Source organism: Castanea sativa, chromosome 8 (genome assembly GCF_040712315.1).
Source record: "Castanea sativa cultivar Marrone di Chiusa Pesio chromosome 8, ASM4071231v1".
NCBI lineage: Eukaryota > Viridiplantae > Streptophyta > Magnoliopsida > Fagales > Fagaceae > Castanea > Castanea sativa.
In genome coordinates this window covers 29,411,893-29,483,309 of record NC_134020.1, presented here as the reverse complement: position 1 = coordinate 29,483,309, position 71,417 = coordinate 29,411,893, and the positions used below count along the sequence as shown (strand labels likewise).

The following is a 71,417-nucleotide window of genomic DNA, read 5'->3' as shown; positions in this document are numbered from 1 at the left end:
TCAATTTAGTGTTTAGTTCCTAGTGAACAAGTGTTGATGCCCAATTTTTTTATCTGTACCCAAAAGCCCAAACGGAGGAAGGCCCAATGAAAAGTAAGGCCCACTAAGAAGACCGAAGAGCAAGAAAGGTCCAAAGAAAGAAGTGCAAGGGAAAGCGATCTACAGCAGAATACATATATGCCGCAAAATACAGTTCTTCTGCAAAATGGCTTCAGCAGATGAAGATAAATTTGGCCCAAGATCCTTTTTGATCCAATCAACATTATTTGGCCCACAAAGGCCCAAATCCTTTTGAATAAAAAGATAGGCGTGAAAAAACTAATATGAAGAAGCACAGTGAAAAGAAACAAGGAACAGCAGAAAGTGTCAGCAACAGAAATCACGTGAAGAAAAGAAAAGTCAAACCCAAGGAAATGACAAACGCAACAGGAAACGCATGAAGAAATAAGACAAAAAACACGCAGCAGGATGAAACAAAAGCTACGGCAAAAACGGCGTGGGAACAAAAGAAGACAAACACAAAAGACGGTGGAGCAAGCACAGAAGGGCCGGAGCACCACCAACCTGTACCCAGCCAATACAAGGGAGGTGGGCCCATGGTTAAGGGGATCTAGAGGGTGTGGTTTGGTGGTGGGGGGAAAATGGGTTCTATATTTCGTTTCCTGACATGACTTATTTTGGGAGTATACCTTGTTGGGATGGTATCTTACCCAAAAGAAATAGTAGATGGTTGAGACCATTTGATGCATGCCATAGAGCTAAGTAGTGAGGTAGCCCAATCCTTGTCCATTTGAACCCAGAGATAGAGGTATACAGCAAGAATAAACAAAATGGAATTTTGTTGTGAAATGAGTTGTGGTGCAGCAAACATGTACTGAGCAATGACAATGGTCAGGGCAACCAATGGGTTGATGTGTAGTCTTAAAAGGATGCTCACAATAAACCAAAAATAGTTGGTGAAACCCTAGGGGTAAAAGGAAGAAATCTCATTGAATTAGCTCCTTATAAAAGGAGGAGGTAGCCATGGAATGGGGGGACCGGGGAATGCAGACCTAATAGAGGAAGCACCTAAGGGAAAAGACTCAAGTGAGAAAAACAACCCACGGCAAGAGAGTAGTAAAAAAACTAAGAGTAAAAAAAAATCCGAGAAAGAAAGAAAATGGTAAAAAGAAGAGAGAAAACACGGTAGAAATAAGGGCATGCATTAATAGACCATATATTCTCTCCCTCTTAGCAAACCCAATATTTGAAGTCTCCAAAAAATAATAGCTAGTAGCCAACTAGGCCTATTCTAAAAAATGCACAACTTTAATGGTAAAAGCCTATGACAAGGTTGTTCAAGTTGGGGTTTAGGTTCCTTCTTGGTTTACTTATTCAATGGGAAGATTCAATACTTAATTTTCGATTGCAAATATATTTGATTTCTCTCCTTATAACTTATATCTGTCGTATTTAGTCATCCTACTGTAGCACGTTTTTATCACATTTGCTGCATCAGTTGTCCTGTTGTGGTATCTTTATTTGTTATACTAGTTATTCTACTGTAATAACTTTTTATTATATTTACAGTGTTAGCTATTATACTATCTAAACATTTTCTGCTGAAACTTTCTTATTTATTTGTTATTATGTGTTTTATTTTTTATTCATTATCCTGCCATACGTATATATATATACATATAACTTGTTTCCTATGTTCTGCAGAATATATTTTATAGATGTATATGTGCATACGTATAAGTATATTTATGAATATGTGTATGTATATATTTGAGAATATGATAACCCATGTAAGCTAACATTTGCTTAATTTGTAATTTCTTTAGGTTTTAGATTTGTTTATGTGTAGGAAGTAGAAAAGTATTTCTGCAGTAAAAAATGAAGAGTAGTCATTCACATTTCAGAAGGCTTTACTACACGGTAGAAGGCTTTAATGCACAGCAGACAGCTTTATTACACAGCAACAGCTTTATTGCACAGCAAAAGGCTTTACAACAGACAGCTTTACTGCACAGTAGACAACTTTATTGCATAGCAGAAGACTTTACAGCAAACGGCTTTACAACAAACGGCTTTACAACAAACGGCTTTAATGCACAGCAGACAGCTTTATTGCATAGCAGAAGACTTTACAACATATGGTTTTACGGAACAGCAGAAAAGTTGCTTCTGCGGCAGAAACAAGGAATAAGCCCACTTTGCAGCGTCCTCCCTTGGACTTGGACTCAACGTTTGCGCACAAACTGGCAGCAGCATAATGGTACTTTGGAGTCTATTCCATGGAGCGCCAGGCCCAACTTCCTTCTTAGAAAAAGCCTAGACCAAGCGTTGTTCAACAACATCAAAACATGTGTCTAAGGTACAAGAATTGTAAAAAGAACCCTCAACAACAAGTCGGTCCAATTTTGATTTTTAAGGTGCGTTTGGATACCGCTTATTTTGCTAAAAACTGAAAACAATAAAAAATAATAATTTCCAATTACTATTCAAACTCACAAAACATTGTCCATTTGCCTTAATGCACTATTCATGTGGTAAAAAAAAAAAAACACTGAAATACAACCGCACAGCATTTTAGCTGTACCCAATCGAGTATTTAAAATCATATTTAAGGACACTCGTTAACTAGACCCATAAAATAAAATAACCGAAACTCAGCTTTTTTGGAAACTTGGATTCATAAAAGGCTATTTGTAAGAGCACGAAACCTTGGTTACCCAAGCCCACTAAGAATAGCGAGATTGATATTCCCAAACCCGGCTCAAACCAATAAATACTTGTAAAGAGAATGGGATGAACAAGTTTAGGTTTTGCTTGATGACACAGATAGAGTAGGAGGAATCGAAAGCCTATGATTTAAATGTATAAATGGTCTTTACAAGCTTGTTCGAGGACAATGTTTTTGATTGTTTACAAATACTATTCACTCTCTTTCTCTCAGTTACTATTCTAGCTATGATCTCTTTTTCTTGATTCTCTCTAGATCCCCCCTTTATCTGATAGTCCCTTTTCTCTATATACTCCATGGCCACTTACATCTCAGCCCTCCATCTTCAATCCTTCTCAATCTTCTTAGGACTCCTATCTCATTAGACTTTTGGTGAAGGTGGTGGAAGGAGCTACTGAGCTGTGGATCTACTTTTCAAGTTACTTCCTCATTAATGCAACTGATAAAACTGTTGTCAGCCATTTAATGCGGAGAAATAGGTGAGACTTTACAAGAAATCTCCCACAAATATCTTGTTTATCCCTTGAGTCCCCACACTATTAATAAAAAAAAAAATTATAATATATTAGCAATATTAATTAATCCATTATACCATTCAAAAAAGAATCAATTTATAATATTTGAAGTGCTCAATTTTAGTACCTAAAAGTTATAATTCTAAAACTAAGTCTTTTTTGTCATTCAATTATTTTTTGTTAAAAGTATTTTTGTTTTTATGGCTAATGTAAACATGGCATTAGATTCTTTTTTTTTTTTTTTTCCAAGGGAATTGAGCCCTCAAGTCCTAACTCCTAAAGCCCCGAAATTGCAAAAATGGTGTGGCATATCCCCAAATTACAAGCCGAAATTAATCCCAATCTAGCTTGCAATTGAGTCCTCAAGTCCTAAGTTTATTTTCCTCTTTAGGTGGCAATGAATTCATCCCAATCAAGCTCGATCTCATTGTGAAGGGTTAGTACTTGTTGGCATTTTGGGTTCTTAGGAAGCCCATGCATGCAACCTATCAAAAAATAATAATAATAAATAAAATAAAAGCCTAAAAAGGTTTTAATAATACTTACCCTTGGTTTGAATTTATTACTTTACCCACATAAGGTGGCGGCTCACTTCACCATTAAAATGGGGAAAAACATTATAATTAAATAAAAATTAAAAAAAAGAAGAAGGGCAAATGCAAATTCCATCTCCATTCCATTAGAATTCACAAACCTCCCACCAAATCCAAGGGCTCTAAATTTAAAACCCCAGATGCAAAATCAGTGCTAGAATATTTTAGCAGCTCAAATTTCCTATACCCAGATAAGCAATACGTGAGCTAATATCTTTAACTGAGGCACCCAACCTGTCCAAATAACCCCCATGATCTTTGGTTCGATCCTCAAACTTCTCAAGTAGCGGAACCAAGTCCCTAGTGATACTTCACTTCCTTAAAGCCTAAAAGAAGGGCATCCCCGATTGCTCTAGCCCAAGAGCCAACTCAATGAAGTCTTCATAGATGCTCTAGCCCAAGGGCATCCCCTGATGTAGTGATTCTATTGGTATTTGATGTTCGGAATGTCATAAAATCAATCGGTACCACGGGAACCATGTTTGCTAAATCAGTTTTTGGTTTCGAAGTTTATAATTTAGAGGCTGCTTAGGTTCTATTGAAGCGATCACATGCTCTTAGCTTCGTTTAAAATTGACACAAATAGGTGAACTGTTACTGAAATATTCTTCTTCATGTCAAACTCAGTAGTTTGAACCAGCCAAATCACCCAAAGTCGAAATGAAATGGGGAAAAGTATTATTATTTACCACTTTGTTTATTTCAGAATTAATGTTTTTTGAAAAATGGATCATTTTTCAGAGAACATTTTTTTAAAAACTATCTCATTTTCCGGTGTTTGATAACAACCTTGAAAATGGACTTGAAAATGTTTTCTAGTGTTTATACAAACATTTTTTGGAAAACTATCTCATTTTCTAGTGTTTGGTAAGTCTTTAAAACCAACATAAAATTCAATTGAAATGTCTTAGATTCTACCGTTGATTACTAGTTCTTGGTTGAAATTGGCTTAAACTACTACAGCACTGTTAATTGTATAAATCTGAGTTTCTGCAATGAACAAGTGTCTTGCATTAATTTGATCCACAAAATCTTGATCCCTAATTCCAAGTATGACTGTATCAATTAGTCAAACCTGATCAAGTAGCAGGAAGTTATCTCAAAGACTCATAGTCTTTTTTTTTTCTTTTCTTTTTTTTGATACCATGGTCCAGTAGCAATCACATGGTCCAATAACATAACCATCAATAAGGCCAGGAATATTGATGGTCCATCAACTATCTACTTCTTTTGTAACTAAAACAAAGTACCAATTTACAGTGGAAGAAAAAAACTACGGAGTATTGTTAATCAGACTACAATAATCTTACACATCCAAAATCTAATTTAAAAGTAATTCAAAAGAATGTCTATACTGCCCTGATCCATCAGAAGCGTGCTTTGCAATTGCATCTTTGTGAGTATAAAACAAGGAAGGCCATTGCAGCTATACCACTGCAATTTTTGTGTCTCTAGAACTCTAAGCATCAATAGTGAACAGAAATACGCATAGTAGCAAGAAGTGCTGAAGTTTTACCATCCTGCACCTTTGTAGCAGATAGCTTTCTCAGCTTCCTGTCACGATTGAGCGTGGCACTTATACTCTCAACCACCAAAATTATGCAATCACTATCCACTAGTAACAATGGCAAACCAATGATTCCATGTTAAAATGATTTTTAGCCAACAAAAGGACTGAAAGTTGCTTCCAAGTAATGTCTAATGTATCATAGTATTGTTCTGCAAGTACAATGAAACAGATTTGCAAGTAATGTCTACTGTATCATAGTATAGTTCTGCAAGAGTGGCATTTGAAATGGAGGAGAAAGCTCGACATTCATCCAGTTTCCTGATGGTTTGTAGTACAAAGTCATGTTATAAGACCATCTAACTATCTAAGTCACTGCCTTTATTAAAAGGCCATGGCAATTTTTTTATGGATAATTATTTATACTACTATTTAAAGAATTTTTTTTTGTTTGGATTCCTCATTTTTTAGTTTAAAAATGCCCCTACACCCTATATGTTTAAGTAGAAACAAAACTAAAAGACAATTCGGTAAAAATGCAACTTTAACTCCCACTAAAATATTGCCTAAAAAATAGAATTACTCTCCTCTAAATTTTCAAATTCCTTTTTCTACTTATAAATTAGATTCTCAAAATAAAAATTATATATATAAAATAAAAAAAAACAGTTTTTTTTTTTGCTAAAATAAAAGCCTCATTGCACAAGCGTAGCGCGTGTGATGAGGCTAGTCAGAATAATTAGTGATTACAATTTACTGCAAGTAGGTTTATCAAATTACTCCCAGCACTTCATGTGGTGTTTTAGTAAGTCTCTAAGATGGTTCAACAATGATCATAAACCCCAACCAAATCACCGAATTATTATACAAATGAAATCATTGTGTCCATTGATAACCCACATTCATAATAATTAATAAGTGTCAAATGAAAAATAAAACCAAAAAATAATGATTACATATATATAAGTAATTTCCTTTATGAGGAAAGTTAATTTTATTTTTATATAAAGTAATTTTTTTAATGAGAAACAAATGAATTATAGCAATGATTACAACAGTATATTTTGTCTTGACTAAGAGTGATAGAAGTCCGGGTATGAGAAACCAGAAATAATACCAACTTATTGTTTTAAGTAGCACACTACTATCAATCACAATTAATGCATCTGAACTTAAGATTGGTCCAGATAAGCGTTGGTTAAGGACTGGGGCCCCTTGAATGCATAAGCCTTTTGGAGCCTTGGCGCAAAGTGCAAGAGTGTGCTTAATTAAAGTGAAGGGAACATTTAAAAAAATTATTATTATTAATGAGATATTCAACAATCAAATGATCAAATTATCATATAAATTGAAATTTTTTTTTTATAAATAATTCATAGAAAATTTAGATAAACCCTACTTTTGCATTTCAACACAAAATTGCAAGTCATTTCAGTTTTTTGAATCAAATAGATATGAATACTTCCATGTAAAATCCTTTCTTAAATCTTCAATATTCATAATACCCTATGACTAATTACTAATATTAATGAATAATTGAATCAATTAATTACTATAAGTCTATGATAATTAATCTACTATGTTCAACATCAACCACTAAAGTAACTAAATAATTAACCACCGCTCCTCCTTGTTGCGGTGGTCACTCTACAAGTATAGATGTTTGTGGGGTGTAGGAGACATGGGCCGGGGTTCAAGTCTCCAAGAGGGAGCTTCACACACATATACACATAAATTAGGCTAAAGTAGAAATTCTATCTTGTATTAAAAAAAAAAACTAAACAATTACCACAAATATATATATATATATATATCATACTTTTTTTTTTCATGAATGAGCTAAGAATATCATATATCATACTCTCTTTTTTCATGAATGAGCTAAGAATATTAGGACAAAGCAATATGGTAATTGGTACCAAGCAGATATTCAAAAGGGAAAAAATAGAATAAGAAGAAGGGGAAGAATCTGCATTTCAAGGAGAAAAAATAAAAATAAAAATAGAGAAGAATTAGGGGATTGTGGGTTTCAAGGGAGGAAGCATGGACATAGACACAATTGCAATTAAATTTATCCAATCAAATCAAACTAATTTTTAGTAAGAACTTAATAATATTATACAAGTGTTTAACAAAACAATATCATAATAAAACAAAAATTTTAATATCCATGCATTTAAATAAGCTAGTATTTATTTGTTTGTTTAAATATTAGGGATTTAAGATATGAAAAATTTACAATTATATCACTTATCGATGTTAGTTGGGACAAGGATAGGGTCAGCAGGGCTCAAATATCTAAATATATCATTGCCCTGCCCCATTGCCCATCCCTGCCCCACCACCTATGTGGGGCATAGAAAACCCATGTGAAGTGGGGCAAAATTACCTTCCCAATGTTAGCTTTAACTCTCGTAGTATAAATGTGTGTGACTTTATTTTTAGAAAACAAAAAAAATCTTTAACTAAAAAGATTTACCTCAATATTTTTATAAAATTATGCTTTAAAAGTTCCTAAAATTAACGATTTATATATGACAAAAAAAGCAATATTAAAAGGAAAATAAATTAGACAACAATAAATTAAAGAGCATTTATAATTTTTTTTTTAAATGAAGGGAGGTCATTTTCTAAAATGGGCTGTTATTTATACAATAATTTTTTACTTAAAACTCACTCAAAATTTTAAACATTAAAATAGAGGGGGAGAGGCATATAGAGGGCCTTGGCCCCTGGCACCCCTCCCTCTGCCCTTGGCCACATAGTCTATGCAACATCATCACCATTTACGTACCACCTAACCACTCTTGGCTAAGCAGGTCATGACCTAAACGCCCTACATTGAACGGAAAAATTTGCTAAATAGCACATGACCAAATTTATTTAGTAATGTATCACTTTTTTTGGAACTTGAGTTTCAAAAAATATGTTACATAACTAAATAAATTTGACCTGTTGCTTTCTTCAAAAATATTCAAAAAATTATGCTATTTGGCAAAATATGCCTAACATGCTACACACTTTGCGTGACCCTTTGCGTGACCCTACCAACTTACCCAATGAACAAATAAGTTTAGAGGGTTGTTTTGATAGTTAAGGGTTTAAGTATAAATGAATGTGAAAGATTAGGGTGAAAATGTATAATTTATGCTAAATTTTATGTTAAGGGTGACCTATACTTAGGTGTTTAAAATATATATTTTTTTATTTGATTAGATTATTTAAATTTTTATAATTAATACATAAAAAAATAACATATTTTTGGAATCAAATATAATTTTTTTTTTAGAACATCCAAAAATAAAATAAAACCACTAAAAAAGGTTTATAATATTTGGTTGGAAGAATAACACCAAAAAGTTACATATTCTCATGATGGAGGAGGTAGAAAAAAGTAATAGTGGACAGGAAATGGAAGAATCTTTTGAAACATTGGTAGATTTTGAATTTTAGTGGAAGATCCAGCTACCAATTACCAAATAGCATAAATAAATGCAGGATAAGAAGGGTGGAAGGAATCGTTGAAATTTTTTTATATAAACATCGAAATCTCGAATGCACTACTACTACGTTTACCTGCCAGTCTGCCACTGTCACTGCCACTGCCAGCCAGCTAGCCAGCTTGCTCACTGTCACTTTGCCATATCACAGACACACATTCAAAACATTCGCCCCCGTTACTTTCTCCTGCCCTAAACGGCGCCGTTTTTCTCTCCCTACCTGTCTTAAAATTTAAAAATTATAAAATAAAAATAAAAAAGTCTATAAAGTTGCCGTTTCAAAAGTTCTTGTATTTCCAATTCTCTTTCTCCGTTTCTATCATTGTCCACTCCATCCATCCCACTTTTTCCCTATAATTCCTGCGCTTACTATTTATATTTTTTTAATTAATTGTTTTGAAAACAAAGAAAAAAACTCTTATTTCCAAAAATTCACTTTGGGATCTCCAATCTCTTCTCGATCTATCTTTCTGTTTCTTCAGGTAAGTCTTCTGCTCAGATCTCTGTGTTTCAATCTATTCGTTTGTGTATGTGGATCTGAAACTGGATTTTTTATTTAATTTTTAGGTCAGAGAGATCGGTGGAGAAGAGAGAGAGAGAGAGCGTTATGGCGCATAGAGTGGACCACGAGTACGACTACCTGTTCAAGATCGTGTTGATCGGGGACTCTGGTGTCGGAAAATCCAACATTCTCTCCAGGTTCACGCGCAACGAATTTTGCTTAGAATCCAAGTCCACCATCGGCGTCGAATTCGCCACCAGAACTCTCCAGGCAAGCAATATCTCTCTTTTCGTTGTCGTTTTCGGCTCGATCTAGGGCTCTGATTCGGAAATTGGATTAACGATTTTTGTTTTTTTTTTTTTGTTGAAGCTTCTGAGCTTGGATTTTAATTTTTTGGATTAGGAATATGAGGTATAGGATTCTTTGGATTCATGTAATTTAAGGCAAGAATCCAGAGGTGTTTGGTAATTGACAACTGTAACTATTTTATTCCTTTTCTCCTGTCTGATTTTTTAGGCTGGAAAAAAGTTGAATCTTTGAATGATATATAGCACTAAGCTTTGTCAGTCAATGTGAGATTCTGTGTTGGATCGCGTTAAGTTCGATAGCATTGCCTTGAAGTTTTTATAGAAGCTACCAAATGATAACCACTAGTATATATAGACACATACTTGTTTTTCAGTTTTTTGGTTTTTTTTTTTTTTTAATCTTGGTTCTTAAGAAGTTACTTATTTTCACACAATATGCAATCTGTGTGCATGTGAATTGTACAAAAGTTTTTCCCAATGATTTCTCTTTTTATCTTTTTAACCTTTTGAAAAAAGAAAAAGACTTCAAATATGATTTTTTTTTTTTTCCTGTGGATGCTGGTTATTTTAATTAAATGATTTTTCTTTGTGAAAAATGAATACTTTAAGCTATAAGTTGCTATACATAATAGTTTAAATTGGCGAATAAGTATTGAGATCATTGGTTGCTTAGAAATGCCGACCATGATCGGATGCTTCATGTATTGGCCAATCAAGTGGTGGTTTGATGGGGATCAGACATCTTCTGTGAGAGGTTATTTTGATGGTCAAGTTATCAATGAGACGATCAATTTGCTTTAAAAAGTGATGACATGATACTGCGCACCAGTTATAGAAATAGCCATCTATCGTTTTCTGAGCAAATTGAGCTTAACAGAACTTCATTCGCAACTTGAATAATTGAAGACAAGGTTTCTTCTTTATTTTGAATGGTGCATTTACCAACCTCCTCTCAGTAGGAATCTTTGTTAATCTAGATATACATTACACCTTGCTTTATGGATTGTTGATGGTGTGTACCTGTGCTGGAGAAATTTCATAGGTTTCAAATCTGCTGTTTGGATTTGTTTTTGATTGTTCATTTTCATTGTTATGGCATGTAGCAGTATTGTAAACTGTTGGTTTTTTGACTTAACAGGTAGAAGGAAAAACAGTTAAGGCACAGATATGGGATACCGCAGGTCAGGAGCGATACCGTGCTATCACCAGTGCTTATTATAGAGGAGCTGTTGGGGCACTGCTTGTCTATGACATAACTAAGAGGCAGACTTTTGACAATGTCCAAAGGTGGCTCCGTGAGTTGAGGGACCATGCAGATTCTAACATTGTCATCATGATGGTGGGGAATAAGTCTGACTTGAACCATCTTAGAGCTGTTTCAGAGCAAGATGGTCAGGCCTTGGCCGAGAGGGAAGGTCTCTCATTTCTTGAGACATCAGCTTTAGAAGCAACAAACATTGAAAAGGCATTCCAGACCATTTTGACGGAGATCTACCAAATCATAAGCAAAAAAGCATTAGCAGCTCAGGAAGCAACCGCCGGTACCACTCTTCCTGGTCAAGGGACCACTATCAATGTTTCTGATGCATCAGGGAATGCAAACAAGAGAGCTTGCTGTTCTACTTGAGGAGACACTTGAGCGTGGTGAAAGATTTGCAAGCAGACAAACCATTTTTTTTTTTTTAATTATAAAATTACCTTTTTACTTTTTTTTTAATGAGAGAGAGACTTGTAGATTACTTTTTTACTTCATTGAGTTGTGATAACCGATAAGGGAGATTGTGAACTAAGAAAACAAACAGAATGTAGTGCTTTTGGAGGGTTTGCTTTCTTTTGCTCCATTCTTATATGTTTGCTTTAAAAATTGAAACTCTTTGAAATTTGGGATGTTGGGTGGTTCTTAGCAATTGGCATCTTGACTGGGAGATATACTAGTGTGGTAGAAGAGGCCTTGCACGTTTAGTCTTTCCTTTGGAGTTTGCTTGTTAAGTCATTCTTCCTAATTTCTAACTTGTAATAGAAGCACTCAAAGCCATTCAGTGCAATGATATGGACTTCTCATGGTTTTGGCAATATCATAGTGGAAGTTAATAGTTTTTGTCGAATTGTTTTGAGAAATGGGAGATATTTGTTGTCTAAAGTAGCACATAGTCTTGCAAGGCATGCTTAATTTGTTTGAGTTAGCGGTGTGGATGGAAGGAGTTCCATCTTTTATCCAATCACAACTCCTCTCAGATGTACCTTCTCAGGTTATTTACCTAATAAAACCAACTAAAGTTCCCTTTTTTTTTTTTTTTTTTTAAATACCTATCTATTCCATTGCTTTTGTATTTACACAATTACATCTTGACCTACCTATTGCTTGCCCACTTCTGAAGTCTGCTGGTGGTAACATTGCACAACTCGGACCAAATACCTTGCAATTAATGCGGATTTACTACTACAAATTGTTTTGGCCGGGTACCACCACCTCTACAGATTTCCTTGGCCATGTACTACAAATTTTAGTACATAATAAGACTTATAATATGGAAATCAACTTTTAACACCCAAAAAAAAAAAAAAATCATTCAAAAGTTTCTTTATTATTTTGTCAATACAATATCAATCACATTTACAATCATATCAGGTTATAAAATCTTTTATAATAAATTTGGTAGTAGTGTCAAAATCCCAATCAAGATCCTACGATTTTACGATCCCACCTACCCAAAACGATCTAGATCTTTCAAGGATCTTTGAGATCGTTTAGGATCGATAGGATTGTACGATTTTCACAATCTCAAACTACCTTGATTTCTTGTAATCTTCTTTAACTTGATAGAAAGCTCAGTTGGACCTAAATGAAAAATAAAATTTCAATAAACTAAGTTTTTCCACTCTAATGTAGAGAGAGTGTCAGTCAAACCCAAATAAAAAATATCCCATTAGAGTCACATTTTAAGGTTTTTGGCCTCTTTAAATAATGCTTACAAATGGATGTAGTGATGTATAATAATTATATCAATGAATGTATAATTTATGTGATTATTTAATATATCAATGTGTATTTTTTATTTTTTTCTCAAATAATGTAAGATCTTGCAATCCACAATCCGATCTTACAATCTATGATCCAGGCATGACGCCCATGTGTACATTTCTTCCAAGACAGCTGGATAAAGAACAGATGAAAAAACTTTTTCCAGAGAAATGGATTACAAAGTATGAGACTCTCCATCAGGCATCTCAGCCAATCCAGTCCAACACTCCTTTCTTCATCAGAAACCAGAACGGTGATGTTGAAGTTAGATTTATGACAACCACACCAGAAAAAGAAGAAGTGACAGTCTTTCCAACAGCTATGCTCCGGCCAGTTTCTTATGAAGGTTTTGATGGTCTTCAAATCAAAGCATTTCAAGAAAATGGAAAACCTGTCTATGAAGGAAAATCACCCACAGGCCATATATGGTGGGATGTTTGTGATAGTGAAGAATGTCGAGAAGAAGAAATATTTGAAGAAGATCAGAAAAGAAGAAAGAAAAAGTCTTCACAGCAGCTTCTTAAAGAAAGATATGAAGCAGGTGACCCAGAAGTTGACCTCCTTGGAGAACCTTCAGGAAAATTTGACTACTATGTCCTTTACCCCAGATCCAGAAAACAAAAACCTCCATCCCTTTCCCCATGCAAAGAAAATCATGATCAAAATCAACAAAGCCAGAAACCACCTTTAATCCCATATTACCAGAAAGTCCTTCCCCAAATACAAAAATGTCAACCCAAACCACCCAGTCAAACCCACACACAAAAGCCTTTACCCTGTTACATGTTTGACCATGCATCACCCTCATACTCACAAAATTTTCCTCCTTTAGAAAGTTTTGACCACCCACAAGCCAATGTTAAACATGTTTGGAAGATAAAAAACCCTGTTAGAACCAATCCAAATGGAAGTAAAAAACAGGTCTCATCAGCTGAAGCAGCCCTTAATTGGCAGGCAGAAAATGCTGTAGCACAGAATCAAGTTCTTTCAAAAATTCTTGACAACCAACAAAAGTTGACTGAAGCGGTATCCAATACCTTTTCATCCTCAAATTCTCTCATTGAAGATTTGAAGAAGAAGATAAAGTCAATTGAACAAGAATTGGAGACAATTGTTTCTACAGTAAAAGATTTGTCTGTATCCTTTCCCCTTATTGGGCAAAAAGAAAAAGAAAAAAAGCAGTTGTTGATGCAACTCCAGTCTTTGGAGAATTCACAAAAGGCAGCTACCCAAGCACTTCCAATGCAAATCTACATGCCATACCAACCTCGTTAATCACTGTATAAAGATCTGTCCATACCAGTACCCTCACCATTTTCCCCAGTTTCCCCAGACCAAAACCTCCAACCACTAAACATGACACATCCAGCCCAAAATCCTTTCAAACCATGTGGAATTTTTTCTAGCACAACGAACCCAATACCACCACCTCAATTAGAATCTCAACCCAGATCAGAACCTCAAGCCAAACCACAAAAAGAGCCTCCTCCCATCAAAAAAGACAAAGAACCATTATACCAACCACCAGATCCAACCATTGGTGCTTCCTCCAGACCCCCAGATATGAACCTCTTAGCCATAAATTCTGATCCTCCAAACCCGATATCATCATTTCTCAGAACTTTAACTCTTCAAGAGCAGACAGAACCCTTTGTTCTTCCAGTTATTAATGAAGCAGATCTAGACTTGTCTGATCTTGACTTAGATGAAGTCTTCATGACTGAGCCAAAAGTAGAAGAAGAAGATGATGTCCTTCGTCCTAAACAACCTCCACCTCCACCACCAATATTCCCTACACCACCTGTCATCCCTGATCACCATACAAGATTAACCTACTCATCAACCACAGATTCAAAGCACTTGTTCACCCTTGATAACAGTCCTCCCTCAAAATGGCATGATGAGATTTTCAACATGTATTCATGGTGTACAGCAGAACTTCAAGCCCCAAACAATACAGTTGCCCAGATTATTGCCAAATTTGTAGCAAGACTCACAGGTAGACTGAGACAATGGTGGATTAACCTTGGAGAATACAGGCAAAGACAAGCAGCCCAGAGTAATACACTCGAGGATTTTTTCACGATCCTCCATAATGAATTTCTTGGTTCATTAGCCCATTACACTGAAGTAGCCAGAGATGAGTTCTTATTGATGAAATGCTGTTCTTTTGAAAGAAAAGATTTGGAGAAACACTTTGACAGAATGTCAAGCAGATATTATGCCTTTAATGGCATGGATGATGTCAATTCCAAGCACACATTCTTGAATTCATTTCAGAACCACTTGGTGATGAAACTCTTCGCATGATGAATCTTCAAAAAATCACCTTGCAGCAAGCCTCCCTTGGAGAAATCTATCAACATGTCCTCATTGCTTTGGAAAAACTATGCAATCAAAGAAAGTTTCTTTCGGAGATTGACAAGATCCATAGCAAGCTTAAAGACAATTGCAAAAGAAAAGATTTGCAGATTAAGTGTTATGATAAGAATTGTTCTTGCCCAACAAAGAGAAGAGATCATTACAAGAAGTACTCGTGGAAGAAGAAATATTCTCATCCAAAGAAGAAATTTTTTAGAAAAAAGAAATGGAAGTTTCTCAGAAGAAAGCAATTCAAAGGAAAAAATTCAAAAGCCTGTTTTGTATGTAAAAAGCCCGGTCATTTTGCAAAAAATTGTCCAAAGAAAGCAAAAGCAGCAAAGCTTTTGGAGCAAGCCCAGATTCATGCAGATGATACTCCATTTTCAGATGTGGAATCACTCTTTTCACTTGATGATGATTATTCTCCCCAAGCCTTGGCAGCCATAGCTTATTCATCCTTAGAAGAAGAATCAGATTCAAGTATTACTGATGATTCAGACCCAGAAATCCAAACCATATATACATCTCAGCCTCTTATAGCCCCAATAATTGGCCCCACACCAATAGTCCAAGTTCACATCCTCCTTGATACATATTCCAGACCCATCCCAGTGATAGCTTTGTTTGATACAGGAGCAGCAGCAACAATTCTTCATCCTAAGATTTTACCAAAAGATTTTTGGTTACCCCATCATCAGATGTTCAGAGCAGCCAATGGAGAAACATTCTTGATCACCTAGAAAAGCAAACCCATCCACATTAGAATATTCCCAACCCTTACCATTAAACACCAAGTCCTCGGATCCCCTCTCACAGGCAGAGACCTCCTTATAGGATTTGACCTCCTTCACTAGATACATAACCTCAGATGGTCCTCAAAAGGCCTCTTGCATAAACAACACCTTCTCACATGGACCCAGGTACCACATTTGTTCTCAATAAACCCTTTTGACTCCTCGAAAGCCCAGATCATCAATGAATGCTGTGCAGCCACCCACTCAGAATTCCTTCTCAAAAACCCATAAGCACTATGGAAAAACCCAGCCTTTTTCATAACCCTCCCCTTAAAAAAGAATGAAGATGTTAACCCTACAAAAGCTAGTCATAGAGGTATGAACCCAGAACACTTGTCCCTAGCTAAGCAGGAGTTAGCTACCCTTCTCTCAGAAAACCTCATTGAACCCACAACTTCTCCATGGGCATGTGAAGCCTTCTATGTTAACAAGCATGCAGAACAAGTTCAAGGAAAACTCAGATTGGTAATCAACTACCAAGATCTTAATCATTTCCTTGCTAATGACAAGTTTCCACTGCCAAACAAAAGTGTTCTTTTTCAGCACCTTTCCAATGCTAAAGTATTTTCAAAGTTTGATCTCAAAGCAGGATTTTGGCAACTTGAAATCCATTCAGAAGAAAGATACAAGACAGCTTTTTGCATTCCAGACCACCATTATCAATGGACGATAATGCCTTTTGGCCTCAAAAATGCTCCATCTCAGTTCCAAAAAGCAATGGTAACCTTGTTTCAACCACTGTTGTCAAATGCATTGATCTATGTAGATGACATCCTCCTATTCTCAAAAGATACAGATTCCCATGAAAAATTGTTTACTGAATTTTACAATTTAGTAAAAGCTCAAGGGATAATGCTTTCAGAAAAGAAAATGGCCATAGGAGTATCCTCTATTGATTTCTTGGGAGTAAACATTTCAGATGGAAGTACACTCTACGGCCTCACATAGCAGTATCTCTCAGTGAATTTTCAGATATACTTACCAGCACCAAACAGATCCAACAGTTTCTTGGAATTGTTAATTACATGTCAGATTTCATTCCAAAAATTTCCAGATACAGAGATTGTTTGTCCAAGCTATTGAAAAAATCTCCTCTAGCATGGAATTCAGTTCATACAGAAGCAGTTCAACAGTTGAAAAAATTAGCAAAAAAGCTTCCCCCTTTGCCGATTCCAGGCACAGGAAAAAGGATTTTACAGACAGATGCAAGTGATGAGTATTGGGCAGTAGCTCTCTTTGAAGAAATTAATGGAAAAAGAAGCATTTGTGGATACAAAAGCGGTGCATTCAAGCCTTCAGAACTCCACTATCATTCCACTTTCAAAGAAATCTCGGATCAAACATGGTATTGAAAATTTCCAGTTTCACCTCCTTGGTCACAATTTTCTTGTAGAAATGGATATGTCATCCTTCCCAAAAATGCTTCAGTTCAAAAGAAAAATGCTCCCCCATCCCCAGTTACTCAGATGGTCAAATTGGTTTTCACAATGGTCCTTCCAAGTCAAGCACATTAAAGGTACAAATAACCTTATCACGACTTACCTTTCTAGAAAGCCTCTACCCTCCATACCACAATAATTCCTCCACCATTATGTGTATACCCAATAACCGACCCATCCTCATCCTCAGGCCCTTCTTCATCCTCTGACCCTTCTACTTCATCCTCCAATGACATCATGGATATAATAGAAACCCTTCCCTCAGACATAAAAGACCAAATAAAAACCCTAACCCTCCAAGCCAGATCCAAAAGAATCATCCAAGTCCTCCATAATTACCTCACACAAAACAATGAGAGCCATTTCTGCCATTTTCCAGATATTGAGCAACCATGGAAAACCCCATTTGCATTTTGGATAACACGATGGAATGTTGTTCATTACATTTACATGTGGTACTTACTCAATGAGTACTACTTGTGCATTCACTTTGAACCACGTTTCTACTCATACACTTTTCTTCATGATAATAAATATTTTAACAAATTCTGGCATGAACTTTGAAAAATGATGCTCATGATGGTCAATGGTCCAAGTATCATAAAGCAGATCACCCCGAGGTTTCGTCCAAAAAATCACTTCGCATGTATAGTTGCAAAGCTAAATTCCAAAGATAATGTTCAAGCGAAGGAATTGTCCACCTCCGAAGTGCATTGGGTAACAAATGTCGACGGTACTATTCATATACACACAGATGTATCATGGATATCCTTGTCACTATTCACTTTCAATGGCAGAATCTCTCAACCAAGGAATCCTTCCAGAATTGTAGTCGCCGATGGTGACATTTGCAGACAGCAATGGCCTTATCAACACCATTGGGAAATGCCCAGTCCGTTTGATTTTGATGATCCCTATTACCATAATCATGATCCAGATGCAGACATTGATGAAGAATGGTTCCAAGGAAGAGATGATTGAAGTAAGATATGAACAAAAGATATGAAAAAAAAAAAAAAACGAAATTTGTGGGACCCACTTTGGACCCACTCTTGTCTTGGCCTCCCTTCCTATTTTGCCGTCACACTCCTTTCAAGTTTCCATGCATGATGACTAGTCCTTTACTCCAGTTCCATGATTCATGTTGTCAGAGCATAATTCTGCAGAAGCCAGCTAGCACTGCGTCCTCCATCAGCTTCCAACACCTGTAAAGCAAGAAAATCAGAATTCACACTTGGTCACTGTAAATTATTTCGTCCTCTTGTAAAATATTTGCCTATAAATAGGCCGTTTGTATCCTCAGTTGAGCAGAGTTTAGAAGAGGTAGAAGCAGAAGTGGAGAAAGTTTTAGAGAGTGAATGAGAGAAAGAAAAAATAAAAGAGTCAGCCAGCTTATGTAATATTTTACAGTTTATGTCTTCCAGTCCTGTAAAATATTTGTTCAATATAATAATATCCATCAGTTTGTTGTACCTTGTTTTGTGTTCTCTCCCATATTCTGCAGTTATTTTCTATAGTGTTTTAGCAATATATACCATTAATAAGCTTCCATGATCTTCTTACACCCTCCTATGTTCGTCTTGTAGTTGTCTCGTCCTTATCCACATTCCATCATTCCCATTTCTCCTCCCGTAGCTTCCTAAGTTCATGAAATAAATTAGTTAAAATATTACACAAGCTGGCTGACTCTTTTATTTTTTCTTTCTCTCATTCACTCTCTAAAACTTTCTCCACTTCTGCTTCTACCTCTTCTAAACTCTGCTCAACTGAGGATACAAACGGCCTATTTATAGGCAAATATTTTACAAGAGGACGAAATAATTTACAGTGACCAAGTGTGAATTCTGATTTTCTTTACAGGGTGTTGAAGCCGATGGAGGACGCAAGGTCTGCAGCGGCTTCTTAGACTATGCTCGACAACATGAATCATGGAACTGGAGTAAAGGACTAGTCATCATGCATGGAAACTTGAAAGGAGTGTGACGGCAAAATAGGAAGGGAGGCCAAGACAAGAGTGGGTCCAAAGTGGGTCCCACAAATTTCGTTTTTTTTTTTTTTTCATATCTTTTGTTCATATCTTACTTTAATCATCTCTTCCTTGGAATCATTCTTCATCAATGTCTGCATCTGGATCATGATTATGGTAATAGGGATCATCAAAATCAAACGGACTGGGCATTTCCCAATGGTGTTGATAAGGCCATTGCTGTCTGCAAATGTCTGGGTCGGCGGGTACAATTTCTGGAAGGATTCCTTGGTTGAGAGATTCTGCCATTGAAAGTGAATAGTGACAGGATATCCATGATACATCTGTGTGTCTGTGAATAGTACCGTCGACATTTGTTACCCAATGCACTTCTGGAGGGTGGACAATTTCTTCTGCTTGAACATTATCTTTGGAATTTAGCTTTGCAACTATACATGCTGAAGTGATTTTTTGACGAAACCTGGGGTGATCTGCTTTATGATACTTGGACCATTGACCATCATGAGCATCATTTTTCAAAAGTTCATGCCAGAATTTGTTAAAATATTTATTATCATGAAGAAAAGTGTATGAGTAGAAACGTGGTTCAAAGTGAATGCACAAGTAGTACTCATTGAGTAAGTACCACATGTAAATGTAATGAACAACATTCCATCGTGTTATCCAAAATGCAAATGGGGTTTTCCATGGTTGCTCAATATCTGGGAAAATGGCAAGGAAATGGCTCTGGTTTTGTGTGAGGTAATTATGGAGGACTTGGATGATTCTTTTGGATCTGGCTTGGAGGGTTAGGGTTTTTATTTGGTCTTTTATGTCTGAGGGAAGGGTTTCTATTATATCCATGATGTCATTGGAGGATGAAGTAGAAGGGTCAGAGGATGAAGAAGGGCCTGAGGATGAGGATGGGTCGGTTATTGGGTATACACATAAGGGTGGAGGAATTATTGTGGTATGGAGGACTGGAGGCTTTCTAGAAAGGTAGTCAGTGATAAGGTTATTTGTACCTTTAATGTGCTTGACTTGGAAGGACCATTGTGAAAACCAATTTGACCATCTGAGTAACTGGGGATGGGGGAGCATTTTTCTTTTGAACTGAAGCATTTTTGGGAAGGATGACATATCCATTTCTACAAGAAAATTGTGACCAAGGAGGTGAAACTGGAACTTTTCAATACCATGTTTGACTGCCAGAATTTCTTTGAAAGTGGAATGATAGTGGAGTTCTGAAGGCTTGAATGCACCGCTTTTGTATCCACAAATGCTTCTTTTTCCATTAATTTCTTCAAAGAGAGCTACTGCCCAATACTCATCACTTGCATCTGTCTGTAAAATCCTTTTTCCTGTGCCTGGAATCGGCAAAGGGGGAAGCTTTTTTGCTAATTTTTTCAACTGTTGAACTGCTTCTGTATGAACTGAATTCCATGCTAGAGGAGATTTTTTCAATAGCTTGGACAAACAATCTCTGTATCTGGAAATTTTTGGAATGAAATCTGACATGTAATTAACAATTCCAAGAAACTGTTGGATCTGTTTGGTGCTGGTAAGTATATCTGAAAATTCACTGAGAGATACTGCTATGTGAGGCCGTAGAGTGTACTTCCATCTGAAATGTTTACTCCCAAGAAATCAATAGAGGATACTCCTATGGCCATTTTCTTTTCTGAAAGCATTATCCCTTGAGCTTTTACTAAATTGTAAAATTCAGTAAACAATTTTTCATGGGAATCTGTATCTTTTGAGAATAGGAGGATGTCATCTACATAGATCAATGCATTTGACAACAGTGGTTGAAACAAGGTTACCATTGCTTTTTGGAACTGAGATGGAGCATTTTTGAGGCCAAAAGGCATTATCGTCCATTGATAATGGTGGTCTGGAATGCAAAAAGCTGTCTTGTATCTTTCTTCTGAATGGATTTCAAGTTGCCAAAATCCTGCTTTGAGATCAAACTTTGAAAATACTTTAGCATTGGAAAGGTGCTGAAAAAGAACACTTTTGTTTGGCAGTGGAAACTTGTCATCAAGCCAATGTTAAACATGTTTGGAAGATAAAAAACCCTGTTGGAACCAATCCAGATGGAAGTTAAAAATAGGTCTCATCAGCTGAAGCAGCCCTTAATTGGCAGGCAGAAAATGCTGTAGTACAGAATCAAGTTCTTTCAAAAATTCTTGACAACCAACAAAAGTTGACTGAAGCAGTATCCAACACCTTTTCATCCTCAAATTCTCTCATTGAAGATTTGAAGAAGAAGATAAAGTCAATTGAACAAGAATTGGAGACAATTGTTTCTACAGTAAAAGATTTGTCTGTATCCTTTCCCCTTATTGGGCAAAAAGAAAAAGAAAAAAAGCAGTTGTACCATGCAGATAGAAGCCAAAGCTAAAGGTCTGGCCAATGTTTCTTTTTCTTTTCTTCTTTTCAATCAATAACAAGCTTAATCTGTAATATTTTCCCTCTTTTTTCATTGGTTTTCTCCATAGTCTTACTTCTGTAAGCGGAAATGGGATAGGGCTTTGTTTAAAATTCACCTCCAAAAATAAGGATAAGATATTAAGAGCGAAATAAGCTTTGTTAAAACTTGAAATATATCTAGCCCAGTGGCTACGATTTCATTAGCAGTAACTCAACCTTTATCATTTTAAGAGAATCGCCGTGGAAGGCATGCTAATTAGATCAAAACAGATCCAATGAGCTACATGCTACACAATTATCTTTGGAAAATTAGTAACCAGTGAGGCAGAAGATGAGAAAACCTTGAATTTCTATTTTTATATGAGAAATCATTATAATTCTATTCAATTTGTATTGTCACATGATGTATTCTGTATGTTTTTTCACAGAAATCCCTAATCTTGTATAGTAATTCACTTGAGCAAACTCCAGATTCAGCAGTTACATGGCAAGATAACACAATTTTCCCTACTGTTATTGCCCAAACATGTAGATCATGAATGTCCTGAACTCCTTTGATACATCTGAGGCCATTTTCCAGCTTCTCAATGTTGATCTCGCTTGGAGTCCTCTCCATCAATATGCCATAAATCTTTCCAAGCATGGACAGAGTAGTACTTAAAGCAAGAACAGCAAATACAAGAGTGCATATCAGATCAACCACTAACCAATTGGGTTTTGCCCATATGATAGCTCCAGCAATCATCACCCCAACTGACTGAATCAGATCAGTCAAGACATGCAAGTAAGCCCCTTGCACATTTATGTTCAACATTTTGGTCTTTTCTGGAGAATCTGGCACCAAGTTAGTCTTCTCCTCGGTTGTTGCACATTCCTCATCCTCTCTTTCATGATCATGATCCCCGTGTCCACACGCATGATGATTGTGATCATGATTGTGATTATGATTATGATTGTGATCATGATTGTGACCAAGCCATACAACCATCAGACAGTTAATAATAAATCCAAATGCTGCAACTGCAAACATTAGAGGCCCGTTCACCTTTGCATTTTTGTGAAGAATTCTATCAATGGCTTCATAGATTAAGATCCCAGAGATCAGCCATATGAGGTGCACGGATATAAGGGCACCCAAAACCTCAAGACGACTGTATCCAAAAGACTGGTGTGATGTTGCCCTCCAACCTGAAGCCCATACTGTGAAAAGAGAGATGGAGAACCCAGCAACATCAGAGAGCAAGTGGGCTGCATCTGTGAGAACTGCAAGGCTATTGGCCTTCAAACCACCAACAATCTCTACTACCATAACTAGTACATAGAAAATTATGAGTCCACACAGTTTTATTGCTGACTTTGATCGCGCTTCTGACTCCAAAGTACTATTTTCTAGTTTGGAGAAAGCACAGAGAGATTTGCAAGATGACTTCGGTAACATGGGAAGAACATCAATTTTCTCAGAGACTATTGAAATTTCAATTTCCTGCTGGGAATTTGTTCTCAAGATGGGTACTTTCTCTTGCTCCATCTGCATCATCAAACAGACCGGTTAATTTTATGAAAGAAATCTAGCAAATCCAACCAAAAAGGTCCAATGTATGATTAATTGGTTTCAAACACTAGTTGTATGTCACACTTATGCTGCAAATTCTAGTAGTTCAAACAGAATATATAAAAAGAAAAAAAAAGGGGGGGGGGGGGGCGGGGGAGAAAAGGCCACCAGAGATCAACCAATACCTTTGTTCACATTGCTGAAAATGGGGACTCCTAGATGTTATACAGCTTTACAAATGACCAGACATGCAATTGATAAAGCCTACTAAAGCTCAAGGCTTAACTACAGGCATGGAAGAAAGCATGGTGACAGTTTGTGAACTTGTCACAAATTCAAGGCTTTGTCTTTCAACCAAGAAGGTCCAATGGATATAAAATTAGGCAAGCAAACAAGATTAAGTCACATTACTTTTTAGGTCAATAGAGGCCATGTCAGTCAGTGGTATGTCTTGCAGTGGCCCAAATTTCTTTGTCAGAAGAGACAAAATCTGCTAAATAAATAAGCACAGTTTTTGCAAGCCTCAGCCATGGTGAAAATTGAGCAAACTATAATGCATGGTTTGTGGTTGAAATTCTCTTTTAGTTGAAAAAGAAATCCCATCTTAAGTTTGTAGAACATATTGGCCTTATTTTCTGCTCATTCATAACAACCAAGCAGTTATATTTGTAAAATCAATTGGAATTGACAAAGCCTTTGAATTCCAACTACCCAGGATCAGCTACTGAGATCCCTTCATTATTCTTAGACTTCTTGGTCATATCATATGTCAATACTCCTCTCTTCACAATGATGTGTTGCATCCACTTTGGACTTCCTCTGGTCCATCTGGTGCACTCAATAGAATGTGAATATCACTCCTCCCACCAACTGGTTTCCATTGCATATAGTGAAATTCTCTAAGCCAAATTTAGTAGTCCTTAACTTATAGTGACCGCTGGAGCCAATGGTTCTCTATACATGTGATCAAACTACAACAGGTTTCTATATATTGCACCAAATTACTGCTACCCTAGGATCTCAACCTTCTTCTGTATCAATACTATATATCCTCATTATTGTCCAAAATACATTCATCTAGCAATGTACTGTTTCCAATATACTCCAAGCGACTTAGCAAGATTACTTATCAACTACACATCTAAACCCAAATTGATATTTCATTATCACTATTTTATAGTACTGATTACTCTACCAATACCATGACAACTCAAACCAGAACCACTTGACAATAGGCATAATTACACTTTAAAAACACCCAAGTCCTAACCAAAAAGTAATGAATTCTGCATGATCATGATCAACCATGAGTCCATGAGACTCACCTAACCCAAAAATAGGAGCATCATGCAAAAAGATGTAAAATTTCAACATACCCAATTCAGATATCCATCAAAATATTCATAAAAAAATTTGCAGAAAATTTAAAAAAAAAAAAAAAAAAGATTATTCAAAAGAGGGAATGAGATGTACCTGAGGAAGACAGAAGAGCAAATAAAAATCTGAATTGTTGACCCTTGGGAATTCAATCTCATGGGTTGATCAGAGAAAAGGGTAAGGACTAAGGAGTGAATGAAATGGTCAAAGTGGGAAATAATTAAGTTGGGTAAAGGGCAGATATGGACACAAAGAAAGACCGTGTTCACAATTTGCTGATGTCATCTATGTCACTTAAGTAAGGCCGTTCGTTTTTGTTAAAAGAGAAATGTTTATTAATTATTTTTAAAAACATTTTACTAAAACATGTTAAAGTAATTAATTTTTTATATTTTACATCAAAATAGTGTTAAAACTTCCCTACCATAAATACTCGTTACCATAAGCATTTGTTAAAAGCGAATGGAAAAGGCAACCTTTTTTTTCTTTTTCCTTTCCCAGTGAAAAATGAAAATCAAGTAGTTTGTCTGTGTGTTTTTTTTATTTTTTATTTAACTAATTTGTTAGTGCTGAACTATAAATAGGCTGGATCCGCTATCTTTCTCTCTCTTTAGTCTTCAGTATTCACGTTGTCCTCTGTAATATAAGAATAAGATTATCCCTCATCCCCATGTTCCAGTCTGGATTCTAAGACACAGCACAGAATTTGTTTACTCAGATTTACCAACCTCAATCTCCCATAGTTTTAGGAGGGAAAAAAAAAAATGCTAGATACACATGAAATAGAATAACTTTTATCATAACTGTACACGTGGTAAGTTATGAGTAGTAAAGGTGTGACAGTGAATCTATGTGAGAACACAATTTTACCAATCACAATTCACTATGTGGATGAGTTGTATCATTTTATATATACTTAGCATTATTAAAAATCTTCTCAAAAAAATATTATTAAAAAAATAACTTTAAAGTGTAACAGTGTGCATCTAGAATTTTTTAATGAAAAAAATTAATTTTTTGACAATTTTTTATTTATAAAAAATTATATCAAAACATTTCTAAAATGGTTTGTTAACAAAAATGGTTTAAGTCCATTAACATTCCCCTATATTATATTCCTAATTTTAATTCGGCTCCGACTTTAGTTAAAGTAATTTTTAATCAGATGCCTTTGAGAGAGGAAGGCGGCCGTAGTATGAAGGCTAGGGCTGTAAACAAGCCGTGCTTTGTCGAGTATTGAATATTCAAGCTTGGTTCAACAGTAAAAGTAAAATGTTCAAACTTAGCTGGAGTTTGATACAAGTCTACAAATAATGTTCAAGTTTAAGCTCGTTATAAACTATAAAAGTTTGAGCTCAGCTTGGTTTAACTTGATTCATTAGTTAAGCCAAGTTCAAGCTAATATCAAGCCCAAACCCAAGCTCAATATCATGCTTTTGAGATTGAATTCCAACACAAGTATATCATCAAGCTGATATCAAGTTTATTATCTAGTCTATTTGATTTGGATGAGTAGTCTTAACTTATAATTAATTAACATCTTAGAAAGATATGAGTTTACTTGTCAAGCTCATATCAATTTTATTACCAAACTCATAAATAAGCCTAGACTCAACTTGTTTTGTTACTTTTGTATCGAGCCTTGATGTTCACGAGCTTGTTCATGAACAATATTTTTTACTCGGGTTCGGCTCGTTTATTAAACAAGCGTAAAACTAAAGTTTAAGCTTGGCTTGGCTTGTTTTTAAACAAAAAAACATGAATGAGTTTTTTATCAAGTCAAACCCGAGCTTTTATGAACGGTTTGATTCATTTACAACCTAGTGATGGTGCTTATGTTCCATTGCGGGCACATAGAAATCTCAATTCCTTTCTTTTATTTTGTGTATGTGTGTGTGTGTCTCTCTCTCTCTCTCTTGATATATATGTATATATATATATATATATATATATATATATATATATATATATATCGAAAGTATTTTTTTCCCTTTAAAAAAAATCGACTTTGAAATCATCACATCAGTTTATTTTTATATATATAAAGGGTCTAGTTAATGTACGTCCTTAACCACTCATTTTAGGAAAGCTTTTATAGAAAATTTAAAAAAAAATATGTCAAAACAATTAATTACTTTTTTATTTTTTCATAAAAAGTTTTTTAATGTATACTCTAAGGGTACACATTAGTAAATTCTTGTGTAACTTTTACCTTTTTTTTCTTTTCAAATTGCACTTAACATAATATTCAGGTTGTACGGGCTCTTAAGTCTTCCAATCTAATTAAGTTTTTTTGTCTTGCAAGTATTGGTTTGGTTGATCTAATCGCATAATTTTTTATTAATAATATATATTTCTGACCTTTTACAATTTTTTTAAAGTATTCTTTTTCTATTGCACAAAGTATTCTTCTAAAAAATCTTAGATTATGGTTCGTAATATCATCCACTTCTATTAAATTATATTATTTCCTTTTAAACAATATAAATTTTCTTAGTTTGGTTAAGAGGGAAAATGAGAGATTGGAAAAAGATAGTTTTTGTGAATTTACTATTATAATATAAAGAGAAGTATTTATTTTCAATCATTACACAAGAAAAAAAATACAAGTTATTATAATTTTCCCCTTTAATTTTCCTTTAAGCCTCCATTTCCTCCTAATTTTCTCTTTATTTTGAGGAGATTGGTTTTTTATTATAGGTTTAGTTTACTTACAATACTTTTTCAATTAAATATCTCCTTTTGTTTTAAATATACAATGACAAATGGTAACGGATTTTAATTCCACATTTTATTTAGTTAATTGGTAATGTGACGATTTTTCATTAAAACAAAAGAATATTTAAGTTAAAAAAGTACTAGAGGTAAGTCAAATCTTTTGATGATTAAGGTGGGAAACACTTGAGACTATGCATTTTCTTCTACATATTTTGTTGTGTATCAAATAGTGGAAAATACAAGTTTTATTTCCACTTTTCCTCTCTCTCTTTTTCATCCACCTAGTCTTCACCCCAATAGAACATACCGTAAGTGTTTGGGATATGATGAACAATAGCAAAAAGAAGATATATGAAACTAACTGCATCCCAACAAAATTCAGGATTGGCTTTCTTTAGTGACGGCCATGACAATGATATGGCTCCATGAAAGAGAGAGAGAGAGGGGGGTCAACTCTAGAGGCTTGTAAATATCATGCTTTATGGTTATGTTTTTGAAATATGCTATATTAATCCTAGCAAGTATTTAGAGACCTAAAGAAAATTTTTACAACTAAGTTAATTTTAACACTAAACTAATCAATATAGTTAAAGTGTAAATGACTTAACCAATTTCCACACAAACTAACTACACTACACAAGACATGGCAATATAGTGAAGCAAAGGAAATAAAGGGAAAGCAAGCAAATCACACTAAACACCAAGATGTGTTTAGGAAGAGGAAAACCCGAACTTTGAGCGTAAAATCCTCTCCCCCCAACCACTCATCGAAAATCTCCATTAGGCAAGATAGTTGCAGTACATTATGACATTGAGAACCATTTAAGTCCATATGTACTTAAACCCTCCAAGCTCCAGCTAGAAACCGATTGCTTCGAGTCCCTTCTCTTCATAGCTTACCTAAGACCCTCCACTGAAGCACCAATGGAAACACCACCAATAAGATTGGATTTGAATGTGGCTTCTCAAGTTTCCATAGTCTTTCTCTCACTCACAAGGTCTGTGTTTACGGGTGAGGAAGGTGTTTACAATATCTCAATCAATACAATGAAGGAGATGGAAAAGGGAGGTTGTATTGGTTTTTCTCAAAATAAAAGGCTCTCTCTCTCTCTCTCTCTCTCTCTCTTTATACACAATGATAGGCTTCTCTGGGATTTCTCTTATGTATTTTCTAGGGTTTATATCACCCTTACTTAAAGTCTTTGCCACGCCTCACAACTGTGTGTATGCTGGCAAATATACATTGGACAGGTACAACAAAATGTAGAGTAAAAAGATCATGCAGTTCGAGACCTAAGGTTGCGTGGTAGTCCTGAGTCGGGATAGCAATTTTTACCCGACCCGGGGGTCCAGCCCGGTCTGACCCTAATGGGCCGGATTTTACCTGGCCCGATAAAAAATAGGGTCGAGTTTGGGTTTTAAGATAAAAACCCGAACCCGGACCCGACCCGGTTATATAAATATAATTACTAAAATACCCTTATGTATATACATAGTTATAAACCCTATATTTTTCTATCCCTCATTTCATTTCACCTCACAGCCTCACTCCTCCGCCTCTTATCTCCAGCTCACAAATCACAATCTCAACCCTCTCACTCACTGTCTCACACGGCCACCTCTCCTTCTTCATCTCTCAGCTTTCCTTTGCACACGACCACAATCCCACAAGCAATCAAGCACAGGCACAGCCCTCTGCCGTTGCCGTTTCGTCCTCGCCGTCGCTGATCTAACACTGTCGCACAGCCCTCTGCCCCTCTCATCTTCCTCGCCGATGGCCTCACGGCCTCGCTCCACCTCGATCTCCACTTTTTCTTTTCTTTTTTTCTTTCTGGGTTCAGTTTGTCTCAAGCTGAGTTTGTGTTTATGTTTGTGATTTTGAAAGGGAAAATCATAAATCTAAAATTTGTGTTTGGTTTGTGATTTTGAAAGGGAAAATGATAGATCTGACATTTGTGTTTGGGATTTCTGTGTTTATGTTTGTGATTTTGGGTCTAAAAATCATAAATCGAAGTTTGTATTTCTGATTTTGGGCTTGGCTAGGCATGAGGAGACGGGGCCCGCGGAGGCCCGACGAGGTGGGTTTGGGACTAAGAATAAAATCCGTTTAATAAACGGGCCGGGTCCGGGTTTCTGTGGCAAACCCGCGGGTTGGGTCCGGGTATGAAAAAAACCCAGCCCGAACCTGACCCGTTGCCATTCCTAGTCCCGAGGTACACATATGCACCTCATCCAGACCACTTGCCACGTGGAGCTTGCGGGCCACCTAAGTTATCTTCTAGTTGCCTCTAGGTTGCGAGATCTCTAGTTGATGCAACTTTCCAAGACTGAGGGAGAGACTCAAATGCATCTATCCCAAATCTATATATATATATATATATATATATATATATAACCGAAACCTCTGAAACTCCCACAAATTTTCACGTCAGCACAATATTTAAATAAAATTGTCATTTTATTTAAATAAAATTATTTTTATTTAGTCCAAACTTAACAAGGAGTAAAACTCTATTTCTCTAATAAGTCCAACATAAACTCAAACTCATCTTTTTTTTAAAACAAAATTATTTTTGTTTAGTGAAACTCTATCTTTTTGAAAAGTCCAACTTAAACTCAAACTCATCATTTTTTTTACAAAATTATTTTTGTTTAATCCAAACTTAACAAAGAGCAAAACTCTATATCTCTGACAAGTCCAACTTAAACTCAAACTCATCATTTTTTTAAAATAAAATTATTTTTGTTTAGTCCAAATTTAACAAAGAGTGAAATCTATCTTTTTAACAAGTCCAACTTAAACTCAAACTCATCATTTTTTTAAAACAAAATTATTTTTGTTTAATCCAAACTTAACAAGGAGTGATAATTTTTCATTAATATTTTTTGGTTTTTCAGAAGTTTTAATATCTGAATTTTTGAGTTTTTTTTTTTTTTTTGTAGTATCTGAAATTGTCTGACAAATTTTTTGTAAGTCAATGCGCGTTCAAGCAATGACTTCTTCATTAATTTGTAACACAAATTGAAATCATACAAGAGCAAATCATGCAATAATGTAGTTTCTTAATCAATTTAAGATTTTATAAAATTATTTTAGTCTACCTCAAACATAAAATCCAATAATAAAACTTTTGTCACTGAATAAAGCCAAGAATAAAAATACTTCTCATGTTTATAAAGGGAATAAAAAAACACAACATCATTTCAATTATTCAAAAAAAAAAAAAAAACCCCAAAACAAGTGGAACGAAGACTCAAAATAAGGTCTTCCTGGAAAAGATACAGACATAATTAACACCACAGAGCTATTGCTACTTACATGTTTATAAATATATATATATTGGTTTGGTTAGTGTTGGGTGAAAGGCTAACATCTATACCAGACCCTAAAGGGCCTAAACTCATCCCCCCCTCCCCCCAAAAAAAACCCGTACAGATTGGTATAGGAGAAAAATCGACCAAAATTGTAAATCTTGGTCGGTTTTTGTCAATCAGTTAAATCGGTCGACTCTTTTTTTTTAATTTTTGAATACCCCTAGTTTTTGTTTCTCTTGGAGGTATAGACACCGTAGAAACAGTCTCATTCTTTGGAGATAATTAACTAATTACTCTCTCCAAGAAGTTACAAGTCACTTATTCAATTACCAGTACCATGCAATCATCAATCTCTCATGCAAACCCTCATCTATTAGAAACCATAATCTCCGTATCAAAAAAGAAAAGAAAAAAGAAACCATAATCTCATCTCCTTCAAATCCTAGTTCATTTCACATAAAGAACTTCCATTGATCACATACCAAAATCACCTTAGCCTAAGACCTACCTGAAACTATAAGGTCTTATATGCGCATTTCAATAATCAATAAGTTTCTTGAATCGATAAGTAACCCTAACCCATAAATATGTCCGTTAATTTAACGAGTCCATTTCAATGCACATGGTTCTCTATCCCAAGCCACTGTTAGAAGAAGTGCACCACTTTTTAAACCGGTGTTTGTGAAAAAAATTCAATCAAACTTGTTGTCATTGATGCTCTTGGGGGTGGTAAAGTCAGGTATTAATTTTGATTAGAGAATTGGTCATGGTCAAGAAAACTAGAGCAAATACAATGGCTAATTACCTAGCCATCCTTCAGAATTGTGTGTGTGTCTCTTCTGTCTTCTGTAGGTTGTAGACTTGTAGACGTGTAGTTTGAGTGAAGGCAAAGTGATTACTGAGCATTTGTAACTACCAAAGTATGAGAGGTAGTAGATGTATAGTTGTTTTCATTCTACTAATGCATTTTTTAGATGAACACTTTTTTGTTACTTGTTTTCTAAGTTTCTAATTGTATAGTTTACTTGCGTAAGCAGAGATAGCAACAATTGGAAATTGAAGACTTTTAACAAGAATCAACAATACTATTGAGTGTTTTGTACTTTTTCAGTCTTGGGAGAATATGTTTGTAAGGAAATTGATTCATTTGAATGGAAAGTGGAGGGTATGAAATTTGATTTTGAACATTCATGTCAATAAAATTATGCAATCTATCAGATTACCCAAGAAAGTTACAATGTAAACTTCCTTATAAGGATTAAATAGTCATAGGCTTAAATCATTATTCTTTTCACACGTACAGAGACACATTTATTTGTTACGAAGAAAAGTAAATGCCTGAGAATGTTAAATATGCCATATTCGACCCTTAGAAAATTTGTATAAATGGTATGACTGAGAAATGTTAGGCTTTAAACTACATAACAATGGAGTACAAAAGAGACAAATGTCGTGCATTTCAAACTTGCATAAGATAACAGCTCTTTCTTTCTATTTTTCTTTATGCTGGAAATTATTGATCCTTTAATTAGTTTAAAAAGTAGATCTGAGGGTCGAGTTCAATCTCACAGCAGCTTATAGCTAGCTACAAGATTGGAACATTCTCAAGATTTTCACTAGATTTTGTTATTCATATAGTAAGAAGTGTCTGGCAACAATCAAGTTGAATTATTTCTATTTGTTTAATTCACTCGGACTTGGCTTTAAAGCCATATATTTAGAGAGAATGTTTAGATTTTCTGTTAGCATATCTTATAGTGTTGGCTAATTCCATGTAAAATTTTCATATAATCAAAATTTTCAATTTCATTGTATTCTGTATTTTTTGGGTATTCAATTTGTATTTGAGTTAGTGAGGTGGAGTGTGCAAGTGTTGAAGTGGAAGCTGAAGTCTGTAGAATTTCATACCTCTAAAACTAGGTCTATGAGGTGAATTGGAAATATGAGTTTTGGATTGAAAATTAATTGGACAATGGTTTCTCCCCCCATTTTGCCTCTCACTTCAGACCATTGTTTTTAGACCCGGACCGAACCGAACCGGGAGATCAAACCGGAAACCAGGATGAAAACCGATTTTTTAAGCATAAAGAACAGGATTTTTTGTTAATTCCGTGAATCCCTAAAACCGGGGTTGGACCACACGAACCGGTGGCAAGAACTGTGCGGTCCAACCCCTTTACAAGTTTTCTTTCTTTTTTTAATAAAAATAACTTAACACAATTTTATTCTACTTAATTAAATTATCCATCTCTTACAAGGAATAAAAAAAAAATTATAATTAAAATCCTTCAAAGATATTCAACTTTATTTCAAAAATTAATCATAAATTTTAATGTTGTCATGGTTATTATTTTATTTTATTAACTTTCATATTTAATTATTAAATATATGCTTGAAAATCATTAAATTTTCCTCACATATATAGATATATTAGTCAATTTTGCTAGTTTTATAAATTTAATATCTATATTTAGGCTTTAATTAATTATTAAATTAATTATGACATCATCACGGTTTGACCCTGGTTCAACCTCGATTCGATCTCAAAAACCTTGAATCTCTCCCTTGTACGGTTCAATGAACAGTTCGGGTTTCAAAACTATGCTTCAGACATATGAAAATGTAAGAGCATTCTTATCAAATATGTCAAAAAATATAGCATATAGCATCTCAAAACCCAATTTTATAACATATAACACACCACTTTACAATACCACCTATATCAAAACTTCTATTTTTTTTACCATTTCATTTAAATAATGTTTCTTTATTATTTTTCAATAATTTTTTATTTTTCCTCTCTCTCCTCTATCTCTCTCTCTCTTTCTCTTAGTACTGCCGGCACCACACTACCAACCACCCACCAAAAACCCACCACCCATACCATAACCACCATTAACAAAAAAAGAAAAAAAATCACAGCAGAAAGACACCTCCACAACCACCACATCCACTCACCACCACCAACCACAAAAAAAAAAAAAAAACAAAAAAAAAAAAAAAAGAAGAAGAAGAAACCTTCACCATCACCGCCACCAGCAAACCCACTAGCAAACCCATCACGCCGAACCAAAACCCACTGGACACGGACACCACTTCCCTCCCCGTCGTCATCTTCTTCCACATCGCGGCTTGACGTCCTCCTTTGCACCTGTAAATCAAATCAAGACCCACCCTAACCAAATCAAGACCCAAAATCCCAAAACCAAATCAAAACCCAAAATAAAATCAAAGATTTGATAGCATGTCATTTTGTGTCGACCTAGCATGATCGGAGCCCAAGAAGAACCACGCAAAAAAAAAAAAAACAAAAAAAAAACAAAAAAAAGAGAAAAAGAAGAAACCTCCATCACTGCCACCGAACCACAGCCATCAGACCCACAATCCATGACCACAATCACCAAACCACAGCCATCGGCATCCCACAAGTCGTAGCACAATCATCGGCGAAGCCCACTCATCGACGAAACACAGAGAGAGAAGAGAGAAGAAAGAAGTGAGAGAGGAAAGAGAAAGATAGAGCAGAGAGAGAGAGAGTGTTGAGTGAATAAAAAAAACAAAGAAATCGGCTTGGCTTGATGCTCCAGCCTGGGTTTCGTCAAAGAGGGAGGCAGAGACGTCGAGTAGAAGGGGAGAGAGAGCGGAGAAATGGTGAAACAGGAAGAAACGAAAATGAGAAAGACAAAAGAAGAAAAGAAAGTGGGCCCCATCGAATAAAAAAATAATATAAGTTTTACAATTAGTGAACAGTGCTGTCTCAAATATGAGATTGCACTGTTCATCAATTGCAAAAATTATACCATTTATAACATTTGATGGAGCAAGCTTTTGGGTTAAAAATGCTAAAAAAGCATCTTTCAGCATATACAAGGCTTGATAAGAATGCTCTAAGAACCTAAAAGGATATAGTTATTTTTCTCTTTTCTGTTCAACTCATGCCCTCACTATATATATTCTCATTTCCCAAGAATTTCAAAGTGAGAAAAACACCAAATTCCCATATGAAGAGCTAAAGAGAGACCTAAAACTCTAAAGCTCAAAAGTCCTCATTCTCTCTACCTTCTCCCTCTCAAATTGCGATATCCTATGAGAGGAGATTAAATCCATTACACAAAAATAAACCTTTAGAATTCTTGGTGCTGTCTGGTTCTTGGGAATCATTGGAGCAATTCCAAATCTCTAAGGGGCCTTAGAGTGATTAAGGAGACTAGATCATGCAGTTGGTGGGTTAACTTGTAGGTATGAGTGCTAGAGTACGAAATGACTTGTGGATTCGGTTGCTAGCAAGAGCTTGGAGGACTCAAATACAATTTTGCTATATAGCTTGGAGGGTTTTGACTTTGTGAGTGAATTATACTGCAACTATTTATTCTAATGGTCTATTTTGCCCATAAGATCATGAAGAGGTTTTTATACTTGGTACTCTCAAGTTTTCTTCTTCAATAACACATCCATGTGTTATCTTCGTGGTGATTTTCAGTGGGTTGTTCGATTACATGTTTTTACATGCTTAAGTTATCATCCATGTTTAAATTAATTGGCTAATCACTTTAATTTGGACTGAATTGTTAGGTTAGCCGACTAAGCCATAATTAATTTGGGGACTAAATAATTACCATAGTAAAATTTGGTAGTTCTCACATTCGGGCTTAATTATTTCCCTCCAAACAACTTTTTCCTTTCATTCCTATTGATCTTATGACTGTCAAAGAGTCAAGATGGTGAGTGACATTCTATACTTTACTCCCTTCAAAACCTTCCTTAATTTGGGAGCAATCTTTAGTCATCATTTATATTCCTTAAATGGACATGCACATGGGTGTAATGGGGAAAATTTCTGTTCACACTGCTCATTCAACAAATTTTATGTACGGAATGGAGAATGGAATTGTGTTTAAATTAATGAGACTTTTTGAAGCCCCTCTTTGTAGGTCTTAGCACTTGGCAAAATCATGATTAGAGACAATAATAATTGAAATACTGTATGCTATGAGTAATTGATTTGATGTTGAGTTAATATTAGATTAGATAACATTCTATCCTATTTAGTGTAGCTCAAAATGAGAAAATGGGAAACCAATATCGTTTTTAGATTAAATTCAACTTGTGTTTGACCAAACTTATTCCATGATGTGAGGTTGATAAATTTTTTTTTTGAAATTCAGTCAAGTATCAAAACTACATTATAAGCAAAAAGAGTGTGTGAGAGCTAACTAAGATCAGAAACATTTTTATATGGATTTCATCGGTGGGGGCAATGTGTCTTCAAAGATCAACAATACTAATAACAATATTTATCAATACAATGATGATGATAATGATGATGATAAAGACATAGCAAAAAAGAAATAAAAATTTAAAATTTAAAGAAAAGTAAGAAATTGATGATTCAAATCAGTAAGGGGGGGGGGGGGGGGTGGTTTATCCAAAAACCAAGATTTATAAAAGTCAAACTGAATGGCATTTTTTAGGAATATAAGAAAATAAACTTGGATGAATCAAACTTCATAGTCATTTACGTCACATCGAAATTGCAGCCCAGCTCTCTTCCATTCCTCCCAGTTCCCACCTTAAATTTTTTAAATATAGAATCAATGAAATCATACATAGTAAATAACTAACTAAAACATTAGGCAAAAATTTATAATATAATAATAAATAGTAATAAACTAATATTAATAAACAATAAACAATAAAATCACCCACATTCTCCACCTTCTCTTCTTTCAAAGCAGCCCCCCAACCCCCCACTTCACCAAACCATTTCAAAAAGAGTCCGCTCCTTACTCCAAATAATTACTACTACACATTAAAAAAAAAAATTAAAGGAAAGATTTTTAGTTTTTTAACCCAAAACAAACACAAGTACAAAAACAAGAACAAAGACAGGACCAAGTGACCAAAAAAAAGAAGAGAGCTTTGGTTCTCATAGAATAGAAGTTGAGAAGTCTTTCATCAGTTCAGTTCCTGGGTTTGTGGTGGGATTTTTGAGAATGGACTCTGGTGTACTGGATGACATTATCAACAGGCTATTGGAGTATAAGCATGTGAGAGCAGGGAAGCAGGTTCAGCTCATGGAGAGCGAGATCCGTCAGCTCTGTACTGTTTCCAGAGAAATTTTCCTCCAACAGCCTAATCTTCTCGAACTTGAAGCACCCATCAAGATCTGTGGTGTGTTTTCTTGGTCAAACTCTTTTACTTTCTTTAACAAAAATTTCTTTTTTTCTTTTTGAATCTTGAACAGTCTCTGATTTTTGTAGTGTTTTTTCCCTTCTTTTCTATGGAGTTGGGATTTTGGGTGATTGGGGTTTGGATTTATGTTTTGAACATTGGCTTCAGAGACACATATATGGTTTGTTATTGGTCTTGGCTGGTTGGTTTTTAAAATACTGGGTTTTGATAGGATGGGATTGGCAAAGGAGAGTTTATGAGTTTGAGAAGAAACTTTGATGTTCTGGTTGTTTGTATGTCATATGGCATGAAACAGCTGAATTGGGTTTCTTTCAGCTGTCCAGACTTTTAACGTTCTTAGTATGCTGATTGATGGGATTCTTATGTTTTTGCTATATGTTATGCTTTAATATCTCTGTGATTCTTCAGAGGAAGGAAAGATGTAACTTTTGCACATCTTGTTGGTGAATTTGATACGTTTTTATTGCAAACTGAACCATGGTGTTTAGTTAGTGCTCTTAGTATTTAAGAAAATCTCCTTGGTGTTGCCATGGGTTGTCTGGAAATGTACTAGATTGGAGAGATTAACTTATTATTGAGTTGTGAGGAAGACTCTGGGTAGATTGAAGAATTAGCTGAAGCCTTTTCTTGCCCCTCTACATCAAATGCTAGGAAGAATGGGTATTTCCAGGGATTGATGACTTAGGGTGAAAGTGGATTAAGGTAAGGGTTTGTGCATGACTAGCCCTAAAAATACCTTGAGTCCAGAAGGTTGAGATATGTTTTTCACCAGAAAAATAGAGAATAAGAAGCCAAATTGTTTATTGATAGTATACTTCTAAATGAGTCTAAACATTATATATTCAAACGGGCTAAAAGCATTAACCCTATCTTGAATGTTTTGTGCATTGGGTACGACCTTTTTTAATAGCTCAACAAAATAGGGCAAGCTTCAAACATAAAGAGGGATGTGTTTGTCTATCTTGAATGTTTTGACTACAATCAATGGATGAGTTTATGGTGACATTTGCCAAAGTTATGAAACATACATTTGCTTTTGATGTATCCAAATGATGTATATGTTTATTGATCTTTTTTTAATTTCCTTTATATTCAATAAAACTGATGGTATTGTTATAACTTGGAGGGTATTGGTTGATTTTGGATGGCCTTGTCTGCACAAAACTGTTTGTGGTACCATACATTGATGCTTTAACTCAAACCTAGTTAAACTGGGAAGGGCCTGTGGGTTATGTTGAACTTGCCAACTTTATTAGTGTGCTTGATATGCCATGGCAAAGATGACATTGAGTCCCAACACATTTTTTTAATATAAATGTCGTGAGAGTAGGTAATTAAGGAATACACTCCTACTTATCAAGGTTGTGTGTTTAATGGATTGTTCTTATTGCAGACACTTTGAGATTGATTCTGTGACCACAGCTTCTAGTTGAGTTGTGTATTCTATAGATGACTTCATTGGACTGGAGTCCAAAGTCACATAACTTAGGAGAGTGACATGACTAAATGTTGGAAATGCCTTCGTGGTAATAGCCATATGACTGAATGTAAGAAATCCGAAACATAGTTGATAGAATAGTGATACAAGTGATAAGCAACGTGGACTAGAGCTTCAGAATTCACTCTGCATGTAAACATTGATTCTGGAAGCATATTATTTATAAAGTTCCCAAAACAACTTGCCATGAGTTTTAAAAGCTGGAAGCATGGAAAATGGCATTCATTAACAGGGAGAAAGTTGATGGTAATACTGACATGTTGACTTTCCCTTCATACTTTTGTTTTAAACTGACAAGCATTGATAGAATGTTGAATTTACCTAATTCGTAGTATGGTAGTTTGTGGTTTTAAATTTATTTTCTGATAGAATTAACTCCAGAAGGTAGAATGTTTACCATTATTTTCTACTTGAGCACTTCATTTGGCCAATAAGTTCTCTTCTATTGATTTATTTTTGTCCCCCTGATGCACTAGTTTGTTTTAAAGCATATTTTAGATAGTATATTGCAAACAAGTGGGGGCTTAATGACTTTGACTGGACTACTTTTTGATGTTCCAAGACAGGTGTTTCAAATGTTATTTTGTATGCGTTGTGTTGAGCTAATACTAATCTTTTTTCTTCTTTTACCAGGTGACATTCATGGCCAATATACTGATCTTTTGAGGCTTTTTGAGTATGGGGGGTTTCCTCCCAACGCCAATTATCTATTCCTAGGGGACTATGTAGACCGTGGCAAGCAGTGTTTAGAAACAATATGCCTTTTGCTTGCCTATAAAATCAAATACCCTGAGAACTTCTTTCTTTTGAGAGGGAACCATGAATGTGCATCTATTAATCGGATATATGGATTTTATGATGAATGTAAACGTCGGTTCAATGTAAGACTTTGGAAAATCTTTACTGATTGTTTTAATTGTCTTCCTGTGGCCGCGCTCATAGACGACAAAATATTGTGCATGCATGGTGGCCTTTCCCCTGATTTAACAAATTTAGATCAAATCAGGAACTTAACTCGTCCAACTGACGTTCCAGATTCCGGTTTGCTTTGTGATTTACTTTGGTCGGATCCTGGTAGAGATGTCAAAGGCTGGGGAATGAATGACCGTGGAGTCTCTTACACCTTTGGTCCAGATCGAGTGTCAGATTTCTTAACGAAGAATGATATGGACCTTGTTTGTCGTGCCCATCAGGTCTGTAATTTTTCTTCTTTGCCCCTACTTTTTGTAACTCAAGAAGCTTACTGGGATGCATCTTGTTCCAGGTAGTTGAGGACGGGTATGAATTCTTTGCTGAGAGGCAACTTGTTACTATATTTTCTGCCCCCAACTATTGTGGTGAATTTGATAATGCTGGTGCAATGATGAGTGTTGATGACAGCTTAATGTGTTCTTTTCAAATTCTTAAGCCAACAGATAAAAAGTCTAAGTTCATTTGAACAAGACACAAGAACTGCAGTCTGAATTGCCCCTAGACTTGCCAATGTAAGTTACCAGATAGCATCTTATCTCGGAAACTTGGTATTTTTTGTTAATATGAAAAGCTACAGCTATAATGAATAAAATGTGCACAGCAGTGGAGTTTTGGCAATCGTTCTTCACTTCCAATTTATTTTGTGTAGTCACTCAATTCTGTTCTCTAAACCATAATTGTCATTATTGTTATGTATACTTTTCATTTTTGGCTGATGTTGACACCTTGCTTGCAGAATGCCTCATTTGATTCAAGACAAAGCAGTTAGAAGATGAAAAGGCTGGATTTGAAGCTCCTTCAAACTTCAGTGGAATATCTAATATCACTTTGTGTTGAAGGTATGAGTCATATATTGGAAAATTATTGTCTACAGAAGGAGCTTTATAACTTCTCACGTTGGAGCCAACTTCCTTTCAAGCTGGTGGCAAAGGCAGTATTATCATTTCAATTGATTGTCAAAGTTCTCTCACCAAAATTATGGTGTGAGTAAATACACTGAGTTATGTAAATGACTGGCACCATAGAATATGGACACCACTGGGAAAATGTTTTATCTGCCAACATTTTTCAATTAAAGAATCTTTATAATTCTGGTTTTTAAGCCTTGCATTCAGAATGCTGCTGTGCATTGGAAATGTTGGGGCCTTGAGCTGAATCCCACTAAACTTTCTTACATATGCTACAAAAATGGTGGCATTACAAAGATATATGCCTAACTCACATGGCTTCTTATTATATAGAAGCAAATTACTGGCAGTGAATGCTGGTATTTTGGAGAATGTGAGGCTGACTTCACAGCCTCTGCTTTGGTAGCCTTCAGTCAAATTTTCTTTTTAATGGTCATTTGAAAGGTCAACTTTGGCAGGTCATGAAATCAAAAGTGGCTGCCATAATAGCATAAGTATTGATGGTGCTAAAAAGCTGTCCCAATAATATCTTATAATTGAGATGGAAGCTAACACAACGTGACTCAATCAAACTCAACTTTTGCATGTCACTTTCTTTTTCTTTTCTTTTTTGGAGCAAATTGCATGTCACTTTCTTGTCCAATTCTTTTAGCCGAATTTTCACTATGGAGTAGATTTACTGCGTACTGCTTGTCCTAGAGACTTATGACTAGAAGTAAATGACAGGAAACTTCCAACTTATGCATATATTGCAAGACTAAGTACAGTTTTGTGTCTTAAAGTTTAGTTGAATTGTTTTTATTTCAGTCTTTTATTCTAAAATTTTCATTTCGACATTTCACGTTTGATTGTGTTTCCATATCGGTCCTGTCGTTCATTCCTTGGTAATTTGATTGTTAAGTGTCATTTTATGTTGAATTATTTTATGTAATACTAGCTAGCTCTAGTAGGCAAAGAAATATAATATAAACGGTTAGATTACTAACCAAAATGGATGGCACAATAAACCGTTTAATCGGTTGGTTCAGTCTAATTTTTAAAACTATGATGAAAATGCCAAAATAAAAATTTTAAAACGTAAGTACCAAAATGAAAATAACTTCAAACATATAATGACCTTTATATTTTAGTCACCTTGCAAATATGAAGTTTTAAAAGAAGCAAATGTTAAAGATCCCCACTCCATGAAGGTTAGACCTTTTTTTTTTTGGCTGAACATGAAGGTTAGACTTAAAACTGCATTTTCACAAATTGTAAAGGTTTCACATTGTTGTCCTAAATTCCTATATAACAGACAAATACTTGATGAAATAAAATCGATATGTTGGATTTTATCTAAAGTCTGAAAATGATAGATAAAAAGTGAATTAGGTAATTTTAAATTATTATTTTCTTTATATTTCCTTTTATATAACCTTGTAAACATATTAGAGGAAGGGGTGACAACATGCAGGATAAGGTTGGATCATGGATGATCTGTTCTGTCTTTGCTCCCTCTTCAAGATAGGGAAAACTTATGTGAGGTGGCTAGAAATATTTTGTCATCCCTAAAATGTATGGTTGGCAATAGAGTTGGAAGGGGCATGGTTAGATCATAGGTGTCTTGGCCTTGTCTCGTCCCCATTTAGAGGCAGGGTTGGCGCAAGGCAAGACAAATCAGAAGTATTTAGCCACATTGAATGAGATGACCCTGTTATTGATGAAATAAAGATGAGACAAAAAAAGCGAGAGACAATAGAGATATTGTTGAGAGAGAACAAAAAAAGATTTTAGGAATTGCAAAAGAATATGTATCAAAATAGCATAAATTAAGAGATACACATACACACACACATCGAGGCAAGTTGAGGCGAACAAAACTAGTTCCCATCCCTTCTCTGATTAAGGAAAATCTGCACAAGTCAGAGCGGGGCATGATGGGTTGCGTAAGACAAGCATTTTTGTCATCCCTAACCCTAACTGGAGGAGATATACCATATTAGGGTCGGCTCTAGACCTAGGTTGAAGGCCTCACCTCTCCCAACAATTTATAAAGTGTCAAGGCCCCCAGTTACATAAACAATAGATTGTAAAATGATAATTGACTTATAATGGTATAGTTTTGCATCTTCTCCCCCACCTCCAAAAAGTCCCCACAATATTGAGCAAATAAAAATCCAAATAAATTGAAACATTCAACTATTTTAAACAAAATAAAAAATTTGTTATGAGTGTGTCAAATAACTATTGACAATCAATTTTTCTATAACAAATCGTAAAAGAGACCTAATAAAACCTAAATATAATAACTTAAATTGCAATAGTATATCTTAAACCAAAAAGTTTCTTAAAAAAAATATAAATTAAACCCAAAAAAAAAAAATACAAGCAGTTAAATAATTAATATGTAAATATTAAAAAAATCTACTAAAATTTATTGGCTTGGGCTTCAAAATTTATTGAACCTACATGTTCCATTTTTTTTTTCCTATTCTGTTCTATTATTTTATGTTCTATTCATTATCTTTGTTGTTTTATTAAAAAAAGAAAAAGAAAAAAGCCCAACTAATGTAACAGCAACGATTCATTTCTTTTGATGATCTAATTACTCCTTATCAATAGGTAATTTCACAGTCATGTTCAGTGAATGCCAATCATTTACCAGCAATTGCTTTCACACAGTCATCTCATGTATGAATTATAGTTCCCAAAACCTAAAGCACGGTAAACAATAGTGGACACCACCATATCTTTAAGCTTAAACAGAAACCATCTGAGAGTCTAACTTTTAGTGGTAAGGCCATTATAGATTAGATAGCCTGCTTCAGAAGGAGACTCCCCCACCATAATCGATAATTCTCATGTGATGTGGGCGCTTCAGTTTCACACTCCCCACACTCTCCGATCATTATCATATTCAGTCTGCACACCTCGCACTTCTTCAAAGCCACCCATCTGCTCTCTCACCTTAAACCCTTCAAACCCCACAAAACCTGAAACAAATTACAACCACTTGATACAGTCTTTATGTAAACAAGGCAGTCTCAAGCAAGCTCTTGAGGTTCTCTCTCACGAGCCTAACCCAACTCAACAAACCTACGAGCTTTTAATCCTCTCTTGTTCCCGCCAAAGCTCACTCTCCGATGGCCTTGATGTCCATCGCCACCTCGTCGACGCTGGGTTTGATCAGGACCCTTTCCTGGCTACTAAACTGATTAATATGTACTCGGAATTGGACGCCATTGATAATGCGCGGAAGGTGTTTGATGAAACTCGTAAGAGAACGATTTATGTTTGGAATGCGCTTTTTAGAGCGCTTACGCTGGCGGGTCATGGCCAGGAGGTTTTAGATTTGTATCGCCGGATGAATCAGATTGGAATTCCGTCTGATAGGTTCACGTATACGTATGTGCTCAAGGCTTGTGTTGCTTCAGAGAGTTTGATTTCGCTACTCCATACCGGGAAGGAGATTCATGCCCATATTTTGCGACATGGGTATGACTCGCTTGTTCATATTACGACTACTTTGGTGGATATGTATGCAAGGTTTGGGTGTGTTTCATATGCTAGTTATGTGTTCAATGAAATGCCAGTGAGAAATGTGGTTTCATGGAGTGCTATGATTGCATGTTATGTGAAGAATGGGAGGGCCTTTGAAGCTTTGGAACTGTTCCGTGAAATGATTCTTGAGACCCAGGATTCAATTCCAAATTCAGTGACAATGGTTAGTGTGCTTCAAGCTTGTGCAGCTCTTGCTGCTTTAGAGCAAGGGAAGCTTATTCATGGTTATATTCTTAGAAGGGGCCTTGACTCGATCCTGCCAGTGATTAGTGCCCTTGTGACAATGTATGCAAGATGTGGTAAGCTTGAATTGGGGCAACAGGTTTTTGATCAGATGGAAAAGAGGGATGTTGTTTCCTGGAATTCCTTGATTTCAAGTTATGGGATTCACGGGTGTGGAAAGAGGGCAATTAAGATTTTTGAAGAAATGATCTACCATGGAGTCTCACCAAGTCACGTATCATTTGTTAGTGTTTTGGGAGCATGCAGTCATGCCGGGCTTGTTGAGGAGGGGAAGATGGTGTTTGAATCTATGGTTAAACAACATAGGATATATCCTAGTGTGGAGCATTATGCTTGCATGGTTGACATTCTTGGCCGTGCCAATCAATTAGATGCAGCAGCCAAAATTATTGAAGAGATGCGGATTGAACCAGGACCTGAGGTGTGGGGCTCTCTTCTAGGCTCATGTAGAATTCATTGCAATGTGGAGCTTGCAGAGAGAGCAAGCAGAAGGCTTTTTGAGCTTGAGCCTATGAATGCTGGGAATTACGTACTCTTAGCCGATATTTATGCCGAAGCTAGTATGTGGGATGAGGTGAAAAGAGTGAAGAAGCTTTTAGAAGCACGTGGACTTCAAAAGATCCCAGGTCGAAGTTGGATAGAAGTTAAGAGGCATGTCTACACGTTTGCATCTGTTGATGAAACTAATCCACATATTGAACAACTCCATGCTTTGTTGGTTAAATTGTCGACAGAGATGAAGGAGCAGGGCTATGTGCCACAAACTAAAGCTGTTCTCTATGATCTTGATGTAGAAGAGAAGGAACGAATTGTATTAGGCCATAGTGAAAAACTAGCTGTTGCATTTGGACTCATCAATACAAGTAAAGGGGAAACCATTCGGATTACCAAAAACTTAAGGTTATGTGAAGATTGTCATTCTGTTACCAAGTTCATTTCTAAGTTCACGGATAGAGAGATTCTGGTTCGAGATGTGAATCGTTTCCACCACTTCAAAGATGGTATTTGTTCGTGTGGGGATTATTGGTAGTTGTATGGTGTTGTGCTAATTTATTTTATTTTTCCCAATAAGCGGAGGTGAGAATTGTCGTCAGAGATTGAGAGAGTCCTCAAATGTATACTTAAAATACCAAATTTGTTTGACATTTTTATACAGTTCTTTTACAAGCCTCTATCATAAATGGTCCTATCATCGTCTGTTCTCAATAGTCAATACCTTTGTTTGATTAACTAGTTTATGGAAACTTGATGTGTCAAGGCAAAAATTAACTTGTTACTTCATGATGATTTAAGAAAATTAATGTTAACGCCCATATTGACCAATGGAAGATATTATTTCTATTGAAAGCAGGGACATGAATTTTTGTTTCAGTACTTCTATTGCCTTTTTGTTTTTGTGTTTTTACTGATAGCATTTCACATGATAATTTGGCGAGGATATAAAATTCAATTCACCTAAATTGTTATTCTTTCCGTTCTTTTTATTTGAGAACCAATCAAGCTTCCTCTACCATTCATCTTGCAGGAAAAAAAAAACGATTAACTTCATCATTAAGCTCTCTTCTTGAGGCGGAATTCCCAATCTAAAAATGCATAACTTTCTTGTAGAAAATAAACCAAAGGGACGGTTCAATTTTAAGTAAAATTTGCCAAAAAAAATAAAATACAATTGTCTGAGCCCGGGTTCGAACCGGGGACCTCTAGTGTGTGAGACTAGCGTGATAACCGACTACACCACCCAGACAGCTGCTTGTTATTGTGACAACTGACCAATAATAATATACTTATATGATATTGATTCCCACCGCCCCCCTCAATTCGAGTGAGTGAGTGAGTGGATTCAGATTTCAGACTTCTCCAGCCAATCCGAACTCACATATAGAGATTCGAATACCCTTATTTTTCAAATAATTCATCCACATTTCATTCCAATTAAATAATCTGCATTTACCAACATATCTCACAATATTTGTTGGTATTAATTTAAAATTTCTTAAATTGTAAAAGCACGACAAGTGGCACAATAACGAGATTACATTTGTACAAGTGTTAGAACAAAACGAAGGCAAACATGGCAATTCCCATAATAGCATTTGTGACAAGGTTATGCAAGCCCAACAAGAAATGGACACGTGAAAAAAACAACTTTTTATTGCCAAAGCTTCAAGTATAAATCGAAGACTCAAGGGCCGTTTGGTAACACTGTTTTAGTAATGTTGTTTGTATTTTTTAGAAATACATGTAAGTGAAAAATGTGTGAAAATACGTATAATGTTGTTTAAAAACTGAAAACTATTGCTTAAAATTCCATACCAAACAACCCCTCATTCTCAAGAAATGGACATTATGCTCTACTGACAAACATATTTTTTATATAATGATCATTGTAATGTTAGTTTCTTATGAGATTTTTTCATCATTCAAAGGGGTTTGTAAGGTTTTCATGCTTGTAAGTGCTTCCTCCTGACCATATAACTGAGTTCAATCTTGTTTATATTATTCTATTGAAGTTTAATTTAACTTCTTAGCCGTTAGTCCTAATTGATCCATTATGTACTATCTTCAATTCAATTTGATGTATAGCGTGATTACTTAGGCTTCAAACTTTTTACTATGCTCCTTTATATGTTAATTGATTAGATGAATTAGGTTATGACTTATTCAGCTAGCAATCAATTTAAGTATAATCATGGATACCTTAGAATCATTACCTTTAGATTTTACTTAGAGATTGGTCTTGGCACTTGATAACCTAGAATTTAGTTTACTTTCTTTCCATATTTTATTATTATTTTCATTCCTTCATCGAGCAATAAATCATCTTAATTAATGCAATATCGAATATTACTCTCTTAACTATGAAATCAAATAATCCACTCAAGTCTATAATAAAATATTTTGAATATTAAAATAAGACAGCGGACCATATATAATCAATCAAACCATGTTAAAATTAAAATGCTAGAATTAAACAATAACAAAAAGCTTAATGTAATAAAATAGATCAAGATTTAGTAGTTGGATTTGGTGACAAGTCCTTCCTTATTTACATTTTATTGAATGAATTTCTTTTTATAATAAAAAAATATATAATGTAATGAAGTAGATAAAGATTTAGTCATGTAATGAAGTAGATAAAAGTTTAGTCTTTGGATTTGGCGATGAGTCCTTCCTAATTTACATTTTATTGAATGAATTTCTTTTTATAATATAAAAGGATTTTAAAAAATGATTAAATCCCTGTCTACAGTCTACACAAATGAATTATCTATAAAAATAATGCTATTAATCCACAACTTTTTTCAAAGCCTAAAATTATCTTATAAGTTACTTTTTCGTTTAAGCCTAAGTTGTCAATTATATTTAGATGGTTGTTATGATTTGTCCATTTGAATAAAATATTTTCAAGTATTGATTTATTTTGATGTATCATTTCATGAGTTACAATTAATTATATATACAATATAAAATAAATATACCTCATGGTTTTTGTAAGTGCACAATTGCACCTGGACCCAAAGAAGATTATGGGCTCAGGCCCAATGAGCCTTAAACAATAAAATTTGTAGAGTGTGGGCTTGAAATCTAGGTTAAAAGTGCTGGGAGCTTGATAACAGGCTTTTATAAACAAATACAAGTAAATAACGAACGATAATTGCGAATGGATCTCCTCGGACTCAAGCCGAGGACTACTTCTTTATTATTTCTCTTTCTTTCTTACAGGTTACAATCCTTAATTTCTTTTCTTTTTCTTTAGAGAGAAAGAGTAAGCGAGAGAGAGAAAAAGAGAGATCCCCTATTCTTTTGCCTTCCTCCCCCTTAAATACCCCTTTTTTAGATGCCTTTTGGGACCCTGACTAGAAGTTTCTACCCTACTGTTCAGGGGTCACTTCCCCATTAATGCGGCCAGGGAGGTAGGTGCAGAGCCTTTAATGCGGAGGTGGCAGCCTTTGCTCTAGATATTTTCCTTAATACTGGTGTATCGAGAAGGTTCAGAGTTTCCCCCTTTAACCATTAGTCTTTCTAGAGTTGTGCTTTGACCTTCATAATGAAGCTTTGAATTCTCTTGGGCTTGTCCGAGGAGAAGGTCGTCCTCGGCTGCACCCTTGGACCCTCGGCGTATTGGCCAATTCGTAGAGTTCAATTCTGGGGTAGGTCGGCCCTCCATGCTACAGTCCAAAGGCCCATATGCCCATTTGGGTCCTTTTACTCCCCACAATAGCCCCTCAAAACTCTATTTTTCATCATCCGAGGAGAAAAATAGGGTTTTGATCCAACGAAGACTTTCCCCACACGTTCCGTAAATAACTACACATGTGAAGACCGTTTCGCGTCCCAGAGGATGCCACTTGGCAATTTTATTTTCAAAAACGCGCGCATTTATTACTGTAAGTTATACTTTGTCCCCCACGTTCAACGGTGAGATGAGCATCCAACGGTCCTTGTTACTCCATGAAAATTTGGGCGGGACAAATACCATTTCGAGGCCGCTTCCTGCACGTCGTGACGCTTCGGGAACCTGCGCCTTCATTTATTTCTCCAGAGGCTAATCCCATCAAAACATCAGCAATCACCTTTTGTCTGCAGACATCCGTGGAAACTCGCACAACTTCAAGTCTGTAAGTTCCTGTTCCCCTTTTTTTTTTTTTTCTTAACCCTTTCTCCTCGGACCCTGTCCTCGGCTCCCCTTATAATCATTCCCCCTCTTAGAATTTAGCCTTTCGTTCCTTTCTGATGGGAAAGTTCAAGTGTCTAGTTGATACTGCCGCTGGGATGGAAGGCTATAGAGCCAAGTATCGTATTCCCAGCGACGTAGGTTTAGAATATTGCCCGGTGGAAGCCGTGGCCAGTTCTAGGAAGGCTGGAGAGGTTATCATCCCAATGGTAGCCTTTGTAGAAGGTGGGATGACCCTCCCAATGAAGCCTGTAACCAGGGAGTACCTCCGCAACCACCGGTTGTGTCCCGATCAATGCGCCCCAAACGTTTTTAGAGTTTTGGGTTGCGTCGACGCTCTAAACGAGCAAATGGGTCTGAACCTCACCTGGCATGATGTCGTCTTCATGTACGAATGCCACAAACTCACTAGAGTAGGTTACTACATCAAATCCTGCTCCAGCGTAGTTAGGTTGATCTCCTGTTTGCCCAAGTCCAATAAAGGCATGAAGGACGACTACCTCATCGTCTCTGGCAATTGGCACGACGGCCCCCACTGCCCTGTTGAGTAGGGAGATCCAGGTGCGACACCTTAGGATTTAACTTCCCCTAACTTCCTAAATCATCTAGGAATATGTATTGACATTTACTTGAGCGTCTGACTTTAATTTATTATATGTTCTACGTATCTGACCGTATTCTCTTATTTTGATGTTTCTCTCTGCAGATAAGCAAAACGTGCGCCCGCGCCAAAGCCACTGCAACGTTGCAGACTTGAACAGAGTGCTACGCTCCGAGGTGTTCGTAAGCAGAGATCTACAACTTAGAGCGGCCCATTTGATTTTGGGGTACAATCCCTTCTCCTCGGACTTCCAGGAGATCGAGAACGCGATAATCGCGGGTGACCGAAGGCGTAGGAAAATTAACGTAGCCAAACCCCACTTTCTGGCCGACGACGACATCCCTGACGCCCCAAATACAGTGTTGTACGCACAGGCCATAGCGGCAGTTCCCCTCGCTGTGCGCCCTCAGGCAATTGCTGTTCCAGAGGAGCGGGTGTCTTCCTCGAACACGTTGGACGAGGAGATAGACCAGTTTCGGCTCGAGGACTCCCCACGACCTCACGGAAACCCGTTTGTTATCCTTTCCGACGAGGAAGAAGAAGAAGCTGAAGCCTCTGGGATCGTTGGTCTAGTGACAGCGCCCGCACGCATTGAATGAAGAAGAGATGGACAAGCCGAAGGACCTTATGACGATCGATGAGGCGCCCGAGTGGCAAAGAAAGGAGCAAAAGGGTCCCAAGCTCCCCCTGCCTTGCCACCACCCCCTCCTCCAGCCGAGCCAAAACCTCCCACTGACGATTCTAAGAAGAAAAGAAAAGTGGATGCCGAGGGGGCTGGTGGCGAGAAGTCAAAGAAGCTGAAACAACACGACCGCCGCCCAAAGAACGTGCCGGACAAGGCAAAGGGCGCGCCCGCCGCCTGGAGAATGGGAGATCCGGGACGTGGCCGAGGTTCGCCAAGCACCGCCCGCTCGGTCTCCCGACTCGGGCCGGACGGCGCCCCAATTCCCCGCCACTCATTAGGCGGGGCCCAACAGGGCCACGCACACCACTTAGCTAAGGTGTTTGAGCGTCCTCTCGCCGCCCAAGGATATGGAATCTTTGGAGAAGATGGACCAGCCGAAATGTTCCTCTCGTTAAAGAGGGGTTTAGCCTCGGTAAGTTCCATCTTACACTCCTATTATATTTTTATTTGTAAACACTTCGCCGCATTTAACCTCCTAACATTTTGGCCCATCCAAGAGGTTTTCGCGGCCGAGAAGTTCGTGGATGACTCTAAGCGCGCCGGGATGGAACAGGAGCTAAGACAAGAGGCAGTAGAAGGTCCCTAGGCCAGCCCTAGCTGAAAACGGGAAGCTCACGTCACAGGTGGCCGACTTGAAAAGAGAAAGAGATGGTGACAAGGCCAGCCTGAAGACGATGGAGGGACAAGTGGAGGGGCAGCGTAAGCTTCTCCGCCAAAAGGATGACGAGCTTGCCCAAGTCCAACGGGCACGCTCTGACTTAGAAAAAGAGCTTACGTGTGCGAAGGATGAAGCTCGCGCCCACAAGCACACCCTGGAGGCCGCGAAGAAGGCCAGTTATCAGGAGGGGGTGACTAGAACACAAGAAGAGCTAACAGAGGCTTTTGCGGCCTTGTGCCGAGAGTACTGTCAGCAAGTCTGGGGAGAGGCCATGAATGCAGCAGGGGTTCCTCAAGCTTCCGAGCTGAGGAAGCCCAAGAACATTTGGCTTCCCCTAGACATACAGGAAATTGAAGACCCTCCTGTTGCTGCCTCTCCTGCCCTTCCTCCTGTGGTGCAAGAGCTTGTTCTTGATCCTACAGAACCTGAAGGTTCCTATAAAGAGAAGGACAAGTGTGATGGAGCCGAGAAGGAGCAAGTCCAAGACATGGAGCCCCTCGTTCCTTTAACAGACAAAGGGAAGTAAGTTTTGTCCACCTTTGAACTGGAGTCAAGAGTACCGAGGCCGGGCAAAGCAGCTCCCTCCAAGACCCCCCCTTCCTTAGTTTAGGGCCTAGTATAGGAATTTTCTGTACTCCCCTTCTTTGTATATAATTAATGAAGAAGATTTTTATTCAACTTTCGTTCATGTTGTCTTTGTTTTACTTTATACTTTTTGTGCTTCCCATGAGAGCTTTCAATAACAAATAGTTAAAGGGAAAACAGAATAAATAAGTATAACTCCACCATGCAAATAACTATGACTTCAAAACTGCCACATAACTTAATTTAGACATCAAATAATGTTAAAGTTAGACAATTCATATGATAGTTAAACCTTTGTAATCTGACATATTGCTTTCAGTAGGATGACAGTTAAAAAATGAAGAACTTGAGATCCAAATTAATGAATGGTGAGATAATGATTTCCACAAAACGGGTGATAAGAATAAAAACAGTGACAAGATATTAAGAACAGTAACAAGGTTTGTGGTCCGAGGACTATACTTAACCAAGTTTCTGTTTGATTTTTAAGAATAGTAACTTCAAATGTTAATTTCCCCAAAGTAGGAGGTCCGAGGACCCGGCATAACTAAGGTTCTGTTCAACAAATGACAAGACATCAATTTCCACAAGGTTTGTGGTCCAAGGACTACACTTAACCAAGTTTCGTTTGATTCTTAAGAACAAGAACTTCAAATGTTAATTTCCCAAAGTAGAGGTCCGAGGACCCAAGATAACTAAGGTTCTGTTCAACAAATGACAAGACATCAATTTCCACAAGGTTTGTGGTCCGAGGACTACACTTAACCAAGTTTCTGTTTGATTCTTAAGAACAGTAGCTTCAAATGTTAATTTCCCCAAAGTAGGAGGTCCGAGGACCCGGCATAACTAAGGTTCTGTTCAACAAATGACAAGACATCAATTTCCACAAGGTTTGTGGTCCGAGGACTACACTTAACCAAGTTTCTGTTTGATTCTTAAGAACAGTAGCTTCAAATGTTAATTTCCCCAAAGTAGGAGGTCCGAGGACCCGTCATAACTAAGGTTCTGTTCAACAAATGACAAGACATCAATTTCCACAAGGTTTGTGGTCCGAAGACTACACTTAACCAAGTTTTTGTTTGATTCTTAAGAACAGTAGCTTCAAATGTTAATTTCTCCAAAGTAGGAGGTCCGAGGACCCGGCATAACTAAGGTTCTATTCAACAAATGACAAGACATCAATTTCCACAAGGTTTGTGGTCCGAGGACTACACTTAACCAAGTTTCTGTTTGATTCTTAAGAACAGTAGTTTCAAATGTTAATTTCCCCAAAGTAGGAGGTCCGAGGACCCGGCATAACTAAGGTTCTATTCAACAAATGACAAGACATCAATTTCCACAAGGTTTGTGGTCCGAGGACTACACTTAACCAAGTTTCTGTTTGATTCTTAAGAACAATAACTTCAAATGTTAAAGGTACTTATAACTTTGAAATGTTAACCAACAAAAGCACGTTTTATTAATAATAATACCTTCTAAGGTTATTTACATTCCACAGACGTGGTATAATTCTTTCATCTAAGTCAGCTAGCCGATATGACCCTATGCCTGCTACTGAAACAATGCGATAGGGGCCTTCCTAGTTGGGTCCTAGCTTACCCCAAGCTGGGTTCTTAGAAGTCCCTACAACTTTTCTTAGTACAAGATCACCAGGTGCAAGTGGCTTTAGCTTCACATGGGCATCATATCCCCGTTTTAGCTTATGTTGATAATAGGCCATTTGGACCATAGCTGCCTCGCGTCGTTCCTCGAGTAAATCAAGACCTTTCTCCAGGAGCCCACTGTTATTCTCCGGGCTAAAAGAGCTCGTCTTTAGGGTGGGAAAACCAGACTCCAGAGGTATCACCGCCTCGGCTCCATAAGTCATAGAGAATGGCGTTTCTCCCGTGGACCTGCACGGTGTGGTCTGATACGTCCACAGAACATGAGGGAGCTCTTCCACCCATCTGCCTTTCGCATCGTCCAACCTTTTCTTGAGCCCACTAACTATGACCTTGTTAACGGCCTCGGCTTGCCCATTTCCCTGAGGATAAGCTGGGGTGGAGTATCTGTTTATGATACCCATGTCACCACAATATTGCCTAAAGGCCTTGCTGTCAAATTGAACGCCATTGTCGGAGATAAGTGTGTGTGGTATACCGAATCTAGTGACAATATTTTTCCAGACAAACTTCTTGGAATCAACATCTCTGATATTTGCTAAGGGCTCGGCCTCAACTCATTTAATGAAATAGTCTGTTCCCACAAGAAGCTATCTTTTGTTTCCTGCAGCTCTCGGAAACGGCCCCACTATATCCAATCCCCACTGCGCAAAAGGCCAAGGACTGGAGAGAGGGTTTAGAACCCCTCCAGGTTGATGAATATTAGGGGCGAACCTCTGGCATTGATCACATTTTCTGGCATAGTCTTGAGCCTCTCTCTGCATATTGGGCCACCAATAACCCTGAGTCAAGGCCCATGGGCTAAGGACCTTCCCCTGCTGGCTTCCACAAATCCCTTCATGTAGTTCCTCCGCAAGTGCTTCCGTTGATTCGAGGGTGCACACACAACAAGTACGGTCCCGAGAAGGATCGTTTGTACGCTTTGGTCCCCTCGACAACAAAAAACGTGGCGCCTTTCGACGTATCTTATCCGCTTCGACTTGTCTTCGTGAAGGATATCATTCCTAAGAAAAGATATGATCGGGTCAATCCAGCCTAGGTCCGTGCCTTATTAGATGGATGCGGGCCGCCTTGGCGGGGTAAGAGTTGGCTCCAAGGAATCCTCCACAAGGACAATCCTGGGCGAGCCCTGAGCCGAGTACGGTGCTAACGTAGCCAAAGAATCGGCATGGGAGTTCCCACTACAAGAGATATGAGTTAGGACGAAGGAGTCAAATTCAGCCTTGTCGACGCTCGACTCCGGGCCAAATATTCCCGCATTCTCGGGGTCTCTAGCCTCCATGGTCCCCATGACTTAGCCGACCACTAACTGAGAGTTCGAGAACACATGGATTTCCTTTCCACCCATCCTACGTACCATCTGCATGCCCACCAAGACTGCTTCATACTCGGCCTCATTGTTAGTAGCCGAGAATGTCAATCTCAAAGATTTTTCGAAGACAATTCCCTCAGGGGACATTAGAACAAGTCCAACACCAGACCCTCTCTGATTAGCAGCCCCATCCACGTACACTTTCCAAGTCGAAGGCACTGTGGCCGTGATCACACCAACTGATTTTCCATCCGTGTGTGCTTCTTTTAGAGTTTCTTCTAGCAATGGTTCGCAAACTCGCCACCAAGCCGCCGAGGACTCCGGCCCTTCACCGAGGTGCGAGGCTTGTATTTAACGTCAAAAGCCCCTAAAATGGTTCCCCACTTTGCCACCCTACCAGGAGTAATCGGCGCTGCGTAACACCGCCTTGAGAGGCAATTGGGTCAGAACCACTACGGTGTGAGACTGGAAATAATGAGGAAGCTTGCGCGTGGCGTGAACTATGGCCAGAAGTGCTTTCTCCAAGAGCAAATAGCGCACCTCGGCCTCATTTAAAGACTTACTGACTTAGTAGACCGGTCTCTGCACCCCGCTTTCATTCCTTATAAGGACCAGGCTGACCGCGTGGACGGCCACTGCTAGATAAGCAAACAAGACCTCGTCCGCCTCAGGGCGAGACAAAATGGGTGGCCGAGAAAGATATTGCTTAAGCTGCTGAAAAGCTAACACGCAATCCTCGGTCCATTGAAACCCTTTCCATTTATTCAACAATTGAAAGAAAGGACGGCATCGGTCAGCGGACCGAAAAATAAACCTATTCAATGCGGCAATCATTCCGGTCAATTTCTGGATCTCTTTTGGGTTCCGAGGCGGCTGCAAATCCTGAATAGCCTTGACCTACGCTGGGTTCACCTCTATGCCTCTGTGAGTAATCATGTAACCCAAAAACTTTCCGGACCCCACGCCAAAAGAGCACTTTGAGGCGTTAAGGCGCAGTTTGTACTTTCTTAGCACCTGGAAGGTGTCGGCTAGATCTTTGACGTGTGAAGGTATTGTTTTACTCTTCACCACCATATCATCTACATACACCTCAATGGTCTTCCCCAATTGCTGTTCGAACATCCTGGTCATCATTCTTTGGTAAGTAGCCCCAGCATTTTTCAACCCAAATGGCATGACCTTATAGTGGTAGTTCCCCGTTGGAGTAATGAAAGCCGTCTTCTCGATCCTCCACCGCCAAGGGAATCCTCGATGGTAACCCTAGAAGGCATCCAAAAAACTCATCCGAGGATGTCCGACAAGTGGCGTCCACCTCGCCTGATCAATACGCGACATTGGGAACGAATCCTTGGGGCGTGCTTTGTTCAAATCCGTGAAGTCCACACATACTCTCCACGTTCCATTCTTCTTTTTAACTACAACCGTGTGCGCCGGCCCACTGTGGTAGAAAACTTCTTTAATAGCCCCGGCCCTCTTAAGTTTGAGCACCTCTTCTCCTTTATCGCCTCGGAATGTTCTTTGGAAGAACGCCGAGGTGGTCGCCTTCTCGGAACAATGGCAGTGGTTGACATTCAAACGATGGCAAACGAAGCTCTGGATCTACACCCGGAGCCTCATACGGGTCCCACGCAAAAACATCAATATTGTCCTTCGTAAATTCCAACAACTCCATTTTCTCCCGGTGAGACAAACGTATGCCGACTTGGAAGAACCTCTCCGCATCATCGGCTATCAAAAACTTCTCTAACTCCTCACACGGGCCTCCTCTCCAGCCATCATTCTAGATGCATCGTGAGCCGTTAACCGCTATAAGTCTTTGGTGATCAAAGTCGAAGACTTGGCTTCGTCCGGTGCAAAGATCGGCAAACTCGATATGCATTGCTCCGGCCACCGATTGGCCGCCAAGAACTTCCTCAACATATTCCCCGAGGAGAATTTAACTTTAACATGCAAGGTAGAGGAGACAGCCCGAGAGTACGCAACCAAGGCCCGGCGAGGATGGCCGTGTATGGAGAGTACGTGTCAACCACAATGAAATCCACTTCAACCGTTTCGAGCCGGATTGAACGGCAAACGAATCCGTCCCTTCGCACAACGCGCCCTCCCTTCGAAGCTTATAAGTGGCGAGTCATAAGGAGTAAGATCTTCCGCCTTCAATCTTAACCCCTTAAATAGATCGTGGTACATGATATCTGCACCGCTGCCCTGATCTATCATTACCCTCCTCACATCATAGTTCCCTATCCTAAGCGTAACTACAAGAGCATCGTCATGGGGTTGGATAGTCCCTACCTTATCCTCCTCGGAGAATCCCAAGCGAATTTAGCCTAGACCTCTTCGGCTCGCGTGCCCCAACTCCTCGCCTCGAGGATGTGAAACTGTCATCACCCTCGCGGAGCCGAGCCGGTCCTGTGCAAAAGCAAAAATAACATTAATTGTTCCTAACGCCACCCGAGATGAATTATTCCTCTCGATTGTTTGAACCATCGATCGCCCCGCCCGCTAGGTTGGCACAAAGCCGCTTCGCCTTCCTTCACCGACAAGTTGCTCCAAGTGGTTCCAAAGGGTCCGACAGCTTCTCGGAGTGTGGCCCACATCTTGGTGGTCGGCAAAAGAGGTTGATTCCTCTTTGCAGGGTCTCCCGCCATCTTATCAGCCATCTAAAGAAGGGCTCCTTACGAACTTTCTCCAAAGAATCGATGTATCGGTTCTCGGAACACGTTGTTCACCGCCCGAGGTGCCGCCGAGCCATCGCCCAACGTAATCTCGCCTCGGCTTGTTATTGTGGTACCTGTCCGACCCGAAATCCCTTCTCACCCGCGGATAACCTTCTCCTTACCCTTTCCTTGCCGTTGGTCTTCCTCCACCCTCTTGTACTCGTCAATACGGTCCACGAGGCGACGTACGCTCATGACGGGGCTTTTTAGTCAAAGACTTTCTCAGTCGTGACCGCAGGAAGACCTACTTTAAAGGTATCGAGCGCCACCTCATCAAAGTCGCCATCTATTTCATTAAACATCTCCCGCAACGGTCGGAGTATGCTTTCAACGTCTCACCTTCCCTCATGGTCATGGATAACAGCGAGTCCAATGGCCGAGGTACTCTGCTACACGTAATGAACCGAGAAGCGAATGCTCTAGTAAGCTCCCCGAACGAACCTATAGACCCCGTTTTAAGGCCGTTGAACCACCTCATAGCAACAGGTCCCAAGCTAGAGGGGAAAACTTTACACATCAGGGTCTCGTTGTGAGAATGCACCGCCATCCTCTGGTTAAAGTGACTCACGTGCTCCACCGGATCAGTCCGGCCATTGTAGATGGTAAAGGTGGGTTGAGTAAACCTCCTGGGAAGCCTCCCCTTCTCAATCCTCCGTGAAAACGGAGATTTGGAGAGTTGGTGCAACGCCCGACTCATAGCATCGTTCCCTGAGCCCCTAGAAAGAGCCTTCTTGCGTCTGCGAGCTGGCCGGTCATCGTCCTCACCAGAGGACATTGCACTGGGGGGTGAGCATGATCTTGAATTGCAGCTACCTCCCCGTTCCTCCTCTGAGGAAGGATTAGATGAGGATGGTGAAGACCTACGTCTGGCGCGGCGTAACTTTCTCTTCAAACGATTAATCTCCTTCTGCATGGCCCTAGCACCATCCTCGTGGGTGGTGCTACCCCCGCCCCGAGTATGGCTAGCCCCGGGGTATTCTGTATGGACACTTCCCTCATGATCCCTTCGATGCTCGAGACGCTCGAAAAGATCCTCCGGCTGTGATCCCTGTGACTCTGCATGGTGAGAACCCAAGCCTGCCATAGTATCCCAACTCCTTCCAGACTAGATTTCCCACAGACGGCGTCAATTGTAAGTGCACAATTGCACCTGGACCCAAAGAAGATTATGGGCTCAGGCCCAATGAGCCTTAAACAATAAAATTTGTAGAGTGTGGGCTTGAAATCTAGGTTAGAAGTGCTGGGAGCTTGATAACAGCCTTTTATAAACAAATACAAGTAAATAACGAACGATAATTGCGAATGGATCTCCTCGGACTCGAGCCGAGGACCACTTCTTTATTATTTCTCTTTCTTTCTTACAGGTTACAATCCTTAATTTCTTTTCTTTTTCTTTAGAGAGAGAGAGTAAGCGAGAGAGAGAAAAAGAGAGATCCCCTATTCTTTTGCCTTCCTCCCCCTTAAATACCCCTTTTTTAGATGCCTTTTGGGACCCTGACTGTAAGCTTTACCTCATCGTTCAGTGGTCACTTCCCCATTAATGCGGCCGTGGAGGAGGTGCAGCCTTTAATGCGGAGGGCAGCCTTTGCTCTAGATATTTTCCTTAATACCGGTGTATCGAGAAGGTTCGCTAGCTTCCCTTTAACCATTAGTCTTTCTAGCCGGTTTCGACCTTCATAATGAAGCTTTGAATTCTCTTGGGCTTGTCCGAGGAGAAGGTCGCCGCCCGCACCTCGGACTTCTACAGACGTAATTGCAGCTTCAATTCCCGCAGTCGGCCCTCCATGCTACAGCCAAAGCGCCCATGTGCGCCCATTTCATTTCAGCCCTTTTTACTCCCCACAGTTTTATATCATATCAAGTTATTAATTAAAAATTAAATAACTCACATTTCTAATATCATCATTACATTAACAAACATGTTACAAGTGAGAAAAGTTTTTAAAAAAAAAAAGGTAAAAAAAAAATGTTATATGTGAATAAATAATGAAAAAAAGAGGAGAGTTTAGCAAAATTGGTAAATTTCTTTTTTATTAACCTAAAAGTCAAAATTTATCAAAATGGATCAAAGTCGGAGTGAAATGGATTAATGATCCATATTGTTTCAACATGATTGTTGTTTAAAAATTAGTCAAAAAAATCAATAGACTTATAACTCAATAATATTATCTACTTGTCCATTTGCTATATTGTAATTATTGAATTGTTTTATAAATTAAAAATTCAAACATAAGAAGAATATATATATATATATATATATATATATATAAACCGCGTTTAAAAACAAGGAGGGACGTTTTAAAAAAAAAAATATAATTTGGGTTGGAGAAGAGGAGAAGAATCGCAGGGAAAGGAGCAGCCAGAGTTTGTTCAAATCATCGCTCTCTGCTCTCTGCTCTCTACCCAACACCATGGATGCGCACCACGCCTCCCTTGGTCGACGAACGGTACTCTTCTCATCCCATCGCTTTCTTCTCATTTTTTTTTTCTGAATTTGAATAATCCCCCTTTTCTTCTATTTGATTATTCCTTCAAATCTCAGTTGGAAGAGATTCGTCAAAAGAGAGCAGCTGAGAGATTGATCAAAGCTTCTTCTGGACCAGATCTCACTCAACCTTCCTTTCACAATGGTTCGCACCATCTCTCCCTTTCTCTCATAATCAAATTAATGTTTTTTTTTAATATTTGTTTTTTCTGTGCACAGATTTTGTTGGAATGAGAAATTCAGAGAGCGGAAATCGGCTCACAGAGGTAGGGAAAATAATTTCAATTTGGAGAAATTTCCTCAGCCTTAATTTTTGATTGGTTGCACTTTGCTGTTATGTTTTTGTTAATATGATTTCTAATTGGTGTTCCAGGCCGATGTTAGTGGTTTGGTATCTCAGCTACAAGACCTACAGAGGAAGAATGCAGAATTGGAGGAAGAGAACAATAAATTGACTTCAAAGGTAACAACACTCCATTAAAACAAGCCTAAGGAAGCTTCTTCTTTTTTTGAGTAATGAATTATATGATCAATTACTGATTAGTTTGATATATTTTTCTGTTTCAGCTTCAAACTAGGGAAGCTGAGAATGACGCACAACAAAAGCGTTTGACTAATCTGGTAATTGAAAAGCAATTCATTTTTCTTCACTATGTTTTGCAAAGATAGGCTGTGTTGGTTATCATTCCTTTTGTGCATTTGTCAGTTTATTTGTTATATCTGTACAAGCACATTGCACATTGTTGGCACAAGATTAAAATGGTGGGACGTGTCTATTGTGTTGGCCATGCTAGGGTTTGGGGGAAATTTTGGTGATCTTACAATTACTGGGATATTTTTGGTAATTGTGAATACACTAGCCGCCCTAGGCTCATTATCGCAATTTCACACAAGCTGTTTAGCTCAAGTATATATATGCTTATGATCCTTGTAAATCCTTCTGTAGCTGTTATAATTAAACTGCGTGCGTCTTCTCACTTATATATTTTTGGTTGGTTAAGTCATGGGAGCGATCCGTAATAGTAATTTCTAAATGAGAAATCTAATTAGAAATTCAAAAATGACACACCAACCAGCTAGATATTCATATAGTGAAAACCTTTTTCTTTTTCTTTATTTTTTGGGCAAAAATTCTAGATTTTCTTTGAGGTTAAGATTTTTACTTCTTTTGCTCATTCTTTGTTTGTCCTGCCTAAGACTTTTTGTCAGGCAAAACTCTTTTTGATGTTTCAGTTCTTTTTTTTTTTTTATCCCTGTATTAGCTTATGTTGTTTTTGCCATCAATTTCAGGAACAAAACACTGTACCATCTCTGAGAAAAGCTCTAAAGGATGTTGCAATGGAGAAAGATTCAGCAGTTGTTGCACGGGTACAGACTGTGCACACTATATGTTTTCCTTACATGTTTACTAATTCATTTTGTTTTCTTCTTTTCTTTACCCACAAAGTATCATATATTAGTGTAGGAGGATCTTTCTGCCCAGCTTCGCACACTCAAGAAACGTCTAAAGGAAGCAGAGGAAGAACAGTATCGAGTATGCAATCAGTTTCTATATGTATGAAGGCATAGGCATTCTTTTTTGTTCTTACTAGATCTCTTGCATTAGGCTGAGGAAGATGCTGCAGCCTTGAGAGCAGAGCTGAACTCAATGCAGAGACAAGCAATGAATCCACTTGGTGGAATCAGCTCAATTGGAAATCCGCCAGATCATGTACAAATCTTAGAAAAGGAACTAGCTAGTTTAAAATCTGAGTTACAGGTTAGAACTGTTTGTTTTAATTTTATTATCTTTCTTTTGAAGAGTTTGTTTATGAGTGTCTCATGGTGGCTTACATTTTATAGCAAGTGTTAGTATTGAGGCAGCAAGAGCAACAACGATTAGTGGAGGAGCAGGCCCGGATTTCAGCTCTCGTTTCTGAAAAGCAGGAGTTGGAAGAGAAACTGACAGCTATATCTAGAAGGGCTTCAGGTATTATTTATGATTTTTTTTTTTTGGTAGTTTGTGTTGTATATGCAATGACTCTTGAGATTTGATGATATTCGCTGTTGTAATTCCAAGTTGTACATAATAAGGGCAATGAACTTGGAGTCATTTCATAACAAAGCTTCTTTATATGTAAACAAATCGCTGAAAATATCTATTGAGAGATGCCAATGACCTTGAGATATTGACTATTGCTGTCATGAATTTTACCCTTCAAGGAAGTATGGACCTTTAGGATACCTGTTCATTATTTGTCTTGTTTTGTTTGTCAGATTTTGTTTGCATATGTGACTTAATGTTTGAATTTATCTCTCCCTCTCTCTCTCTCTCTCTCTCTCTCTCTCTCTCTCCACACAAACAAATACACTTATTTATATATATGGATCTATATATACATATATGTAACTGTCCTAGATCCTGCAAGCCTTAACATTTTCATTTTTATTGTCAATCACAAGAACCCTACTCAACTAAATAAGGCCTATGTAGTATGTACATAATTACTTGGGAGTTAGCTGTCGGAATCCTTTTTGGCCATTTAATTTTGGGTAATTTGTAGAGCCATATCTTCTTTTAAACACATGGCATCAGGCCTTCCAGTATGGATATATAGCTAGATTCTTTGAAGATATTTTATCTGCAGTTTTAATTGCCTTCTGGCGTATAAGAAATGTTTAAAAGATCTTTTCTACTAGCATATTGTTCAACCATTGTGTACCCTTGTTTGTGCAATGCAGAAGAAGTTTCAGAAAAAGTGGTGCAGAAGGAATTTTCATTGGTAAGAGAATTTCTTTGCTTGCTCGTACTCTTTTTGATTGGTCCTGGATTTGGGGTTTCACACATTGTTCTTCTATTTTAGAGTTTCAAGTTTCTCTTAGATTTTCCCTTTGAGACTTCTGTACTTTTTTCACTGTGTTCATCATCGTGAACATCAAGTATATTTGATCATTAATAAAATTACATTAATTACTTATCAAAAAAAAAAGAAAGAGAATTTCCTTGCTTGATGGTCTTGTTTTGAAATTGCAGAGTAGCTATTTCTGTAGTTTTGATCTATCAACATAGCTAGTTCAGTCATAATTGGGTGAATTTGTTAATTATTTGCAAAAGAAATTGTGTTTGTTAATCATTATATCCACTATTGGTCTTTGGTAGGATTGTAAATGAGCTGAGTATTAAGAGTTCAAGATTATTCCTTTAAGCTTATATTGAGCATGAGCCCAGCTTGAGCTCATCATCAACTAAATTACATGTTCAAGCTTGGTTCATTTTCTTGTTGAACAAGCTCAAACTTATTCATTATATACTTGATTAACTTATTATTTTTCCCTATATAGAAAACACTAAGACCAAAATTTTGTATTGTTTAAAAATATATATAATTTTTACTACAAAATGGACTATTTTATTATCAATACATAATAAATAATAATTTTGGATCTTATGAACTTATTTACAAACTTACATAATCCCTTCTCAAATCTATATAAGTATTTTTTTTTTTTTACATGTATACATATAAACGTATAATATTATATATACTTAAATCAAGCATCATACTCATGAGTTTATTCACAAATACATTATTATGTTTGAGCTTGGCTAGTTTAGTAGTCAACCTTAAGTACTTAGCCTTGAGCTTGGCTCATTTGCTAAATAAAGAAACATAGTCTGAGCTGACTGGGTTCATTTACAACCCTAGTCTTTTGGAAAGTTCATATGAACTATCATTATCCCAATACCTTAGTTTTTTCCATAGCCATGGGCCCATGGTATCTCAATTTGTCTCCTCACTTTTCTTTTCCTTGATGTGTCTTGCTTAATTGATTTCTTGGTGATATTGTGATCATTGTTTGATGCACCTAAAGTGGGCACATATTTTGGAGGCTTATGTTATGCTGTTTTGATCTTTATTCTGTGTTTTTATTTTCTAAATTGCAGGAAGACAAGGAGAAACTTGAGAAGCAGTTGCATGATATGGCAGTAGTGGTTGAGAGATTGGAAAGTAGTAGACAGAAACTTCTGATGGAGGTTGGTCTTAGCTTACTCTATTATTCTTCGGTAAAATGTGCTCTCTGTTTGATGGAAAAGATGCTTGATTATGTTTTTGGCAGATTGATTCCCAATCTTCGGAGATAGAACAGCTTTTTGAGGAAAATTCTAATCTCTCAAGTTCTTATCAAGAGGCAATGGGTGTAGCAGTGCGCTGGGAGAATCAGGTATTGACTATGAAGGTTCTACAGAATTTGGTTTGTGAATTGGGGTCTGATTCCTGTATTCTCATATTTTATACGAAGAGCATGGTAATTTTGTTGTTTTATCTACAATGCAGAAAATCTTGTTTCTTATGGATAGACTAAACTGTTAATAATCAGTGCATATGTGGCACATTGGAGGTACCAGGTTATGACAGAAAATCACAAGTAAACTAATAAAATACGTATTAAGGTAATAATAACTAATGAAATACTAACTTGGGAACTAGTCCTATTTTGACTAGTAAACTAAAAACCTAATAAGGTAATAATAACCAATAAAATACTAACTTGGACTCAAAGAAAATGAAATTAAGATACTAAAGATCTTTAGAAAATTCTAGGCTCAACAGAATCACCAAAATACCCTTATTTCGTAGAGATTGCAGAGATTATAGTTTTCCCCTAAATTCAAATAGACCATTTTTATTATTATATAAACCAAATTAAAAACTTGTTTAACACTTGAAGACATATCTAGCCTTTAAAACCTCATTACTTTTACTGAAATTGGAGTTCACACATAGGCCTTATAAAATAAATCTTGAATAGACAAATTTGCAAAGTAATAACAAATTAATTTTCCATGGCCACATCAGAAATCCTCACTATAACAGGAATAATGTGTTCTTATGTGTGTTTTTTTAATCTTTTTTGAAAGACTTGGAAAGGGAGGAGAGGGGAGGGACTGAGTGGATAAGGTAATAGCATAAGTGTACGAAGGTCTGATATCTCAGTATAGAGTATAAAAAATTTTCTTAGTATTCTTTACATAATTTTAATTTCTTCTTTTCTGCTATGTGTGTAGAGGCATATGGAAATCATCCTAGGACAAAAGTTCTTCTAGTATGATTTATGTCAAAGCATGCATGTTTTGGATTGAAATAAAATTACTTTCTTGGTCATCTTTACATAATTTTAATTTCTTCTTTTTCTGTTTTGTGTGTGAAGGCATAAGGGGATCATCCTAGGACAAAAGTTCTTCTATTATGATTTATGTCAAAGTATTCATGCTTTGGATTATATCTTCTAACAGTAGATATAAAAATGCAGCCTAGAGTATTAATTTCTTTTCTTGGTGATCATTTCATAAGAATGCTAACCTGGGCTGTTGAACACAAACCATGAAATCGAGTTTGCCTTTAAATATGTTTTCTAAATTATAGGTTTGTAGGGATTATGACCATTATTGAATTGAATGAACATTATATGTTGATTAAGGAGCATCAATTAAACTTAGGTTTTTGATTTTTAATAAGCTTTTTCTTAGCCAGAGTAGAAGTTGCAGGACTAACACGTCTCAATATGTCTATGTGAGTTTTGGTGGTATACTTGAGTTTTTTTTCTGGAGATATAGAGTAATAAAGAAGATGGGTTTGGATACTCCTGATAACAATTGCAGAGGTGGAGAAGAAAACAAAAATTGTAACTGTAACTAGATTAGATTTTGAACTGTGTTATGTCTGGCAAATTAGATCATGGATGCATTAATGAACTCTCAACTTTGAAGGCTTTGGGGGACTGTCTAACCTATTTATTGTCCACAAGAAATTATCTGCAGAAATTAATATTTTGATTCTTGAAGTTGCACTTTCTGTTTTAACATTAAACCCTGCCTGACATTTGACTTTCTAGGTGAAAGACTGTCTTAAGCAAAATGAGGAGCTTCGTGGAACTGTAGATAAGTTGAGAACAGAGCAGGCTAGGGGCATTCCTGAATCTTATAGAGATGGGGTGAACGAGACTGGTTCATCAGCATCTACAACTGAAATTCTCTCTCTCCAGGTGAGTGGTGATTTAATGGTTGGAGATTTTATTCCTTTGTTTTATGTGGACATCAGAACAAGTCCAATGTTAGAACTTCACGGCAAATTGTTAAAACCGATTAAGTGGGTTTGCCAGAAGACCTCATCAATTAAACTTTTTGAAGGTTTTTTTTTTTTTTTTTCCTTGGGCCCTTCTATGCTTCACTGTTCGGTCTCAACCTAAATTCTTATTTGGTTATACTTGCTGTGTGATATGTTTGCTGGTCTATTTGGTTTTGTTTATAGGGCCAACTAGCAAAAGAACAGAGCAGAGCAGAGGCACTGTCAGCAGAGGTCATGCAGCTCTCAGCACGACTTCAACAAATCACACAAGCATATAACGGTCTTGCACGCGTGTAAGTCTCTCTCTCTCGCATTTTGGTATTGAGTTATGAAAGATAAATCTTTTGTTGATTATTTTTCTAAATGCAGCTATAAGCCCGTGTTGCGGAACATTGAAAGCAGTCTCATCAAACTGAAGCAAGATGGGTCTGTGACTGTGCGGTGAATGCAGGAGCAACGTTGTGATATTTTTGCATAAGGTCGTTAAAGCAGATCATTCGTGTGTAAAGGGTTTCAAATTTGTGTTGGTATTTTTTCTTTTAAGTTTTAACAAATGAGTTTTATGATGATTATAGACATGGCTTTTCAGAGTGACATTGATGAGACAATTTTGTAATGCAATATCCAGGTAAAACTAAAAAAGAAAGAAAATAACAGAAACCTCAATTAGCAGTAGAACTTGTGAACTAAATTCAACTTTCGATGGATTAGGCTGAGTTGAGTTTGTGTAATTTGAAAAGAAAGTCAAGATTAGGGTCGTAAATTTTTTTAGTTAATTTTTTTTTTTTACTTTCTTGGAGTCTGTTTAGATATCACTTACTGCTGAAAACTGAAAACACTGTAGTAAAATAATTTTTAAATGTGTGAATAGTACTATGGGATCCAATTTCAAAGAAAAATTTGCTGAAAAAATTACTTGCGTTTCTCAGCTCACACAAAAAAAGTGTGAGCTGGGAAACGCACATCCCAAACTCACTTATATCAAGAACTCAAACCCATTTGTTGGCTTGGCTAAGGTTTGATTTATTGGACAATTTAAATAGAATTATAGGTTTGTCATGGTTTTTAAGAAACTAAGGGTGCATTTGGTTGGGTGTAAAATATTTTTCGATTGTAAAATGATTTCAGTTGAAAATATTTTCGGATAAAGAAAATATTTTTAGGTGTTTGGTAGCATTTTAAAAAATATTTTGAAAAATATTTTCAGATGTTTGGTTGTGATCTTGAAAATATTATAGAAAATTCATTTTTTACTTGTTGCTCACATTTTCTCAGCTTCTAAACAAATATCATTTCTCAATACAGAACAACAAAACCCAAAAAAAAAAAAAAAACTTATCAAATTTTCTCAAGAACAACAAAACCCAAAAAAGAAAAACTCATCAAATTTTCTCAATACAAACCAACAAAACCCAAATTCGGTCAGAGAAGAACGAAGAGAGATTTCTCAATACAGAACAACAAAACCCAAAAAAAAAAAAATTGCTCAAATCTGGTCAGAGAAGAACGAAGAGAGAGGCGACTGGGTTTGACTGGGTTCGACGATCAGACCGAGTTCGACGATCAGACTGGGTTCGGTGATTGGGTTCGACGAAGAGAGAGGCGAAGGCGCGATCTCGCCGGGACTGGGTTCGACTGGGTTTGGCGACTGGGTTCGACGAAGAGAGAGGCGAAGGCGCGATCTTGCCGCGACTAGGTTTGGCGACTGGGTTCAACGAAGAGAGAGGCGAAGGCACGATCTCGCCGGCGCGAGTTGGGGCGCGACTCACTCTCTCTACTCTCTCTTCGTGCTCTCTCTCTCTCTCTCTCTCTCTCTCTCTCTCTCTCTTCGTGCTCTGTCTCTCTGAATTTTCTGAAAAATTCCTATTTGAAGGTAAAATAGACCTTCAAAATGTTTTACGAGTGGGGAGGGTTTATTTTACGGTCAATGGTTTTGATTTTCCGTTTGACCAAAATTTCAGGTGTTGCCAAACACCCGCAAATGCTGAAAACATTTTTCGAAAGTTATTTACCGTCGAAATAAACGCAGCCTAATTCAAATAATAGAACAGTAATTGGATTGAGACTTTTTTACAGAGACTAGTTACGACAGCACGTGCTAGCCATGGAAAAAAAAAGGTAGTGATTAGGATTAATTCTAGATTTTATTTGTTTCACAAAATAAAGATATAAACTATTTGATTTTAAAAATACATAGAGATTTATATTAATCAAAAGAGACATTAATTTTAAGAATTTTGATAATTATGTCATAAAAAGTTAATTTCATTTGTATAAGAATTTTGATCAACCACAAAGTTAGGAGAGCTATTTAACATATAAATATATATTTTACTATAATAGTTTTTTAGTACTTATTTGTTATAGTCAATATATTCACTCACTAAAAATTTCTAAGAATTATAATGAATATCATCATCTTCCAATAATAAACAACGGACTTTTGCTAAGAAAATAAAAATAAAAAAGATAACAAAAGGTATGTGTTATCGAATTTTCAATTTTCCATTAGATAAATTATAAGTTTTAAAAATTTAAACCTAGAAAATTAATGTTCTTTAGATAACAAATAAAACACTTTATATCATTATTCTAACTTTCCAAGAATTTTTACCATCTAAAACTTAAATTATTGGAAGAAAATTTTTAGGATGTTAAAATTTAGGAGTATTTTAGACATTACACAATAAAATATTTTAAGAATTATAAGCCTTTATTAGGGTTTAATTGAGACAATAATAACATGACATATTTGCTATTTTCCAAAATATTAAGAGAAAAATTGCTTGATTTTAAAGTTTAAGGAGGAATTGTAATCAACTCCAAACATAAAGGATGAAAAGTGTTTTTTTCGTAAGTTTTTGTTTTTGTTTTTGTGTGTAAAACTATGTAGTTTTACTTAAAATGGTGCGCAAAGGAAAAAAGTGCAAAAAGTTAACCCAAGAAAATTGTATGCGAAATAGTGAATTTTGGTTCAACAAAGCTTACTAAACCCACAAAAAATTTCTAAAAACACAACAAAATGGTACAACATTTTCATAATACATTTATAATTTTGTTATATTTTATTTTGACTTGTAAAGAATTGATAGCTCAACAGTTTTGAAAATATTGTGACGACAACTAGATGTTTTAACATTTTCACAAAAAAATGCTATGTCCACGATATTTTTACGACTAATCATAAGTAATAGGTTGTTATTGGTGGAAAAAAAAGTAATTTTATTGGTAAGTTTAAATTAAAATGAAAAACAAATTACCACCTATAATTTGTTATGAAAGTATTGTAAAAAATATTGTGGATGTACACTTCTTTTATCACGTTACCTTTATTTTTAGTTGTGGTTGGTTCTAGTATGATATTTTATTATTTTATTTCGAATTATAAGGAATTAACATCTCAAAAATTGTGAAAATATTGTGTCAATTTATTATATTAATATTGTGGGGAGTAAAAGGGCCCAAGTCGGCATATGAGCCTTTGGACTGTAGCATGGAGGACCGACTTGATCCAGAATTAAACTCTGCGAATTTGCCCATACGCCGAGGGTCCGAGGATACAGCCGAGGGCGAGCTTCTCCTCGGAAAGGCCCAAGAGAACTCAAAGCTTCATTATGAAGGTCAAAGCACAACTCTGGAAAGACTAATGGTTAAAGGGGGAAACCCTGAACCTTCTCGATGCACCAGTGTTAAAGAAAATATCAAGAGCAAAGGCTGCCACCTCCGCATTAAAGACTCTGCATCTACCTTTCTGGCCGCATTAATGGGGAAGTGACCCCTGAACAGTAGGGCTGAAACTTCTAGTCACTGTCCAAAAGGCATCAGGGAAGGAAGTATTTAAAGGGGGTGAAGGCCAAAGAGATAGGTGGTCGATAACTAAAAAAGAGAATTAAGAACTGTAACTGTGAAAGAAGAAAGAGAAATAATATAAAAGTAGTCCTTGTCTCACGTCAGAGGAGGTCTATTTGCAATTATCGTTTATTGTTTACAAGTGTTTGTAACTTCTAGCCTGTTATCAAATTCTCAGTACTTCTAACCTAGGTTCGAAACCCACACTCTACAAATTTCATTGTTTAAGGCTCATTGGGCCTGAGCCCGTAGTTGTCTTTGGGTCCAGGTGCAATTGTGCACTTACAATTGGTGCCGTCTGTGGGAATCTAGTCAAAAAGGAGCTGGGATACGATGGCAGGCCTAGGTTCTCACCATGCAGAATCACAGGGATCACAACCGGAGGATCATTTCGAGCGCCTTGAGCGTCAAAGGGATCGTGAGGGAAGTGTCTATACAGAATACCCCAAGACTAGCCATACTCAGGGCGGGGGTAGCACCACCCATGAGAATGGTGCTAAGGCCATGCAGAAGGAGATTGGTCGTCTGAAAAGAAAGCTACGCCGCGCCAGACATAAGCCTTCGCCGTCCTTATCTGATCCTTCTTCAGGGGAAGCCCGGGGAGGTGGTTACAGCTCAAGGTCACGCTCACCCCCCAGCGCAATGTCCTCTTCTGAGGAGGACGACCAGCCAGCTCGCAGACGCAAGAAGCTTCCTTCTAGGGGCTTAGGGAACGATGCTATGAGTCGGGCGTTGCACAACTCTCCAAATCTCCATTTTCACTGAGGATTGAGAAAGGGAAGCTTCCCAGGAGATTCACCCAGCCTACCTTCACCATCTACAATGGCCGGACTGATCCGGTAGAGCACGTGAGTCACTTTAACCAGAGGATGGCGGTGCACTCTCATAACGAGGCTCTGATGTGTAAAGTTTTCCCCTCTAGCTTGGGACCTGTTGCTATGAGGTGGTTCAACGGCCTTAAATCGGGGTCTATAGGTTCGTTTGGGGAGCTCACTAGAGCATTCGCTTCGCGGTTCATTACGTGTAGCAGAGTACCTCGGCCATTGGACTCGCTGTTATCCATGACCATGAGGGAAGGGGAGACGTTGAAAGCATACTCCGACCGTTACTGGGAGATGTTTAATGAAATAGATGGTGATTTTGATGAGGTGGCGCTCAATACCTTTAAAGTAGGTCTTCTTATTGATCACGACTTGAGAAAGTCTTTGACCAAAAAACCCGTCCGCAGTGTACGTCGCCTCATGGACCGTATTGACGAGTACAAGAGAGTGGAGGAAGACCAGCAGCAAGGAAAGGGTAAGGAGAAGGTTATCCCGCAGAAGAGAAGGGATTTCAGGTCGGACAGGTACCACAACAACAAGACAAGGCGAGATTACGTTGGGCAGTCCGGCTCGGCAACGCCTCGGGCCGTGAACCTTTGTTTCGAGAACCGGTACATCGATTCTTTGGAGAAAGTTCGTAAGGAGCCTTTCTTCAGATGGCCTGGTAAGATGGCAGGAGACCCTGCGAAGAGGAATCAGAACCTCTTTTGTCAGTACCACCAGGATGTGGGCCACACTACCGAGAACTGTCGTACCCTTTGGAACCACTTGGAGCAGCTGGTCAGTGAAGGGAAACTAAAGTAGCACTTGTGTCAACCTGGTGGACAGGGCGGTCAATCTAGCTCCAACAATCAAAGGAATAATTCATCTCGGTCGGCGTTAGGAACAATTAATGTTATTTTTGCTGCACCTGGCAGGACCGACTCGGGTCCCACCAGGGTGATGGCAGTTTCACATCCTCAGGCTGAGGAGTCAGGCTGCAGGCCGAAGAGGGTGAAGCTGAATTTTCCCGTCTTGGGATTTTTCGAGGAGGATAAGGTGGGGACTATCCAACCCCATGACGATGCTCTTGTAGTTACTCTTAGGATAGGGAATTATGATGTAAGGAGGGTGATGATAGATCAGGGCAGCGGTGCAGACATCATGTACCCTGATTTGTTTAAGGGGCTAAGGTTGAAGCTGGCGGATCTCACTCCCTATGATTCACCACTCATAAGTTTCGAAGGGAGAGTCGTTGTGTCGAAGGGCGGTCCGGTTGCCCGTTGATCGACGCTCGAA

At 37.4% G+C, this 71,417-nt stretch overlaps 5 protein-coding genes and 1 non-coding gene across 6 annotated transcripts; 4 read left to right on the top strand and 2 right to left on the bottom strand.

Annotated features, from left to right (window-relative positions):
• Positions 1-9,119: 9,119 nt before the first annotated feature.
• Positions 9,120-11,540, top strand: LOC142607691 (ras-related protein Rab11C). The gene is made up of 3 exons (XM_075779280.1): positions 9,120-9,325; positions 9,411-9,615; positions 10,792-11,540. The coding sequence occupies exons 2-3, from the start codon at positions 9,451-9,453 to the stop codon at positions 11,278-11,280; spliced, it is 654 nt and encodes a 217-aa protein (XP_075635395.1). The 5' UTR covers positions 9,120-9,325; positions 9,411-9,450; the 3' UTR covers positions 11,281-11,540.
• Positions 11,541-22,000: 10,460 nt separating this feature from the next.
• Positions 22,001-24,833, bottom strand: LOC142606926 (metal tolerance protein B). The gene is made up of 2 exons (XM_075778302.1): positions 24,694-24,833; positions 22,001-23,196 (listed from the first exon to the last, which is right to left on the bottom strand). The coding sequence occupies exon 2, from the start codon at positions 23,194-23,196 to the stop codon at positions 22,048-22,050; it is 1,149 nt and encodes a 382-aa protein (XP_075634417.1). The 5' UTR covers positions 24,694-24,833; the 3' UTR covers positions 22,001-22,047.
• An 11,525-nt stretch (positions 24,834-36,358) lies between these two features.
• On the top strand, positions 36,359-40,394 carry LOC142607990 (serine/threonine-protein phosphatase PP1). Its single transcript, XM_075779683.1, has 4 exons — positions 36,359-36,801; positions 38,954-39,513; positions 39,585-39,804; positions 40,029-40,394. Exons 1-3 carry the CDS (start codon positions 36,624-36,626, stop codon positions 39,756-39,758), a joined length of 912 nt encoding a protein of 303 aa, XP_075635798.1. The 5' UTR covers positions 36,359-36,623; the 3' UTR covers positions 39,759-39,804; positions 40,029-40,394.
• A 2,428-nt stretch (positions 40,395-42,822) lies between these two features.
• On the top strand, positions 42,823-45,144 carry LOC142606789 (pentatricopeptide repeat-containing protein CRR2, chloroplastic). The gene has a single exon (XM_075778130.1). It carries the CDS (start codon positions 43,046-43,048, stop codon positions 45,011-45,013), a length of 1,968 nt encoding a protein of 655 aa, XP_075634245.1. The 5' UTR covers positions 42,823-43,045; the 3' UTR covers positions 45,014-45,144.
• Positions 45,145-45,653: 509 nt separating this feature from the next.
• TRNAV-CAC (transfer RNA valine (anticodon CAC)) lies at positions 45,654-45,727 on the bottom strand. The gene has a single exon. It is a non-coding gene; the product is annotated as a tRNA-Val (tRNA).
• Positions 45,728-59,168: 13,441 nt separating this feature from the next.
• Positions 59,169-66,185, top strand: LOC142608258 (uncharacterized). Its single transcript, XM_075780000.1, has 15 exons — positions 59,169-59,324; positions 59,420-59,507; positions 59,582-59,628; positions 59,736-59,825; positions 59,930-59,983; positions 60,653-60,730; positions 60,828-60,896; positions 60,969-61,121; positions 61,205-61,331; positions 62,084-62,124; positions 63,288-63,377; positions 63,461-63,565; positions 65,237-65,386; positions 65,653-65,762; positions 65,839-66,185. The coding sequence occupies exons 1-15, from the start codon at positions 59,289-59,291 to the stop codon at positions 65,912-65,914; spliced, it is 1,314 nt and encodes a 437-aa protein (XP_075636115.1). The 5' UTR covers positions 59,169-59,288; the 3' UTR covers positions 65,915-66,185.
• Positions 66,186-71,417: the final 5,232 nt, after the last annotated feature.

Bases quoted from the DNA above. Each gene is read 5' to 3' on its own strand.
- LOC142607990 (XM_075779683.1), top strand. From the start codon at position 36,624: ATGGACTCTGGTGTACTGGATGACATTATCAACAGGCTATTGGAGTAT. The intron at 36,802-38,953 runs GTGTGTTTTCTT...TTCTTTTACCAG, and splicing joins AGCACCCATCAAGATCTGTG to GTGACATTCATGGCCAATAT. The intron at 39,514-39,584 runs GTCTGTAATTTT...ATCTTGTTCCAG, and splicing joins TTGTTTGTCGTGCCCATCAG to GTAGTTGAGGACGGGTATGA.
- LOC142606789 (XM_075778130.1), top strand. From the start codon at position 43,046: ATGTGGGCGCTTCAGTTTCACACTCCCCACACTCTCCGATCATTATCA.
- LOC142607691 (XM_075779280.1), top strand. From the start codon at position 9,451: ATGGCGCATAGAGTGGACCACGAGTACGACTACCTGTTCAAGATCGTG. The intron at 9,616-10,791 runs GCAAGCAATATC...TTGACTTAACAG, and splicing joins TCGCCACCAGAACTCTCCAG to GTAGAAGGAAAAACAGTTAA.
- LOC142608258 (XM_075780000.1), top strand. From the start codon at position 59,289: ATGGATGCGCACCACGCCTCCCTTGGTCGACGAACG. The intron at 59,508-59,581 runs GTTCGCACCATC...TTCTGTGCACAG, and splicing joins TCAACCTTCCTTTCACAATG to ATTTTGTTGGAATGAGAAAT. The intron at 60,731-60,827 runs GTACAGACTGTG...ATATTAGTGTAG, and splicing joins ATTCAGCAGTTGTTGCACGG to GAGGATCTTTCTGCCCAGCT.
- LOC142606926 (XM_075778302.1), bottom strand. From the start codon at position 23,196: ATGGAGCAAGAGAAAGTACCCATCTTGAGAACAAATTCCCAGCAGGAA.